The 72,089-nt window shown below is 45.1% G+C and overlaps 1 protein-coding gene across 1 annotated transcript; it reads right to left on the bottom strand.

The window, feature by feature from the left end:
- Positions 1-29,346: 29,346 nt before the first annotated feature.
- ZNF706 (zinc finger protein 706) lies at positions 29,347-41,859 on the bottom strand. The gene is made up of 4 exons (XM_044294197.1): positions 41,704-41,859; positions 38,295-38,431; positions 31,844-31,947; positions 29,347-29,588 (listed from the first exon to the last, which is right to left on the bottom strand). The coding sequence occupies exons 2-3, from the start codon at positions 38,427-38,429 to the stop codon at positions 31,852-31,854; spliced, it is 231 nt and encodes a 76-aa protein (XP_044150132.1). The 5' UTR covers positions 38,430-38,431; positions 41,704-41,859; the 3' UTR covers positions 29,347-29,588; positions 31,844-31,851.
- Positions 41,860-72,089: the final 30,230 nt, after the last annotated feature.

The following is a 72,089-nucleotide window of genomic DNA, read 5'->3' as shown; positions in this document are numbered from 1 at the left end:
AGATCCCCCATCGGTGTCATCCACCACAGATCCCCCATCAGTGTCATCCACCACAGATCCCCCATCAGTGTCATCCACCAAAGATCCCCCATCAGTGTCATCCACCACAGATCCCCTCCCCGCCCAGCGCCGCCTCCTAGCTAATTTATTCACTTCACTTGCCTCTGTGTAATTGCAGAGAAGCTCCTTAATCTCGCACAGGCGCACTGGCAGAGGCATCATCGAACGAGGTGTCCTGGAAGACGGCGCATGCACACTTCGCTCGACAATGCCTCTGCCAGTGCGCCTGTGCGAGATTACACAGAGGCAAGTGAAGTGAATAAATTAGCTAGGAGGCGGCGCCGCGGGCCAGGGTACGTACCTTGCTTATGGGTGGCGCCGGCCCTGCATTCGGGGCACTGGACAAAACATCCAGGGCTCCAGCCTCGAATGTTTTGACCTAAAGATGCCCCTGAGTTACGCAGGGGATGTGGTTGCACATTGGGCAGTACAACTGCCAAAACCATTCCCAAAGCCTCTTCCGCAAAGCTTCTACTCTAATTAATAGGAGCCTAGCGGGTGACGTTTTGGGCGCCATCACTTCAGACTTTGGGTGGGTGAAATAATGGAGATCTATTACCCCAGTTTCTTGGCACCAGACGTCAGGATGTCAGTAAGTGGCCGGTTCTCTGTTTGATGTCACTTTCCGTCATGTTTCTAATAATACATGTGGCCCAGTAATGCAATGTACAATGAGAATCTTCTAAATACTACACTGGTGTGGTAATGGTAATTGACCCCATTCCTTACTTATAATTGAGTTGAATTCACATGTTGATTTGACAGTGAACCTTGTGGCTGAGTGTCGTGCATATTTATATATCATCCTTTATGAACTAGAAAACTGACCCATTATATAAAAATACTTCTCTCGCTGGAATCAATGGCCTACTTATGCGGCTGGATACATTGGTCTTGTCACATCAGCTAGACTGATATTTCAGGAGTCCTGCACCGCTGCCGATGCTAATGTCTTCCAGGTCTCAGGCTTCAACCTTCCCAAATCACCACATCTATTGGCATTCATCACACACCGCAAGGCACAGCGGTTTACCGGATTCTTCCATTGTATACCTTAAACAACAATTGAATCCACAATGTACAAATATAGCAGAGCTGAGATCTATCTGTTTATCTATCTCATATCTATCTATCTATCTATCTAATATCTGTAATATATATCAATACATCCATATCTACCCATCGTATCTATCATCTATCTCTCTAATCTATATATCTATCTATCTAAATATCTACCCATCCATCTATTATGTATCTATCTAATATCTATCCAACTAATATCCATCTAATAATTATCTAATATTTATCTATCCATCTAATATTTATTATCTATTGATCCATCTATCAAGCAATCCATCTAATATCTATCTCTATCCATGTAATATCTATCTTATCTATCTATCCATCCATCATCTAATGAATCTCATTTTCTATCTATCTATCTATCTAATATCTCTCGCTCTCTCTCATACTTGGCAACATTTAAGAAGGATCATCATGGAGATCCCGAAGAGGAGAGAAAGAATCATGCACATATCATGCCACAAAAAAATGTTTTCCACACACTCCTTCCATTTAAATAGGACCCATCCCAGCCTACAGCCTTGGAATGACAAATAGTACATATGACCCCCTTCAGCACAGGCCAAAATTAATACAAAGGACACATCAGACCTCCTAAATATAAAACACCCACGCCAGAGCCTCCTGTATACACACACACAAGAACAATCCCTTAAAATACAGTACCGTGCACCAGAGCTGTCTATGCACAGGTCACCCACTGTCTGGCTGCTGTTTATGTACCAACATTGTTGAAGACCCCACAGATGATGAGGAGCAAGGTCTCTGTAGTCGTCCTGATCGTCATGCAAATCCAATCCAACAGATAACATAGGCTTGCTCGCTCCACAATCCTGTCTACTGGGTCCTGAAGCTAGCCAGTGTCTGGAAGTAATGTGTGGGCATCCATCCAACCATTATGTGGAGACATACCCATATGCTTGTTGGACATTTCATTACAAAACCATACCATTAATATGGATTTGCTTCCACTCTTCTGGGTAGGCCTTCTACAAGATTTCAGAAGGTGTCTGTGGAAATTTTTGCCCATTCATCCAGAAGAGCATTTGTGAGGCCGGACATTGATGCTGGAGGAGAGGGCCTTGTTCACAGTCTCAGTTCTAGTTCATCCCAAAGGTGTTGGTGTTGACGTCAGGACTCTGTGCGGACCGGTCAAGTTCTTCCACACCAAATTTGTCACACCATGGTCTTTATGGCCTTCACTTTGTGCACTAAGGCGCAATCATGCTGGAACAGGAAATGGCCTTTCCCCAAACTGATACCACAAATTTGGGGGCATACAATTGTCCAAATGTCTTGGTATGCTAATGATATGGGGTTCTGCACAATTTTTGTTAGAAGAGTCCCAGATCACACTCTCCGGCTGCTGGGACCACCAGTGTCATCTGCTTGGGAACCCTACAGTTCCCAAACAGCGCCACCACAGGAGAAATTAAGCATTACACAGTTCCCTTTCAATTTGATGAGTTCCCCATGTAATATCGGGGTGGGAGAACACAAAGTTGGTGTAGGGACTAATATAAGCCAGGCAACGCACACTGGGAAAAAGGGTATGCAAGGTACAGGTGGCTCTCTTCCAGGAAGAAGGATGGGTCTCCTCTTTATAGAGAGTATTGTGGTTTGACTTATATCCTTGGTCATGTTGCAAGGCCTTTTAAAAGGTTGGACAATGACTCTTAAGGTAGGGTAGGGTAGATACCCTCAATCGTTGGCAATAGAAAAACAGTTTTCCTTCTTCTTGGAGGAGAGCTACTTTGCATATATGTAATATAGGGCTATGCTGTGTCCTCCAGAGATGATCTTTGTAGCTTCTCTCTACTCTGGCAGATAGATAAGGGTCCTGAATACCCCTCTGCTAAGTCAAAAATCCCTAATATGGTATTTTGAAGATGAGTTTTCTGAACCAGACAACCACCTTTAAATTATATGATAATAATAGAGTGGGCCATAACATTGTGCGGCTGTCAGGGCATAATTGGAGTTGTAGTTTTGCAACAGATGTACGGTGTGGAGGAGGGTCTGAACATTGCTGGAACTGTTCCAGTTTTATTATTTCCTTTATACCAGTGCTGTGCCTGGGCGAATTGTGTGGGTGGGTTTCTTTTCCCATTAAAGATCCAGAGTCAAAGACCAGTTGCTGCTATATGAATAATGGTGGTACCACGCCTTTCATAATAAGAACGCTCTGTATGAGGGCTCTTTCACACGGGTGAGTTTTCCATCTGGATGCGATGCTTGTCGTGAAAGCATACCATCCACACTGAACCCTCATTGCAATGAGTCTGTACACATCATCTCTGTGTTCCGGAAAATTGCAGTATTTTCTATATTGTGCGTTTTTCACGCAGCTCTGGCTTCATAGACGTAAATAGGGCTTGTGTGAAAAACGGAAGGCCTCCGGATGCAATGCGTTTTGCACTGATGGTTTCTCGGAGATGTAGATAGTTATTCTTCAGTCGCGTGAAAAATACATTAAAACTGATTTCATCCACGCAGAAAAAACACACACACTGAACACAATCCCAGACAAACCTGATTCTGATCCTGACACAATCCGTATCGTTTGTGTGAGAGAGGCCTAAAGGAACCATAGATGCTTGATCACGTATAGCAGTTAGGCCCCATGCACACAACCGTATATATTTTTCTTATGCATCTGATCTGCATTTTTTTAAGGATCAGATGTTGACTCGTTAATTCTAATGGGACCTTAAAAAGTTGGGCAGCACACTGCGCGCTGTCAGCATATGTATGTCAGTATCGCTGGCCCGCAAAAAATGTAACATGTCCTATTCTTATCTGTATTGCAGATAAGCAAAAAAATACTATTACTATATAAAGACAGCAAAAAAATACTATTACATTTCTATAATAGTGTGGGACGTGCAGAGTGAGAATGTGCGGGGGCACACGCGGACGGTATCAGTGTTTTGCAGATTTACGTTGTGTCCATTATACTGTACACTCACCTAAAGAATTATTAGGAACACCTGTTCTATTTCTCATTAATGCGATTATCTAGCCAACCAATCACATGGCAGTTGCTTCAATGCATGTAGGGTTGTGGTCCTGGTCAAGACAATCTCCTGAACTCCAAACTGAGTGTCAGAATGGGAAAGAAAGGTGATTTAAGCGATTTTGAACGTGGCATGGTTGTTGGTGCCAGACGGGCCGGTCTGAGTATTTCACAATCTGCTCAGTTACTGGGATTTTCACGCACAACCATTTATAGGGTTTACAAAGAATGGTGTGAAAAGGGAAAAACAACCAGTATGCGGCAGTCCTGTGGGCGAAAATGCCTTGTTGATGCTAGAGGTCAGAGGAGAATGGGCCGACTGATTCAAGCTGATAGAAGAGCAACGTTGACTGAAATAACCACTCGCTACAACCGAGGTATGCAGCAAAGCATTTGTGAAGCCACAACACACACAACCTTGAGGCGGATGGGCTACAACAGCAGAAGACCCCACCGAGTACCACTACAAATAGGAAAAAGAGGCTACAATTTGCACGAGCTCACCAAAATTGGACTGTTGAAGACTGGAAAAATGTTGCCTGGTCTGATGAGTCTCGATTTCTGTTGAGACATTCAAATGGTAGAGTCCGAATTTGGCGTAAACAGAATGAGAACATGTATCCATCATGCCTTGTTACCACTGAGCAGGCGGGTGGTGGTGGTGTAATGGTGTGGGGGATGTTTTCTGGGCACGCTTTAGGCCCCTTAGTGCCAATTGGCCATCGTTTAAATGCCACGGGCTACCTGAGCATTGTTTCTGACCATGTCCATCCCTTCATGACCACCATGTACCCATCCTCTGATGGCTACTTCCAGCAGGATAATGCACCATGTCACAAAGCTCGAATCATTTCAAATTGGTTTCTTGAACATGACAATGAGTTCACTGTACTAAAATGGCCCCACAGTCACCAGATCTCAACCCAATAGAGCATGTTTGGGATGTGGTGGAACGGGAGCTTCGTGCCCTGGATGTGCATCCCTCAAATCTCCATCAACTGCAAGATGCTATCCTATCAATATGGGCCAACATTTCTAAAGAATGCTATCAGCACCTTGTTGAATAAATGCCACGTAGAATTAAGGCAGTTCTGATGGCAAAAGGGGGTCCAACACCGTATTAGTATGGTGTTCCTAATAATTCTTTAGGTGAGTGTATATTTTGCATGTTGCCTAATAATAAACCATTGTGTTTCTCTATTTCTAGGCATTTAATATTGGCTATGCACTTTCCAATATGGTACTAGGATGTGACACCATGACTGGTGGGGAAGTGCACAGTGGTGGCCCTTTGCTCATCACATTGGCCAGTGGCTACATTATAACAGGGGGATGCCCTTCCACCATTGGGAAGTGGAAGTCCTTGGTGGGCTTATGTTTATATAACGAGCCGAGTTCCACTAATGGCTGCAGCCCAGGAAGAGACCATGAGGGGGTGGACAGTGTTTCCTACAGGCGTCCAGTCTATTCAGCCGGATTCCACTGCCGTGTGGAAACACTGGTCACACAGTGACTGAGAAAGCAGGAGGAGGGAGCAGAGAGGGCCTGGCCTACAAGCAGGTCTTATAGAGACTCTGCGCAATGCTTCATCAGATCTGATGAAGGGAAGAACGGAAATAACTGCATCAGCACCACGTACGAACCACCACTATCTTGTAAGTTGGACTGTGCAATTCTTCACCCCTTAAAGGGTCATTTTAAAATTGCTTTTACCATAGACTGCAATGGTTTAATATTGCAGTCTATGGGGATTCTCTTTACTTCTATATAAATAAATTGTATTATTATTATTTACTTCCTATTAAGCCAGCCTGTGGGCTGGGCTTAATAGGCAATTTCTTATGGTAGGAATGAGAGCCTTCACAAGGTGTCAGCCTGTCATAGCAACCATTTGGAACCCTTACATCTCACCATGGGAGACCTTTACCTCTTTCTAACTGCTCAGTTGCCACCGTTCGTACTTATCTCGGCATGTGAGGGGTTAAATGACTGGGATCTGAGTCATCTCAGATCCCAGGCACTGCAGGTTGGTGTCAGCTGTATAACACAGCCATTACCTGCCACGTTTGGCAGCTACTGAGCCTGCTCCATGCATATGACGTACATGTATTCCTTATTGCCTTAAGCAGTTAAGACTGTGCTTCTCTTATAAATAACTCTGTCCCTTGCTGTAAGTGGCCATTGTGTTATCCTGCTGCTTGTCAGTACAGTTACAGGGGTTTTACGATTTATAGACTGAATGGTAGCCCAATAGGACAATTACACAGCGGACACAGCTTTACTTTCGTCCCATTCTCTTTGTTAGCTCGGACACCGGTGGCTGGCACGAACAGCTGATAGGTGATAGTGATGTTGATGACTGTGACGAATACCACGCCTCGTGCCCGCATGATGTCATCTACGTCAAGCTCAAGGAAAGCAGTATGGTCACTTGTTACCAAAAGCGTGACGTCCAGAAGAGCAGGTAAGGTCAGCTTGGTACAGTTTACACAGACACCTCCTGTCCACGCGGGTACAGTGAGGCAACAAGCTGAGAGAGCCTTTCCACTGCCCCAGTAAAACAGCGCTGTCTTAGCCCGGGTATCTGCCACCAGCTTCTCTTTTGATATAAGCCCAGTCCGCTAATGGGATTATATAGGGTGAGAAACCAACCCGCGGTAGCTTATAACTAGGCCGAAAAACGGACATGGGGATTCGGGATCGAGATACAAGACAGCACAAGATTAAATTATATATTTAATCGCCTTAAGGGAACACTAGATATAACACTATACATACAGAATATATACAGTGGTCTGAGGTTACAGATACAGGTTATATGGGTACAAGAGGGTTAAGCAGAGTAAAAGTCAATTACCGGGTAAATTAAAGTTCTTTTGGGGTTATAATGGTGGAATAGTCCTTGGCTGCAGTCACGTGGGGGCAGTGAGGTTAGCTGGTTCCCGGTCTCTCCAAACACATTGGCACGATGTGACCCCCTTCAGAAAAGACCCCGCCCGCTGGCTTGCATGGTCTTATGACCTGTAGCTGGCCGCTCCCCTGCCCGCCAAGGGGTAGGGTACACCCCTCCTACTCTGGTGCTGGCAGCAAATGACCCATAAAACCCCTTAGGGCTCATAGCCCCAGACCAGAATGTCGCAGGAAGATGGTTCCAGGCCCAATTCATCCGCCTGGGTTCCAGCTACAACTAGAGTCCAAACACGGTGCCACTATGTGGTTTCTGTGGGGAGTTATGTATATCTCCCCTCCCGGGCATCCTAGCCTTAAGCCAGGACTACGTGAATGTTCGGCTTTGCCCCAGGTTCTCTCAAATATAACCGAATTATGCCTGGGATGGATGGATGATTCATAATTCCTTATGAAATGTAGGTGCCAACATGTCTGGGAGGTATAATTGATCCTGGGCAAGAACTGAGACCCCCTGCTGGGGGTTTTCCTGCAGAATTAGCTTGACTCCAAACTGGCTGGTTGAGATGTGACATTATCCACCTGGGGCCTCCTTGAAGCCTGGACCCCTGGGGCTTTCTCCCTTGCTAGCTGACAATCAGATGGCTGGGAGCATATTTTGCATGTACACTGACTGTGTACATGCCAAAAGGTGAATCAAATGACAATCAGGGCTGTCAGTAAATAATAATCCATATTCCTGGCAATGACCTATCCCGAGATCATCAATATCTGTTAGGGTTTATTCACACCTCCACAAAATGGGTCCGCATCCGTTCCGCAATTTTGCGGAACGGGTGCGGACCCATTCATTTTCAATGGGGCCGCAAAAGAAGCGGACAGAAAAAAAATAGAACATGTCCTATTCTTGACCGCAGACACGGTGTCCGTGTTTTTTGGATCAGCAATTTGCAGACCGCAAAACAGTTGCGGACGTGTGAATGGACCTTAAATCTAGGTGTTGTTGCCACACCCACAGTTTCTTTCTCAGGTGCACCTACACTGCTTGGGCAAATCAGTCACCCACACCCGCCCATGACTACACATCATCACTCACAAAGAGTCACAGGTTGGGGGAGACTAATAATGCAGTGATTCATGCCTGACTGATAACCCGGGATTTACTGTACCACATATGCAGAGAAAGACGCAAGATAGTGAAATCTGGCTATAAACTGGATTACTTATATTATAGGAGGCGGAGGTAATACACGTGGTACTTCCAAGGGTAGTGATTACTGCCATCTAGTGACGTCCAGAGGAACAGGTTCTGATCAGTAATACATTTTTAGGGTTATTATAACTTACAAGAATAACTCCCTCAGGGGTGCTGTGGATGAGCGCATAGAAGTCACTATGGCTGTGTTAGTTTATTTAGTTACTAGCTGAAGGACCCGGCTTTGCTCGGGTATATTTAATCTATTTCATTTAATGTTTGTGTGTGTCGTTAAAAGATATCAACACTATCCACTATAACAGACATCTACAGCACCCCGCCCCCAAAACAGTGACCTCCACAGCCCCCATCCCTTAACACTGACCCTCCCTACAGTGCCCCGTCCCTTAAAATTGGACCTCCACAGCAGCCCACCCCCTTAACTTTGACCTTTACAGCAGCCTTCCCCTTTAACAGTGACTTTCACAGCATACCACCCCCTTGACAGTGACCTCCACAGGGGCCCTCCCCCTTAACAGTGGCCTTTACTGGATCGGGGGCGTGTCCTTTTGAACAGCTCACTCTAAGACAGCAGCACTGTGCTGTCTGAGTGTAAGCTGCAGGGAGAAAGTCACCCTCCCTCTCACCCCTGCAGCTGACAGAAGTTGATTTTTACCTTAATTTTTTCAATCTCCGTCGGCTCAGGAGTGGGAGAGGGCATGGACTAACCGGATCAGGGGCGTGTCCTTTTGAACAGCTCACTCTAAAATAGCAGCACTGTACTGTCTGAGTGTAAGCTGCAGGGAGAAAGTCACCCTCCCTCCCACCTCTGCAACTGACAGAAGTTGATTTTTAACCTCATCGTTAAACCCTGTCGGCTGAGGAGTGTTAGGGGCGTGGCCTAACTGAATCAGGGGCGTGGCTCAGCGGGACCTAGAAGTTGATTTTTAACTTCATTTTTTTTCAATTCCTGTTGGCTTAGCAGTGGAAGGCGGTGTGGCCTAACAGGATCAAGGGCGTGTCCTTTTGAACAGCTCACTTTAAGACAGCAGCACTGTGCTGTCTGAGTCTGAGCTGCAGTGAGAAAGTCACCGTCCCTCCCACCCCTGCAGCTGACAGAAGTTGATTATTAACTTCTATTTTTTTTATCCTGTTGGCTGAGGAGTGGTAGGGGGCATAGCCTAACTGAATCAGGGGTGGGGCTTAGTGGGACCTAGAAGTTGATTTTTAACTTCATTTTTTCAATCTCAATTGGCTATAGAGTGGGGAGGGGCATGTCCTTTTGAACAGCTCACTCTAAGACAGCAGCACTATACTGTCTGAGTGTGAGCTGCAGGGAGAAAGTCACCCTCCCTCCCACCCCTACAGCTGACAGAAATAGATTTTTACCTTCATTTTTTCAATCTCAGTCGGCTGAGAAATAAAAGGGGGCGTTGCCTAACCGGATCGGGGGCATGTCCTTTTGAACAGCTAACTCTAATACAGCAGCACTGTGCTGTCTAAATCTGAGCTGCAGGGAGAAAGTCACCCTCCCTCCCACCCCTGCAGCTGACAGAAGTAGATTTTTACCTTCATTTTTTCAATCCCAGTTGGCTCAGGAGTAGGAGTGGGCGTGGCCTAACCAGATCTGGGCGTGGTAGGACCTAGAATCTGATTTTTATCTTCATTTTTTCAATCTTAGTTGGCTGAGTGGGAGGGGGCGTGGCCTAACTGGATCCGGTGGGGGGGGGGGGGGGGGGTCTCCTTTTGAACAGCTCACTGTAAGACAGCAGCACTGTGCTGTCTGAGTGTAAGCTCCAGGGAGAAAGTCACCCTCCATCCCACCCCTGCAGCTGACAGAAGTTGATTTTTACCTTAATTTTTTAAACCCCGTCGACTCAGAAGTGGAAGGGGGCGTGACCTAACCAGATAAGGGGTGTGGATTAATGGGAACTGGGGGAGGGGTTTAAGTCTTTTGAGGGTGGACACATTGTGGCAGGGGGCGTGTCTGGGCTCCTTCTTGCAAGAGTGACACCCCTCTGGGCACCTTACTGTCTCATTTGCATTCCAAATAGACTGGATTTTCAGAGGATAAAAACATCTATTGCTGGAACAAAGGCACATCTGGAAGTAAGGTACTAAGTGCTATTAGGCCATGGATTTACTTCAATAGTGATTATCCTGGTGACAGATTTCCTTTAAAGCTCTCCTACAGCAGTGAAGATAAATGGCTGGGTTGTTATGGAAACCTGAAGTAAAACTGTATATGTGGAGGCTGGAGGACTTGTGAGCTTCTATTGGCTGATAAGGGTCATGTGACCAAGCTTCTATTGGCTAATCCATTTTTTGGTAATATCTCAGGAACGGTATATCCTAGAGAGCTGAGACCCGGTCTAAAACCTTCCCGGACACCTGATGTACCTATGGGCCAAATTTCGTAATTGTAAATGCGACAGTGCGGATTCCTTTAGCGGACACACATACACTCAGCTTTATATACTAGATGGAGCTAGGGGGTTTCACACTAGTTAATTTCCCAGAGCCCCCCAGTTTCCTAGAGGGTCCTGAAGGAATAGAGTAACCTAAGAGTGGATCATGTAACCTTCACTGCCCTGAACCACCAGGGATCTTATCATTAACCATTTCACTATTCTTGACCAAAGGGGACTTTACCATTAAGCCTAGAGGTGTAGCTATAGAGGTTGCAGAGGAAGCCACGGCACCTTCGCCCTGCTGTCTGTGAAGGTTGAAAGGCTGCTGTGCCACATAGAAAAATACCAGCATTATAAATGGCACATGGTATGTAGGTAACCCACTGCAGATTTTGCATTAGGACCCCCCAAAGCTTCAAGTTACACTTCTGTTTAACCCTTTCACTATTTAAGCTTTGTATGGCAGTACTATTTGTCAATCGCACTGTACGATGGCATTATTAGGGCACTAAATGTCACTATTGTATGGCTATAGTACATACAGACGTGGACAAAATTGTTGGTACCCTTTGGTCAATGAAAGAAAAAGTCACAATGGTCACAGAAATAACTTTAATCTGACAAAAGTAATAATAAATTAAAATTCTATAAATGTTAACCAATGAAAGTCAGACATTGTTTTTCAACCATGCTTCAACAGAATTATGTAAAAAAATAAACTCATGAAACAGGCATGGACAAAAATGATGGTACCCCTAACTTAATATTTTGTTGCGCAACCTTTTGAGGCAATCACTGCAATCAAACGCTTCCTGTAACTGTCAATGAGACATCTGCACCTCTCAGCAGGTATTTTGGCCCACTCCTCATGAGCAAACTGCTCCAGTTGTGTCCGGTTTGAAGGGTGCCTTTTCCAGACTGCATGTTTCAGCTCCTTCCAAAGATGCTCAATAGGATTGAGGTCAGGGCTCATAGAAGGCCACTTTAGAATAGTCCAATTTTTTCCTCTTAGCCATTCTTGGGTGTTTTTAGCGGTGTGTTTTGGGTCATTGTCCTGTTGCAAGACCCATGACCTGCGACTGAGACCAAGCTTTCTGACACTGGCTAGTACATTTCTCTCTAGAATTCCTTGATAGTCTTGAGATTTCATTGTACCCTGCACAGATTCAAGACACCCTGTGCCAGACGCAGCAAAGCAGCCCCAGAACATAACAGAGCCTCCTCCATGTTTCACAGTAGGGACAGTGTTCTTTTCTTGATATGCTTCATTTTTTCGTCTGTGAACATACAGCTGATGTGCCTTGGCAAAAACTTCGATTTTTGTCTCATCTGTCCACAGGACATTCTCCCAGAAGCTTTGTGGCTTGTCAACATGTAGTTTGGCATATTCCAGTCTTGCTTTTTTATGATTCGTTTTCAACAATGGTGTCCTCCTTGGTCGTCTCCCATGTAGTCCACTTTGGCTCAAACAACGACGGATGGTGCGATCTGACACTGATGTTCCTTGAGCATGAAGTTCACCTTGAATCTCTTTAGAAGTCTTTCTAGGCTCTTTTGTTACCATTCGGATTATCCGTCTCTTAGATTTGTCATCAATTTTCCTCCTGCGGCCACGTCCAGGGAGGTTGGCTACAGTCCCATGGATCTTAAACTTATGAATAATATGTGCAACTGTACTCACAGGAACATCTAGTTGCTTGGAGATGGTCTTATAGCCTTTACCTTGACATGCTTGTCTATAATTTTCTTTCTGATCTCTTGAGACAGCTCTTTCCTTTGCTTCCTCTGGTCCATGTCGAGTGTGGTACACACCATATCACCAAACAACACAGTGATTACCTGGAGCCATATATATAGGCCCAATGGCTGATTACAAGGTTGTAGACACCTGTGATGCTAATTAGTGGACACACCTTGAATTAACATGTCCCTTTGGTCACATTATGTTCTGTGTTTTCTAGGGGTACCATCATTTTTGTCCATGCCTGTTTCATGAGTTTATTTTTTTACATAATTCTGTTGAAGCATGGTTGAAAAACAATGTCTGACTTTCATTGGTTAACATTTATAGAATTTTAATTTATTATTACTTTTGTCAGATTAAAGTTATTTCTGTGACCATTGTGACTTTTTCTTTCATTGACCAAAGGGTACCAACAATTTTGTCCACGTCTGTAAGTATTATTTGACATTATATGACAGTAGTAATTACTTTACTTGTTAATTTATTATTAAATCCACTGAAAATCTCTGACATTTCAGTCAATATTGAGACCTTTCTCAAACAATCAATATTGGGACAGAAGCCTGAATTTGTATTGATTACAAGCACACCATTATTTTAATGATATCAATGCAAAAACGCTGCGCTCCTGAGTAATTTTCACAATTTTCCTTTTTTACTCACATATCTGTAGGACTTGTCTCTTCACTTTCTGTGGGTGGGCAGCAACTCCTCACACAATCAAGCACCTGAATCTCCCAGGAGCGCACTACAATAAGCTCATTAAGGGCTGTTTTACACGAGCCAGTCCATTGGGGGAATCGCGCTCCGTGAGAGAGTGTGATCCTCCGTTCTGGACTTGCAGCAGTCCACGGCATTATCATGATTTATAATGCTGTGTGCCTCTGCTTCACCTTACTGATACAGGATCATAGTGACATAAAGCTGTCAGTATGATCCAGTAAGGTCAAACAGAGGCACACAGCATTATAAATCATCATAATGCCGTGCACTGCTGCAAGTCCAGTAGCGTGATTCCCCCAATGGACTCGCTCATGTGAAACAGCCCAAACTCTTGCATAGAAAAAGGTCCCTCATATACAGCCCCAGCTACATATGCTATATTCTGACCCCACGCAATTTCCTTCTCCACTGTCTAGAGAGAGATATAGCTATAGTCTACAGTGAATGGGCCTGGCAGCGCCCGGTATTCACGGATCCGTGCCGGAACAGCCTGCAGGATCTGTGTTACTGCAAATGTGAAGGAGCATTCTCAGACAATGAGGGACTATCTAAATAGCATTGCTTAGTCCGTTATTTGGACATTATGCATCCCATGAGACCAAGCCTCTAATGTCATCTTGCCCGGACATATCTACTGTAATTTACTGTATATAAGGACATTTTTCTACCAGTTACCTCTTACGTTGTAAAGATTTTGGGTTGCATGTTGTACGTATTCTCCAGGTGACTTGAGGCGTTACTAGTTGAGCAACTACACAGGAAGTTTTGTGTATATACATGAGGTCCATGATTTTGGTGGCTTCACTATTCGCTCGGAGGAGTTGTTCATAGTTGCTCTAACATCGGATTGATTAGCAGCTTGTTTTTTTATATATTTTTTACATTATATTATTGCTTCTCATTGATATCTAATGTTTGAGTGTGATCTTAACATTGGACCAAAACGGCAAGGATTTTCTGTGGGCGCCGTACAAAACGACAAGGAAAGTACGAGCAATTTCTTAAGTGTTGATTGCTTCTTCTACACCACACTTGAGATGGAGTGGGATCCTCCTCGAGCGCCTCTTCTCAGGAGTGCCATGCTACTCTCAGCGCTACATGATAGATAGACCTGTGTACATATACCCAAATTATCGGATAATTTTGTTGAGGTCACACAGGCCATGAGATAAACTGCTGCCAATTTAGGTACCGACCAATGGGCATAATATCAATGGGTATAATAAGATGCCAATGGGCATCTGGATGCAGATACAGTCTGGAATCCTTGATACCACGGAGGCAGATAATCAGACAGCTAAGGCCCGTTTCACACTGACGTCCTGAATTCCGGAAAAGAATATCCTGCCACAGCTCTCTAGATCCAGCATTGCCGGATGCTACCGGAATTCCCGCCGGTCCCATTGACTAAAACGGGGTCTGGCGAAGATCCGGGAATGACACGGCAAATATGCCAAGATTCAGCCGGACAAATACAGCCCGTCTGAACTCCTGCCGGCAGTGTGAAGATGGCCATAAGACTCATGCCACCACATCTAACTTCCCTCCACAGTGGTCAGTTGCAGTCGCCCAACTGCATCTCTTATAATAACACCTTTAAGCGCAGGTAGCTAGTGACCGCGAACGTTTAGGACCTGGACCGTACACAGACTGTTTAGGTTTACGTCATCTACAGGATGAGTAAATCTGCCCCAGTGTGTTATTAGTGAGTCATGTAGAAACAGTGGGCGCCCTCTAGTGGTGACTGTAGGCAGACAGAATTTTAATGTCTGCGCAGAGTATTTGGAGCTCTGTATTGGAAGCTCCAAACGCTATAAAAAAGATATTAAAACAGCAGAATTGTGGCTCTAAACAAGACATGATAAAAAGGTGCATAAAGTGATTAATCCTGATGTTTTTTTATCTAGAAATTACAGAGAACAGACTATAGCTGCCAACTGTTTGAAATCTGCAGGGACTGTCCTTAATTTTCAGAGAGTCCCCCGACATGTTCAGGCTATCCTGGGCCAAAACTGGACAGGGCTTGTTTGAGCCCCGCCCATAAGTGGGAGGCAGTGCATACACGCCCGGAATTTTCCAACAACTTACACTGGGTTCAGACCTGAGCGTACTTGAACGTACGCTCTGTATGCGCGATTGTACGGGCGTTTGCAATCGCGCATACAGAGACAAGCGAACGCCCATTGTCGCGCGTTCCCGCTGAAGTCTATGTACGGGAACGCGCGTCAAGACGCCCCAAAGAAGCTCATGTACTTCTTGGGGCGTCGGGCGTTTTACAGCGCGATCGTACGCGCTGTAAAACGCTCAGGTGTGAACCATTCCCATAGGGAATCATTGGTTCTTGCCTGTTGAGCGTTTTACAGCGCGTAGGAACGCGCTGTAAAACGCTCAGGTGTGAACCCAGCCTTAGTGGAGCTGGCTTTGTGCTTCGTGATCATGTATAAAACCACCACACGACTGCTCAAATTTTTACTATATGTAAATGAAGACGACTGCTTTAGCAGAAAAAAAAAACAACTCCATTAGCTTTTTTAATTGCGCAGGATTCCTCCGTAATTGTCAGGCACGAGCAGACATCCAGATAATCAGAACATCTGACATTATATTTGGCAGATTAATGCAAATTGAGGTTCATCATGTGCAATCACCATTCCAAGTTGCACCGCGCAGAGACATTTATAAATCCTAATTAATGTTTTTTTTTTTTTTTTGCGCATATACAGATGAGCAGCACATTGATAATATGGAGTGTGGAGGAGCTGCATAATAAAAGGGTATTCCGGGATGTACTTAGGTCCTCAATATCAGATGGGGTGGGTTCTGACCACAAACATTGATCCGCTGGTTTCAGAAGCCCCGACATAGCTGTATCCCTGGTCTAGTGGCCAGGTCCGGATACTGCAGCACTGACCAGGATGCATAATCTTTCTACTGTTTGGGGGGGGATCTTCTTTTTGAAGGTGAATATGTTAAAAGGGTTAGAAAAACACAGCCACATTCTGCCCACGGTTTGTATGTGATATTACTGCCAATTTTCTTCAGTGGAGCTGAGCTGCAATACACAATCCAATCCTGTCTCTGGAAGAAAGAAGCCATGTTTTCCTAATCTGATGGACGGCTTCGGTCCAGGGGAATAACTGGCCTGCAAAAACTCGCAGAGCAGTCCTAGCCTCATCGAGTGACCTCTCCAGCTTTGACTATGCTTTTGACTGTCATTTAACAGCCGTAGTACAATGGAATATATTAAAGGGGGTGTGCCAAATGTTGATATCATACCCAGGATAGGGGATAACTGATTGTTGGGGGTCCGACCACTAAGGCCCCCACCGATCCCAAGAACGGAGGGTCCAGTTTCACTGATGGAGAAGCAGGTTGAGCAAGTTCCCTGCCTCTTCATTCATTCTCTATGGCAGTGTTCCTCAACTCCGGTCCTCAGGTCCCACCTGCCGGTCACGTTTTCAGGATTTCCTTAGTATTGAGCAGGTGATATAATCGGTGTCAACGCATCAGGACATACCACAGGAATTTATTCTGTAGGACAGTGGTGCCAAACCAATTCTCGCACTAGACATGGTATAAATTTTGCGGGCCAGAACCAGGTAGCTTTGCCAGAAAGAAATGCAAACACTGTGAGGGGGCACGTGTAAGCATAACTACTGTGAAGGGGCAAATATCTGGGCATTTTTTCTGTGATGGGGCACATATGGGCATTTTTACTGTAAAGTGGTTGAATGTGAGCATTTTCACTGTGAAGGGGGGACATGTGAGCGTTACTACTGTGAAGGGGGCACATGTGAGCGTTACTACTGTGAAGGGGGCACATGTGAGCGTTACTACTGTGAAGGGGGCACATGTGAGCATTACTACTGTGAAGGGGGCACATGTGAGCGTTACTACTGTGAAGGGGGCACATGTGAGCGTTACATTGACCCTGTGCAGGGGGCACATCTGGGCATTAACCCTGTGCAGGGAGTGTCATCCCATCAACCCGTGTGATCCTGCGAGACCCAGCACTTAGGTCACAGGTCTGGATCATCACAGCAAGAATAGCGCAGCGCCGGTTGGGTGGGGGCGGGGCTGGGGGTTAGGTTACGTAACTAACTGGGCAGTGCTTCCCCGCCAGCCAGCCACAGAGGCCGAGCCTGACTAGCCATTAAACCATTAAAAGCACCTGCGCCGCAAAACTAATAATAGTACTGCAACTGTGTGCAAGCACGGGCTTGGTGGGGGTCCTAGCGGTAAAACCCCCCACTGATCAGTTAGTTATTCCCTATCCTGTGGATAACAAAAACGTGACACAACCCCTTTTAGGCTGCGTTCACACTGCCATGTGGATGCTCATGTGAGCTGATTTCACTGCATCATAGTTCTAGACAGACCGCAGGTCTACTGTCCCATACTCTCAGCATCATGAGTACAGAATAGTAGACCTACGCCGCAACTATGATTTAGCAAGTTTAAGTCACTGTAGCCGCAATTAGTCCAGGAAATGCGTGGACTACATTTCACAGACCGAACATGGCTGTGTGAAAGCAGCCTAAGGGCTCATTCACATGACCGTAGGCCGTCCGCAACGCATGGGCACCGGCTGTGTGAATCCCATATTGTGGCACAGTCTGCGATCCACTATATACAGCAAAATATAGGACATGTCTTAATTTCTGGAACAGACAGCCACGGACCTGTGGACAAGGAATGCACACAGACTCATTTAGTTTTTTTGGGGGCCTCATTGAAGTTAATGGTTCCGCACACGGGCCGCTAAAAAAAGCTGAACGGATACAAAAAAAAAAGTCACAGATCAGCGATGCTACAAAAGTGCAGACCAGTCCTATTTATGGGGCCCCAGGTCAGGAGCTAAGTGAGGTGGACCTAGGTTGCCTGTAATCTGGCCCAGTGGGCAATTCCTACAGTGTGGAAGTCTGTCAATCACTGAGTAGAACTACCCACTGGACTCCAAAGCGTAGAAAGAGCAGATTTTTTGAATTATATATAAACAAAAAAACAAAAAAAAAAACTATTGGGGTCATTTATTATCAGATAATTTTTGGCATATATCGGTCGCAGATTCTGTCGCAAAAGGGATTTGTGGGCAAATCTGCAACATTTCCCTGCTCATGCCAGGTCTAAAAAAAAACAAAACAAAAAAAAAACGGGGCATAGAGTGTGCAAAATGATCTAAATCTACGCCAACAAGGCAGCTAGCGTAGAATTAGAACGGCGGCAGATACACCTAAGTTATGTAGAGAACGGCGCCTCTACATAACTTTGGCACATCAAGCGCAGGGGGTATTAAGACTGGTGTCTAAAATGCCAGTCTGCTCAGCTCCTCCTACAGGTCAGACACCATGTTCACCATGGCAGCTTCCCTGGTTTGACCATATTAAGCTCTCACCATTGCCATATGTAATAAATTACCTTATCTCAGTGGTTTTCTTTATTTTCATGCTTTCATTTTGCTAAAAAAGCGATCTTTATGTTATGCAAATGAACCCTGAAGGTGCCCAGAGGGGCGTTATTCTTCACCCTCTGAGCCCAGTAACGCCCCCCTGCAGTGCCTAGCCCGCCTTAGTTTATAGCCCAGGGGGCGGCGCGTTAAACTAGACTGTGGGACGTTACTACATAGCGAGGAGGCGTGCTTGGGCACACAGAGCTATGGGGACTGGGTATTGCGGATGTGCTAGCGGCCATCTAGCAACCCATGTCCTCAGCTCTATACACAAAATCCAGGTGATAGGTTCCCTTTAAGACAACAAATTTAATTAACTCCTTTCTTCTTGACAATGCCTGAAGCTTCCCTGTATTCGCAGATTTACTAAGTGCCAAAGTTTTGCCAATATAGGTCAGGTATCTGTGGATTATCAAAAGCTTCCGGAGCATCAGATGTCTCTAGCGACAATGTGTAGCAATAACATCGCTGGCCAGAAATTTCAATGCTTTACTGTAAAACCCCTCTATGTTCAACGTAATCGCTTTCCAGGCTCGGACTGGCCCACAGGGGTACAGGGGAATCCCACGGTGGGCCCCTGAGCAAGGTGGGCCCCTAGTCTCCCACCCCCTGCACAAGTGGCACATAACACAGTAGATTTACTGCACTACATACATATATTCAATGTACAGCACCTCAGCCAGCCTATGTTCATAAAAAAAAACTTGTTAGATTATTTATTATATTTGAATGTATTTGTACGGTGGGCCTCCAAAATAAATTTTACTGGTGGGCCCTAGGCATCCCAGTCCGACACTGTCGCTTTCCATTTAAAGTCCGTAGAACTTAGCCAAGCTTAACGAACAATATTAATGCACACAACCGTATGTACTTTGCGGTCCGCAAAAAAAACTGTTCCACAAAAAATACAGATGGCGTCCGTGTGCAGTCCGTATTTCATGGAACGGCTGGCCTCTAATAGAACAGTCCTATCCTGGCCTGTAAAGTGGACAATATGACACGTTCAAATTTTTTCCAGAACGGACATACGGAAATAAAATTCACACAGTAACTTCAGTTTTTTTTTTGCAGACTCCTTGAAATTAACGGTTCCGCATACGGTTTGCAAAAACACAGAACGAAAATGCGTTTGCGTGTATGAGCCCTTAAAAATGAGGAAACAGATTCCAAATTGGTTGGTTTCTCCAGTTCAGGGATCGATGGACCCATTAGAGCTGCTGTGGCTTCAGATCCTGCCAATAAACAGCATACAGTAAGGTCACCTCTTCTCACTTTACAGGTACACCCACACATGGCAGAAACGTTGCCGCAACACATAAGACCAAAACTAAAATAAAATAAAAATTTTAAAAAATTATAAAGTTTAACAAATCTCACCGACACGTTCTAAAATAATAATAATAAAAAATTCTGCATGGAAATTAACTTGCACATTTTTACATCTGCAGCCTGTCTGTTCTGCAGCGTTAGGCTCCATTCAAACGTCCGCAATTTCGTTCCGCAATTTGCGGAACGGAATTGCGGACCCTTTTATTCCTATGGGGCAGCACGATGTGCTGCCCGGACACGGAATTGCGGACCCGCACTTCCGGGTCCGCAATTCCGTTCCCGAAAAAAACATGTCCTATTCTTGTCCGCATATTCTATAGCGCCGGCAATGTGTGGTCCGCAAAATGCAGATTTTCTACTGCACTTCATGTCCTGTATGGATGTACCCTGTACCCTAAGGGCACAGTCAGACATGGGGTATACTGTATATGCTGCAAATTTTCTGCAAAGGACTTGTGTTGGAAAATCTGCAGTGTATACAGTAGCATCCAAGTGGATGAGAAAAAAATAAAAATAATCCACACATTGCAAAAACCACAACAGCGTAGAAAATGGTAAATCTTCTTCCAATTTTTTTTTTTATAGACCTGGCTTGAGCAGGAAGAAGTCGTACATTATGACGCAACAGCTAATATAGGTGTATTGCAGCTTAATAAATGAGCCCTATTGAATGCAACACTTTAGTCCGGATCAGCTTCCACTGATGGGAACATGGCCTTACATGGGTGGTCTATTAAAAAAGAAGAAAAAAAAAAAAGTCTGCTTCCTTATGCATTTTATTATAGTAAAACTGGTGTCCGCCTTGTATAATAAGGGCTGGTTATACAAGTACAATAGGTCTAATGAGTCAATACGCGTAGCAGAGTCGACCTAGCACACAGCACAATGCTCTGACTCAGCTGACAAGCTACAGACCTGTCACCTCTGCCAGCTGTGGGATGCGTCATCTCCGCCATTCATGACGTGCAGAAATCTACTAGAGCAGAACGGAGACTGGGAAGACTAGACAGAAATGGCTACCTGTGTCCTGATCCATTACTGCAGAGCACTGTTACAGTTGTGTTCAAAATAATAGCAGTCTGACCTGGCAATTTATATTTCTACATGGCAATTTACTAGCAGGTGTAGGAGTAATAGAAATCCAACAGACCCAACAGTCATGACATGCATTCTGATGATTCTGTGTAATTGAATCACTAATTGAAAGGGGCATGTTCAAAATAATAGCAGTGTAGAGTTAAATTAGTGAGGTCATTCATGCTTTGAAAAACAGGTGGCAATTATTGCCCCTTATTTAAGGAAGGCAGCAAATGTTGTACATGCTGGTTACAGTGCATTTCTCTGAAATTCTGAGGACAATGGGTCGTTCCAGACATTGTTCAGAAGAACAGCATACCTTGATTAAAAAGTTGATTGGAGAGGGGAAAACATATAAAGAACTGCAGAAAATGATAGGCTGTTCAGCTAAAATGATCGTAAATGCTTTAAAATACAACCAAAACCTGAAAGAAGTGGAAGAAAGCAAAAAACTACCATTCGAATGGATAGAATAGCCAAAATGGCAAGGACTCAGCCAACAATTAGCTCCAGGAAGATCAAAGAAGGCCTAAAGTTACCTGTGAGTTACAATTAGAAGACACCTATGGGGGCGTGGTCTGGCTGCCGAAGCTGATGGCCGCTTAGTGCCGGAGCTCCTGGATAGACGCCTCTGAAAGCGATGATTTCGCAGCACAGCGCACTCCATCTACCGCAAATTAAGCGGAGGAACGCTGCTAAAGCCCCAGGACATGACGGGGTGCAGGAAAAGGGTGGTTAAACACCCGAAGATTACTAAATTCTACTTCAGTAGAGAGGTCAGGGACTCACAAGATGGCGCCGGAGACACAGCTCCCTCTTCACCTTGGCGTGCCGCTACTCCGGACTGCCCACGAAGCTCTGGGGCGCCTGATCTCCACCGCTCCTACTCTGACCCTGCGCTGCTGAGAGACACAGATTGGAGTGATTTCTCTCCTCGAACTGCAGCAGCAGCGCGATTCTCGGCTCAGACCGAATCCCAGGACCCGGTGAGTGGCACTTCTGCCTCTCATCCCCCCTCACCTATACACTATCCGGCCCTTTCCCTGCCAACTGACGCCGCCGATCCCTCAAACACCCGGAGGGCGTCGATAGATGACTCACAGGCTGTATTACCATCCACCCAGCAAGGATCTCCGGTGGCTCCATCCCTGGCACTGCAAAGCCCTGCGTCATTTAACAAACAGCAGGCCTCTGAGGCCTGGAAGGGAACTGCGCCATGCAACAGTACTGTGGGGGAAGGTGCAAGCACTTTAACAGAAGATGGAGAGTCACCTCTTTTACACTTCCAAGTCTCTGACACGGCCCTAACGGATACGACCATGCGGAATTTGCTGCTTGTACAGAGACGCTCTATGTTACTGGATCTAAAGTACATTGTAGCACCACTATGTTCTGATATTGACAACTTAGGTGCCATCTGGAAAAAAATTCAGAGACTTTGCCGCCTCGCATAACTCTCTTATTGATGCCTACAATGAGCTAGAGGAAGAAGTGACAAACATGAAAGCAAAATTGGCCGATCTTGAAGACAGGAGCCGACGTAATTAACATCAAACTCAGAGGGGTTCCTGAATCTGTTCCCTCTAAGGACATCCCTGAGTGCGTTCGGTCTCTTCTCAAAGCTATTCTTCCGAATTGTTCTGACCGAGATCTAGAGATCGATCGAGCGCACAGAGTTCCCCGCCCGCGACATCTGGATGAGTCAGTACCGTGAGACGTACTCGCAAGGATCCACTTTTTCAAGATCAAAGAAAAACTAATGTCTGCTGCCAGAAAAAATGGAGGCCTACCTGCTCCGTTCCATAAAGTTCTTCTATTTGCGGATCTGTCGGCACCCACTCTACGTATGAGGAGACTCCTATCACCGATCACATCTGCTCTAAATAAAGCCCAAGTGCCTTACCGCTGGGGATTCCCGGTTCGTTTACTGATCCACTACAAGGGAGAATTCCACGTGGCAAAAACCTTAGAGGAAGGTTGCACACTGCTGAAAGGATGGAACATTCCTATCAGTGTCCCGGGAGATGACCAACCCTCTGCCCCAGCTAAAGTTCCCAAGGACTGGTCAAGAGTGCTCTGAACCCTATAGTTTTTAGTGGGTTCACCCCACTTTCAGGTGTCGTATGTTCTAATGGGTATTTTCCCTAACTTGTTTTGCTTTTAGGTTACAGACAAGACTTTTCTTTTTGCCCTAACGGGCCTGGATCGTTCTGCTTTTGTTATTGTGAGTTATTGTTTTATTGTCTTCTTACCTTTTCGAGAAGATATATATGTTGATGCCTATTTATTGCCTCTACTTTCTCATGTCGCCTATGCCTTGGAGATATGGTCACCCTCGCTGGGAGGCGCTCCATATCGTACTCTTACAATTTTACAAGCTAGTTATAGAATGCTTTTTATTCTGATATACAATGGTGATAACATTTGCCAGCTTAAATGCTAACGGATTGAATAGCCCAAGGCAGAGGACATATCTATGGAGAGCAGCTAAGGGATTGAACTGCGATGTGCTGAGTGTGCAGGAGACGCACTTGCTGCAGCGAGATGGCTTCCGGTTGCGACATGTGCATTTCCCGCATATTTACCAGTCTCATTTTCAATCCAGGCTTGCTATTAAAAACTCAGTGGCCTTTTCTCATATTGCTGACTATGCAGACCCTCAGGGTCGGTTTCTCATGCTAATTTGCACTTTTGATACCGAAATTTTCACAATCGTGTCCCTATATGCCCCTAACCAAGGCCAGTTACCCTTTTTTTTTTTACTTAATGAAGCTAGTCCGCAAGAAACAGCAAGGGAAAGTAGTGATTTGTGGAGATTTTAATCTGACAGTTGATCCATCAGTAGATACTTCATCACTGAGAAATGGCCCTTCTCTGGCCTCTGCTCTCTGGAAGGAGGAGCTCTATGATGTATGGCGCATCCACCATGCATCTGATAGAGACTACACATTTCACTCTGGAGTACACAATATGTATTCTCGAATCTACGTGTTTCTTGTAGACAGAACGCTTCTCCCTCACACTAGAGACTCCTCCCTAGAATTGATAAAATGGTCGGACCACACCGCTATAACAATGGTGATTTCAGAGACCGTCAACTCTCCTCAGGTGTACTTGTGGAGGAGCAGTCCTACACTGTTAATTGAATCGGACGTAAGGGATTTTTTCAAATTTAACGAATCTTCCCATACGGATCCGGTTGTCTTATGGAATGCTCACAAGGCTTGCATTCGAGGGTCATTTATTCAACAAGGTGCGATATGTAAAAAACGGATGGAGGCGGAAATGTCAGCCCTTTTGTCTCAGATACGAAGTGCAGAGTCGAGGAATGAAATGAACCCCACTAGCAGAAGAACTTCAACGCCTTCGACAGGATTTAAAAAGCTATATGCTCTTCTCTTACGAAAAAATGTTGAGGAAATCCAAAGCTAGGTATTATTCCCAGGATAATAAAGCTGGGAAGCTTTTAGCCGCTAAATTTAAAGCCCGCCACATTAAAAACCGCCTCCCACACCTTATACATCCTGCCTCTCAGGTAAAGCTGTATTCCCCTCTAGACATAGCAAATGGATTCCAAGCGTATTATTATGACCTCTATAATTTAGAAAAACTCCCTTCCTGCCCCGACAGAGCTTGGTGTTATGGTAGACTCCTATTTGAATTCCCTACATCTACCTATGCTAAACAGTACCAAACTTCAGACTCTCAACTCTTCTGTTACAACGGAGGAAATAGAGGCGGTGATCGCGTCTCTTCCCGGCGACAAGGCCCCTGGACCAGACGGGTACGCAAATCACTATTACAAACATTTTAAAACCTTATTGAGCCCGCACCTGAAAAACTTTTGTCAGGCAGCCATGGACTCTGGAGTCTTACCATCCGAGAATCTGCAAGACCTTATTATTAAGCTCCCTAAGCCTGGGAAACCTCCTGACAGACCCCAAAACTTTAGGCCCATTTCCCTCCTAAATCAAGATGTAAAAATATATGCCAAATTGTTAGCTGTGAGTAGCAAAAATCCTTCCCTCTATCATACGTGTAGACCAGGCTGGTTTTGTCCTGTCTCGGCAGACTTATTTCAATACTAGACGTCTGTTAGGGGTGTTGCATCATGTGAAAGCCAGCGGAACCCCCATGCTGGCTTTGGCCTTGGACACTGAGAAGGCGTTTGACAGGCTACGCTGGTCGTTCGCCTTCTCGGTGCTCCAGAAGTTGGGATTTAACGGTCCTATCCTTACTGCTATAGGGGCTTTATATAGTAACCCCACTGCAAAAACTTTTGTTAATGGAGCCCTGTCGGATTAATTTGCCCTTACAAACGGAACTAGGCAGGGTTGCCCCTTGTCACCCCTTATATTTATCATAGCTATGGAACCATTGGCTCAAGCGATCAGACAAGACACAGCTATCTCTGGGGTAGTGATCGAAGGGCGGTCGCATACAACCTCTTTGTATGCAGATGACATATTTTTATCTCTTACAAACCCGGAACAATCTTTAGTGGCGGTGATGGCTCAAATCTCCCGATATGGGGAACTTTCGTATTACTATCTGAACTCCGCTAAAACGCAAGCATTACCGATTAACATCCCAGAGAGTGTAGTAACGAACCTTCAAAGGGATCGGATGTTCGACTGGCAGCCTCGTAGTATTAAATATCTAGGTACAAATATGACCGCATCCATGTCCCACCTTTATACCTTGAATTATGAATCGCTCCTCTTATCCACAGAAAAGGAACTTGCGAAATACGCTAAACATGACGCCTCATGGCTTAGCAGGATAGCCTCATTCAAAATGTTCATCCTCCCAAAGTTTCTTTACTTATATCGCACCCTGCCTATATGCCCCCCCGAAAGTTATTTTCCAGAGCGCATGCTTTACTCTCTAAGTACCTGGGGAAATAAGCGCCCGAGGATTGCTCGTGCTATAATTACCAGAGAGCGACTTAAGGGTGGCTTAGCCTTGCCGGATCTGAAACTATATTATATAGTGACGTTGGTTTCTATGCTGAGAGGTTGGGCCGGGCCGGGCCATCTTTGGATACACCTTATCAGAGCTACTGCACCTTATTTTCTGGAACAACCCTATGCCACGAGGTCTTAGCCCAACGGTTCAAGCATCTCTTGCTGCTTGGTCTAAGTACCATGCGTTGGCGGATGCAGACAAACCCCCCCACTCTTGCATCTATCCCCTTCTCACTGATTTAATCTCTGTTGCCCCATTCTGACCTGTCATCTTGGAGATCGAGCGCCATTCAATGTGTAGGGGACCTAATGGAACGGGGAACACTGCAATCGTTTTATAAATACCTTCGGATCCGGCACCTGATCCAGGGTCTTCACTCCACAGGGGTTAAAATGGATAGGCTAGCGAGAGTGTATATCATGGGCAACTCAAGGGGACTTAAGCCTTTTTATAATGCAATTCTACACCAGTCCCAATTTACACGATCTCACCCTATGAGAACTGGGGAGGTGGATCTGGGTCAACCGTTCTCGGACGCAGAATGGACACGCGCTATGAGCATGATACACAAACACTTGCAATGTATATCACCTGTCGAATCGGCGCTGAAGATGGTCCCCAGGTGTTATTACACCCCTGACAGGCTGGCGAGGATGTATGCATCGACCTCCAACTTTATTCCATGTGTTATGGCAGTGTCCTATTATACAAAGCTACTGGTCAGAGTGTTGTGAATTGCTGATTAAAACACTCCCCATTAAGATTAATTGGAATCCACAATTGGTATTGTTATTCATAGGGGTTGATCTCTTGCCAGCCTCTTACAGGCAGTTTCTCTGCATATTTTGTACAACGGCAAAATTGGTGTTGCTGAGATGGAAAACTCCAGATGTACCGCCTATTAGCAACTTGATCACCGCTCTCAACAACACATATACATAAGAAAAAAACAGCATTTCATTGTATGGTACAGTGACAATAAAGGCATCTTATCTTAAAGATTCTCGATGGGGAAAGGCGCTTTCACCAAATTTCAGTTGCATTGGGCCTCCTGAGAGCAGTCCCCCTTATGCTCCTCCCCGTAACTTACTTTGTCCCGCTAAATAAAACCTGGATAGGCTATACCTTAGATATGGGATGCTAAGTAGTTATACACTGTGGGATCCATTTATTTTTAGAGCTGGCATAGGCAGGCACCTTCTTGATGTGCAACACAGATATTCAGCAGGCAATAGTTTAATGTAAACTATGTTCCTTTGTAGTTTCCTTTTGTGCTTCTATGTTTCCTTGAAGCACTGTTTGTAATATGTCTTATATTCAAAAATGGAAATAAAAACTATTGAAACGAGAAGGCAAGCTACCTGCAAGAAGCCCCTGCAGAGTCCCACAAAAAAAAAAAAAAAAAAAAAAAAAAAAAAAAAACACACACATGTGCTGAAGGGGTTAGAATTGCCAAAGAGCACATTGACCGGCCTAAATAGACATTTTGTGGACTGATGAAAGTAAGATTGTTCTTTTTGGGTCTAGTGGCGGGGACAGTTTGTCAGACGACCCCCAAACACTGAATTCAAGCCACAGTACACTGTGAAGACAGTGAAGCATGGTGGCGCAAGCATCATGATAAGGGGATGTTTCTCATACTACGGTGTTGGGCCTATTTATCACATACCAGGGATCATGGATCAGTTTGAATACATCAGAATACTAAGAGGTCATGCTGAAGAGGAAATGCCCTTGAAATGGGTGTTCAACAAGACAAAGACCCCAAACACACCAGTAAACGGGCAACATCTTGGTTCCAGATTAACAAGATTGACGTTATGGAGTGTCCTGCCCAATCCCCGGATCTTAATCCAATAGAAAACTTGTAGGGTGACATTAAAAATGCAGTTTGAGGCAAAACCAAGAAATAGAGAAGAACTGTGGAATGTAGTCCAATCATCCTGGGCTGAAATACCTGTTCACAGGGGCCAGAAGTTGGTTGATTCCATGTAACACAGATGTACAGCAGTTCTCAGAAACAGCAGTTATACAACATATTAGTTCAGTGATTCAAAGGAAAGCAAAATCTTCAAACATTTTTTAGTTTATATAGTGAATGTTTGTAGTATTCTTTAAAAACTCAAACTGCTATATTTTTTTTTGAACAGTCTACTAGTCACTTTTCTTAAAAAAATTTTGAGGCACACAAATTGCATATATTTTTTTTTTCAGGTTTTGATTTGGAATAGAATGTGTAGTGTTCCCAATGCATTTGAGGGAATGGAAAAAGCTATTAGAAGGATTTTGAGCTTTATTCACTTTTTTTAAAACACTTATTTTGAACACAACTGTTTATGTAATGTAGTTTCAATAGTCTATTTAGAAGAAGCCATCCAGGTGTCACAAACACCTATGACTATCCTACAGGAGGGAATGTTCTTGACCCATCTACGTCACTTTATTAGGTTACATGTGCGCACACATTTTGTGAGCCGTCTTATGTAAACCCTGGTTCATAAAGAATTACTGTATCTGGAATTTTTTTTGGACCATTTAATATACAATGCTATCAAATGAGCAATATACCTAAGGTACCATATGACGGATCCATCAGGGACTATGAATAGTGTGGAGCAAAGAGAGCTTCCGATGCTTTACCCAAAGTCGCCTTGTTCAAAACGTCAGAATACTGTATGGAGATCCATCTCTGTGCAGTATTAGAGTGTCTGGGCTCCAATGAGCTGAAGTAAGCGATCCAAGAAGTTGCACGTGACTTCATTGAATAACTTTGGTACTTTATTTTTAACATGGAAAACCACTTTGAAACCGAACTGCTTCGGTTCTGAGGTTCTAGTCGGAACCGAAGCTCGCTTTGCTCAATACTAATCATGAACGTCTACATATTGTAGAAGCACAGCACACAATGCCGACTTACCTGCAGGCCACATGTGTAAAAGCCTCTAGATAAACCCATACACTGTGCATGTGTCATCAGTAGGGAAAGGGGAATAAGCCGTTGTTCCACCCCTCTGGTGGAAGCTTCTCTCCTACATGCCACTCACATTAGCAATGTTTATCTAGTGCAGGGCTGGCCAACCTGCGGCTCTCCAGCTGTTGTGAAACTACAATTCCCACCATGCCATGCTGTAGGCTGATATTTGTAGGCTGTCTGGGCATGCTGGGAGCTGTAGTTTTGCAACAGCTGGAGAGCCACAGGTTGGCCAGCCCTGATCTAGTGTATGGGCAGCTTTAGGTCTCTTTCATATTAGCGAGTTTCCCGTCTGGAAGCGATGTGTGTACGTCTACCTTGTATGTACAATACACTGATAGTGAATCATTAGCACCAAAGCTTGGCTTCTGATGGGTCACTGATGCTTCTAAAACTTGCATGACAAACCATTATAAAATCATGGTACTACTTTTATTGAACAAATTATACACATTATGGACATCAAATCAATATAATTACAACTGTAAAAATTTGAGAATTGCCCAACTTGGAGATTTACAAATTAGTAAAGAACTGTACATTTAGAGGTCTCTGTATGAACCCCCCGTGGAGGGAACAGCATAAAAATGTGGTGGTTTCTAGAGCCCCCTTCAGATAAACCACCCGAGAACAGTCAGTACAGTGAAGGGATTCCCTAAAGAAAAGGGAGAAAGAAAAGATTTTATTTAGGTTTTGATCTTAAATCAGCACACCAAAAAATGTCCAAGCCTCAACAACCAAGAGACTGTTCTCTAAGCTACTGTAGTCATATATCAGGGATATGTGCCAAAGGGCAGCTGGCAAATCACATTAGTCTGCAAGTCCATGCGCATAGTAGGCTGTTATATTATGGACCCGAAATACAGCCAAGCGCCCAAAAATGTACCCCTGTACCTACAGTAATGAGGCAGATGGAGATCCCATAGGAATCCAGACTGTCGCAAGTGGGACAGGGGGCATAGTCTAATAAATTTTGTCTTCCTACTGTGTGCATGGACTTTCAGACTAAGTACAACCCACCACATCATAATCTACTACTAGATATCCACTAGGCTGCATTCCAGAGATAGGCTTTCGTCCATCTTTTTTTCATCAAAAAACGGGAACAGATCCTGCCACAAAGTAAAATTCCTAAACAGACACATTGGCCAAATGTCATGTGAACAGGGCCTTAAACATGTTTATTCATGTGGTTTTTGACAGCATGATAGAGGTGCAGCCCTTTGTGAGAACAAGGACTTTAAGGGTTAGTTAATTTTGACTGGTCGGCACATAGGGGGTCATTAAGGGTACTTTTACACCAGCGTTCAAGTTTTCCGGTATCGAATTCCATCATAGGGGCTCAATATCGGAAAAAACACGTCAGTTTTATCCCAATGCATTCTGAATGGAAAGCAATCTGTTCAGTATGCAGCAGGATGTCTTTCGTTCAGTCCCTTTTCCGGTATTTGGCCGGAGAAAATACTGAAGCATTTTCTCCGGCCAAAATAGTTTCCATTGAAATGTATTAATTCTGGATCCGGTATCAAGTGTTCTGGAAGAACTGATCTGGTTTCCCGGTCTGCGCATGCAGACCTTTAAATCTGTGAAAAAGATAAATACCGGATCTGGTTTTTTTCCAGATGACACCGGAGAGACAGATCCCGTATTGCAACACATTTGTCAGACTGATCCGCATCTGGAAACAAATGATATCAGTTTGCATACAGATTTCCAGATCCAGCAACGGAACTGCCTGCCAGATTCTTCTAACGCAAGTGTGAAAGTACCCTTACTAATCAGAAACACACCTATATTAGACATTTCTGGTGCAGACAGGTCCTTTGAGCCGCAATCTGACTATTCCCTGCTCACGCTGGGTCTTCAAAAAGAAAAAGACGTCTCATTTACCATTTTCTACACCTTGGACAAGCCTCATCACAAACAACCCTTTTAGTGAATGGATGATCCTGCTGTGGGGAACGTTCCCACCAGCTGCCCATTTCCCCGGTGGCAGGCAGGGTTCACCTATGCCAGGGCTCATTAGCTCCTCTCCATCACACCAATATGCCCTAAAAAGGCACATGGAAAATGGCTGTTGAGATGAGACAACCCTTTCAAAAAAGTGAACCAGTCATGCTAAAAATGCAGCGAGCACGCTGTAGAGCAGGAGGTGAGCAGACTGATAGTTTTGTTGGGAAAAAAAATTGCAGTACAAATTTTCTTCTGCTCATTTTATTCTTTGAGGAGTCCATCAGGCAGACGCAATGACAGCCCGTATGACAGACACGAGTCCTGTGGCCATTTCTATATTCACAATCATACAGGAAAAGCCACTGGACTCCAAAGCCCAGAATGAGCAAAGATTTCAAGAACACATGTCGTACCGAAACTTTTCCATAAAACGACATATCAATTTGCTCAGCTCCTCCTGCGCTACACCATGCTGCCTTCAGAACAGTTTAACATGACAGGTTGCCTTTAACTATGGACCTACAGCATGACCCCGACCATTAAAGCATGTAGAGACCTTTATAATAAAAACAGGTCACGAGCCTCAATGTTGAAACAAACAGCCGACATGTTAGAGACGTGCATGTGTCAATGTTGTGGATTACATGCGGTGTTTCAGCGTGGATTCTTGTGCAGGAGAGGGGAAAAAAAAAAAAAAAAAAACCAAAAACTGCAGCATCTTGGGTACATGTGTTTTTTCCATTGGTGCAGAAATTGACCTGCCGTGTGGATTTTTAAACCCGCAGCATGTCAATTCTTGTGCGGATTTCACCCCTTTCAATGCAACAGTGAGATCTGCACCAAAAAAATAAAAGAAAATCCGCAGGCAACGTGGTTTTTGGTGTGGAAACGCACAAATCTGCAGCAAAATCGGTGTGGATTTTCTGTTTGTGCCCTATAGGTGTACAGTGAGCTTACCTTTTATTCTAGGCTTCAACATCAACCAGCTCTGGGGGGAGGGGAACCTTCGGATGTTTGCTCTCAAAGTGCTGCTTGAAGGTTTTGGGATCTGGCATTTGTGTCTGTCAAGCAAGGAGTACAACTCTCATTACGGAATGTCACCCTTCCTTATACACTGTCAATATAGGGTCCATGAGCTGATCTCACATTGTGACTAAGGCCTCATGCACACGACTGTACTGTGTTTTTCAGCGTGCAAAACCTGCATTCCACGGAACGTCCCACAAAACGGACAAGAATAAGACATGTTCTATTTTGCGGATCTGCGGAACAGAGCGACAGATGTTGACAGCACACTTGTCCACATCTTTGGCAGCCCCATTGAACTAAATGGGTCCGCGTCAGAGCCGCAAAAAACGTGGCTCCGATGTGGACCAAAAATGGTTGTGTGCATGAGGCCCAAGGATATATTCACACAGCTTTAAAAACAAGGCACAAAAACCTGACGTAGTGGAAATCAAAGATGGGCTGGGTGAATATTCACTAAGCACTCCCTTCTGAGATTAGTGGCTGACCTGACCATGTCCCTTTCATGATGTCACACGTTTTAGCTGAACTGTGGCACTGTACATAGTGTCAGTGTGGGAAGCATAGCAGAGGTGACAGGTTCCTTTAACATATTTAAGGGTGGTGCCACTATTCCACAATTTCAGGATTACACAGTGACGAGAAATTAGAAAAAAAAACAACAAAAGATTAAAAGGGGGTAAATCAGGTTTCCGATATTGATGACCAATCAGTATATCAATATCACATCGACACTGCAGCGGTGAGCTATGTAATGACAGCTCCGTCTCATTCACTTGAATGGGAAGGAACAATTGTAGTTACACTCTGTCCCATTCAGGGAAGAGAACGCAGCGCTCATACAAGCACTGTAGTCCCTTCAAATTGCTGATCGGAAGGAGGTTGTCAGATATTAGACTGAGCACAGGTTGTCAATATAAGAAGCCGGAATACTCCTTTAACATAAGATGAAGATTGCTCTTACCGGTAATTGGATTTTCCTGAACCAAAGACAGCACCACGAGAGAGGATCCGCCCCCAAAGACAGGAAACCTGAAGTACAAAAAGGCGGAGACTCCCCTCCAACTTCAGTATGGTTTCTCAAAGGATTTGAGGAACTCCGCCCCTTAAGGTTAGTATCATGTGTACGTGTGTATGTATGTATAATTTTTTTTTTACTGCAACACCCATGAAAAAGGATTTGGAAAGTGCTGTCGTGGGTTCAGGAAAATCCAATTACTGGTAAGAGTTATCTTCATTTTTCCCCTCCCCCACGACAGCACGAGAGTGAAAACTCCTCCTAGGGTGGGATAATAGATTAAAGCACCTTAGAAGAAAAAAATAAAAAATAAAATAAAATCAGAAGGTGAATTCAACTGCAGACTAGCGATTGAAAACGGTAGAAGGTGAAGAGCAGACTGCTGCTTTACTGATATCCGATAAATACAGCAACTTTTTCCGCCCAAGAGGTAGAGATTGCTCTAGTAGAATGTGTGTGAAGGCCTTCTGGAGATTCAATTCCTGAAGATTAATAGGCCAGAGATACCGCTGAAGTAATCCATCTTGCAAAAAGTTTTTATTTTTTTTAATGCTTGCAGACCCTTATTCTTTCCCTGAAACAGAATAAACATCGAGGAGGACTTCCTCCAATCTTTAGACTTAGATAAGTAATGGAGTAAACATCTCCTAACACCTAGGCAATCAAAAGCCTTTTCCTCCTCCGAGGTTGGATTTTCAAAGAAAGATGGCAGGATAATCTCCTGAGACCTATGAAACCTAGTGGCCACTTCAAGAATAAATGCTGGGTCAGGTCTGATAACAACCCTATCATCTAAGGCTACTTTCACACTAGCGTTCGGGTGTCCGCTCGTGAGTTCCGTTTGAAGGGGCTCACGAGCGGACCCGAACGCAGCCGTCCAGCCCTGATGCAGTCTGAATGGAGCGGATCCGCTCAGACTGCATCAGTCTGGCGGTGTTCAGCCTCCGCTCGCCTCCGCACGGACAGGCGGACAGCTGAACGCTGCTTGCAGCGTTCGGGTGTCCGCCTGGCCGTGCGGATCCGTCCAGACTTACAATGTAAGTCAATGGGGACGGATCCGTTTGAAGATGCCACAATGTGGCTCAATCTTCAAGCGGATCCGTCCCCCATTGACTTTACATTGAAAGTCTGGACGGATCCGTACGAGGCTATTTTCACACTTAGCTTTTTTTAAGCTAATATAATGCAGACGGATCCGTTCTGAACGGAGCCTCCGTCTGCATTATTATGAGCGGATCCGTTCAGAACGGATCCGCCCGAACGCTAGTGTGAAAGTAGCCTAAAATAGTAGTGTAAGGTTCATTACTAGAGATCACCTGAAGCTCACTAATTCTACGGGCTGAAGTAAGAGCCACTGAGAGACAGCATCTTAAATCTGAATCTGCTCAATGGGTTCAAAAGGAGGTTTAGTAAGGGCACTTAGAACAAGATTCAAATACCCCAGAGCTATCCTTGGGGACAAGTTCAAAGCCGTTTTAGTGAGAGATTTAAAATAATCTTATGACCCATGTATTTGCTGAAATCTGTTCAAAAAAAAAAAAAAAAAAAAAAAAAAAAAAAAAAAAAGCCAAAAGTGCTGAAGCCTGAACCTTAAAAGGTGTTGGAGGACAACCCTAACTGCAACTCCTTCTAAAGAAACTCCAAGATCTTAGTAACTGGTGCTGGACATGGAAGGTCCATAAATTGTAACCCTGCAATTGAAACATTTTTTCTCCAGACTCTAGCATACATAAAGTGTGACTTTCAAGAGAGCATTTATTAATTCATCAGAAAAACCTCTCCTAGCTAAAAGCTGCTTTTCAAGTTCCAGGCAGTCAGATGAAGACTGTCTACCTGAGGGTGAAATACCAGCCCCTGAGAAAGGTCATGGGTTGCTGGGAGAACCCATGGAACAGGCACTGACAACTTCCTTAACCAAGTGAACCATGGTCTCTTAGGCCAGAAAGGACCTATTAGAATGACCCACGCTCGATTCTCCCTTCTGTTTTTTTAAAACCCTGGGAATCAAGGAGAAGGGAGGGAAGGCATAAAGCTAGTGGAAGATTCCACCTGTGGAGAAAAGCATCTAGACCACAGGAGAATCCTTCCAGGTACAGGGAGAAAAATATTTATTCACCTTTCTGTTCTGAATCTTAGCAAACTGCCTGCCAGCTTCCTGAATATTTTTGGATTTAGGCTTCATTCTCCCTGGTAAATGGACTGACTGCTCAAAAAATCTGCCTGTACGTTTCTCAGTCCCTTTTATGTGGACTGCCGAGATAGCAGAACAAAACTGCAAGTCTATCTGAAGAATATTGCCGAGCATTGACAGACTTTGACATCTGGTACCACAGTTTGTTTATATAAGATACCACTGTTATGTTGTCTGACATTCTGAAGTTCCTGCCTGAAATTAACAGAAGGACCTCCAGAAATGCAAATTTCACTGCCATCAATTCCTTCATATTTGAGGCGGCGGATTTCAGTATCCCCTTCCGTGATCCCTGAAAGGATAGATTTTGAATATGGATGCCCCAGCCCCAAGGGCTTGCATCAGTCGTCAAGCATAGTAAATCGTTCATTATCCATAGTATTCCCTGACTCCATTTGTTTACATTCAACCACCATCCCAGGTTGTGTAGCATCTGAGCTGAGATCTCCATTTTTAATTCTAAGGGTCGTTTCCCCCTTTGCCAGGCTGTCAATATCTCCCATTGAAGTTTCCTTGAATGAAATTGGGCCCACATGGCCGCAGGAATACATGAAGTTAGGCTTCCCAGAATAGACATACCTTTCCTTTATTAGATTTTTGGACGTTTGATCAAGGTCTGTATCTTTGTTCTTATGTTAAAGATTTTTCTCTTCTGGTAAAAAAACACATCTGCCTTTTGGAATCCAGAAACAGACCCAGGAATTGTTGAAGCTGAAGAGTATTCGGTTTCGATTTTAATTTGTTCAGGATCCAACCCAATTTCTCCAGGATCCGGACCACCTCTAGCACTGCTCTGCTGCAGGCCTCCTTAGACTCTGCTACAATTAAAAAGTCATCTAGATATGGGATAAAGAGTATGGGCCAGATTTATCATTAGCTCAGGTCAGAATAATGGAGTGAAAAAGTCCCCAAAAAAGTCCCAAACGCTAAAACTGCGCACAAATTTGCGACTTTTTTCTGCTCTGCACTATGCTCGCCAGTTTTCTGAAAGTGGGCGTGTTTTCTTATGTAAATGAATCTCTAGACAGATTTACTATTGGGACTATTTAAAAAGTCACAATTTCACTCCAGTGAGGACCATGCTTATCTTATGAGACTTTTTAATAGAACATGCGACTTTTTCGTAAAGATGTGCGACTTTTGTAAAGCTGCTTACAGACAGATAAACTGCTACCGTCAAACCACATTTATTACAGTCTTAAAGGGCCGATCATAAATCTGACTTGGCTAAAACTGACTTTAGCCATATGTTAAAGTGGAGTGAGCTGTCAGAGTCATGATAAATCTGACCCTATATCTTTTTCTCAACTGTGAGCCGACATTTCTGCCACCACTTTGGTGAAAATCCTGGGAGCCATTGATAACCCGAAGGGAAGGGCCTGGAACTGCATGTGGTTGATAATTTCTCTACCGCTACCCGTAAATACATTTGATGCTGCTGATGTATAGGGACATGAAAATAAGCGTCTTAAGTCCAACACTGCCATGAAGCACTTTTACCAGCAAGAAACTATAGCTTTTTTAAATTTATAATGGTTCTGAAAGACCCATCCGTTTTTTTGACCAAGAACACAATAAAAACCTTCTCCTTCCTGACACTTTGGTACTGGCACCAGTACATTTTTCTCCTTTAGGGATAGAACTTCTGCCACTATAGCTTTTTCTTCTATCCAGGTGGATTTTGTTATTACAAATATCAGAGGGAGAGAGCGGAATTCCAGTTTTAGGCTACATCTACACAACGACATTTGTCGAGCGACATTTTGTTGCACGAATGTCGAGAGACAATTTTTATAATGGCAGTCTATGATGTCGCACTGCAACATGCTGCGACTCCGACGCAACAATCGCAGAAAAAGCCATCTCAAATGGATTTTCTGCGACTGTTGTGTCGCAGCATGTTGCAGTGCGACACCATAGACTGCCATTATAAAAATTGTTGCGCGACATTAGTGCAACAAAATGTAGTCGTGTAGACGTAGCCTTAGTCCTTGACTCAAGGTGTCTAAAATCCAGGGACTCCTGGAAATTAGTTTCCATGCAGGAAAAAAATTTTTAGTCTTCCTCCCACATGGCACTTGGCGTCATTGTTGACTTGATTTCTTCTCGTCCCTAAAGAATTTGTTAAAGAAGAAAGTACTGAAGTTAGAGGAGAGTCTCTGCCTTTTTGTACTTCAGGTTTCCTGTCTTTGGAGGCAGATCCTCTCTCATGGTGCTGTCGTGGGTGAGGGGGAATATAAGAAGCTGGAATACCCCTTTAACATAAAAAAAAGTGGTTTACACAATAAGTCATATTCTGAAGACATTCCCTGGAACAAGTCAATTCCAAAGAGGCTCATTCTTGGGCTCTGCTCAAACTAGCATTATAGCTTCCATGTATAATGTGCAGAGAAGAATGGGGGGGGGGGAAGGGGGGGTCCCAAAGGTCTGACCCCTCGGACCTAGCAAGATACCAACACCTAAATGGGTATTCCCATCTCAGACAATGGGGGCATATCGCTAGGATATGCCCCCATTGTCTAAAGGGTGCTGGTCCCACCCTCTGGGACCCGCACCTACAACGAGAACGGAGCAGGGAGAGCTGTGGCTGGAGGACCCCAGATTTTTGGGGGTCCGTCCACCACCAAGCGCTGCTCCAATAGAAGTGAATGGGAGCGCACCGCCCCTGCTCCCGTTAATTTCGGTGGCCCCATAGAAATGAATAGAGGGCGGCTGCACATGTGCAGTGCACCCTCTGTTCATTTCCCAGCTCAGTTCTCATTGTAGGTGCGGGTCCCAGAGGTGGGACCCACACTTATCAGACAATGGGGGCATACCCTAGCGATATGCCCCATTGTCTGAGATGGCAAAACCCCTTTAAACACTAATGGGCTCTGCTTCATGTCTGCCATCTAAGAAATACCAGAAGCCCCAATAAACCCAATTAATACTAAAATGTATAAAGTAGTATAAAACAGGTTAAAAGCTGGGCCCGGCCCTGTATGGACCTTGAAAGGAGGACATGAGATAAGGCATGACATCAGTGTATGAACACCTGGTCAGGGACACAGGATGCAGCATTCACATCATGCAACGCCCTGCAGACACAACCCGCACCCAAACTCACTTTTCTCCATCTGGATAATGGTTTTACGACAGAATATTACTGCACGGTATAGGATTAAGGTCATTACCCGACACACTAAGCAGGTGTAGACTAGAGCAGCTTTAGCGGCGGCTTTCTGGTCGTGTCCCTGTTTCTTCTTCGCTTCAGCTTGCTTCTTGGCGTTTTTCTGCTGTGACTGAATCTTCTGATGTCCTCGAGCCATATCTGCAATGGTAAATACGTTACTTGTACCCGAATGGAGGGCTCCACACCGCACAGGTGTACAGAGGGCTGTGTACTGGGCTTCAAGGGCAGAGAGAACTAAAAGGTAGATAGCGCCACACAGCACCTGCTCACTTCCAAGCTGAAATACAGATAGCCTTCATAAAGCAGCCCATCACCTCATGGACCATACAGGGGACCGCAAGAGCCACTGCCCCCATAACAATAGGAGACCATGCTTTACCCAGTATCAGTGCCAATGGATGCCCCAACGCTCTGCCACCACCACACGTAGTCTCTTGTAGCCATGGTACTAGCAAAAACTCACAACATTGGGAGAGAAAAACTCATTATTAAGCCCAAAATTTAGAAGACCATGGGGGTCTGTAAGGGTGCATAGAAATTAGATGGACAATGGTGGACGGGCAAATGACTTCATGTTGGAGGCCAACAGCAAATTTCGAGTGCACTTGCCACTTGGTTCCACAGATTTTTCCATCCTGACATCTGAGACTTAGGGTCCATTCACACGTCCGTATGTTTTGCAGATCCACAAAACATGGACACCAGCAATGTGCGTTCCGCATTTTGTGGACCGCACTCAAAGAAAATGCCAATTGCGGACAATTGGGCATGTTCTATTTTGTTGCAGAACAGGAGTAAGGATCCATTTTGCAGACGTGTGAATGGACCCTTACAATGCATTCACACTACCACATTAATATTAAAGGGGTTGCCCGAGTGTTCAACACTGAGAACCTATCCTCAGGTCAGGTCATCAGTATCAGATGGGTGGGGGTCCGACTCCTGACGATCAGCTGTTTGAAGAGCCTGCTGCTTCTTCCTGGGCTAATGACATCACGTTCGTCGGTCCAAGGCACTGCTCAGTCCTGTTCCAGTGAATAGGGCCCGAGTTGCAATACCAAGCACAACCACTATCAAATGAACAGCGCCATGCTTGGCAAACTGCGAAGAGGCTGTAGGACTCACGGACAGCCGTGGCCTCTTCAAATAGATACTGATGACCTCTCGAGGACACAGAAAACCGCTGGTCACCAGCAGCAAGTATGAAATATTTAATTTTTCACATTTCCGGACAAGTGAATTAAATACAAAAAACATTTCTGAAAGGATAAAAAAAAAAAAAGTGACTAAAATCTAAAAAAAAAATATTAAAAAATGATTTAAGAATTTATAAAATTGGATGACAGTCCCTTTAATGTTTCCATTTCCAAAAATATTCTTTTTTGTGAATGGCATAGAGATATTGCATCATGCTCTAATCAGACCGGAAAGCCTCTCTGCTGATACAACCGGAAAGCCTGGCTCCCGCGCCGTCACATTTCCTCTGCAGGGACGCCCCATATGGTTGCAGCTGCTGAGCCCCTCCGTAACATGGACAGGACCCACCAGCTGCTCCAGCACTGGCAGCTTCTAGAAGACACATCCCACCCGGACAAGACCCCAGTGTGAACAATGAACCAGCAACTTCTAGATTTCCCCTAATGAAGGAGGCTTGTCATTGGTGTGCTCAGCAGCTAAACTGCAACCCCATTCACTGACAGCAAGAAGATCCTGATAAGGGAACAAGGGCAGAAGCTTACATCATCATTAAAGGAGTTTACTAAGAAGTGGGGGGCACTTGGAGGAGCACTGCTCAACCAGACACGCTCCACAGCTCCATCATATTTGATATTGCTGTCAATTCACACTGCGGATTTCCCAGCAGATGACACCGTTTACAATCTGCAGCGGAACTAGGAGCTGAAAACCACCACAGCACAAGTGTCACACAGCGGACCCCCGTACTTGTGATCAGGATGGGGGGCCCAGCCTCTGGACCATACATAAATCACCTATCCTGTGGCTTTGCGAATGTTTGCAGGTCAGCGCTTAAAGGTGTCCAGGATTTCTCTTTTATTCCCACACCCACGGTACCCGAGGAGAGATCTAAGGCTACTTTCACACGTGTGGCACCAATTCCGGTGGAGAACGGCCTTCTGGGGTTCTCCAGATCCTGCCACCATAATGGGGTCCGGTGGAGATATGGCCACAATTGGGCAAAAACGCTTAGAATTGGCTGGACACAAAACCACTGCACGCTTTGTGTCCAGCCGTCAACGTGAGAGTACCCCAACCTTACCTTCCCCTCCATTCCATCTCCTGGACTTCCAGTCCCCGTCTGCCAACCCCTGCACGGAGAGGACCTTGGACGCTGCGGCAGCCAATGACTGGCCTCAGCAGTGACACGTTTGCCAAAACGTACACAGCTGCTGGGTCACGTCACTGCTGAGATCAGTCATGGGACGCATGACTGGCAGGCAGCCAGAACGGCACGTCGGGGAGCGGGTCAGTATAGATCCCATATCAGGTACCGCTGGGTGGGTCTTTATTATAGCAAATCACAGAAACCCCTTTAAAGTGTAAACCTTTGCAAAAAAACAAACCACAAAACACAAAGTACCAGAAGTGCCGCGCAAAGCGCTCTGCACTGTCAGATGAATATCGAAGGGGCAGGGCGCTGCGAACAGTGCAAGTCCAAAAACTGCTCTCTGGAGGGGGCGCTGTGGACCTCCAGATTATCTGTCTTCACCGTCACTCACTGGGGAGTATAATATAAAAAGGGAGTCCCATCGCAGAGTCTTTGAGCTTACGACAGCCCACCGCCGGGCGGTAGATCGTATCATGCAGACGGTCCCTACACCCAAGATAATGTGCGTGACACGTTCGTTACAGACTAAGGCCCCGTTCACACCTGCAGTAGTTCTTGCCGTTGTTTTGCTCCATTAGATCACACTGGGCTCTTTTTTGGCAGAATCCTTAAAGGAAGCCCTCAACGCACATGGGAACACATGCTAAGCAGTCAATACCCATGTTCGCCGCAGATCACGCACACTGCTCTGTGTGAATACCTCCCGATAAGCAGGCGCGCGTTTTCCGCTATCACCATCGTCGCGTAATTGACATTACACAACGATAAGTTTCCAATAATCTGGAAAATCATTAAAACTCGCAAATTACCATTTGGTTTTATTGTAACTTATAGAGGCACTCGTTAACCATTAATTTGCCGAAAGCATAAAGGGTGGGGGGGGGGCTATAAGTCACATGCAGTACAGGAAAGTGCTGGAAGCCCTGCACATTGTACAGAAGACATGGCAGCTCGGTGCTCAGCATATGTTTGGAGCCCTGCACCAGCTTGTGCCTCGCTCCAGCACTCGCCCCACATCCCGGGCTTGGTCCCAACTCACGGCTAACCCCCCCGAGTCACCTACCTCTCCCGGGGAGACCGGCGGGCCGGTAGGACGGCGGTCTCGGCGGCTACAACCAGTGAAGAAAGGAGGCGGAGGGTTAAAACCGCTTGTATCCGGACTTGCGCTAGTCAAAAGCTCCGCCTCCTAGCACGACCGACACACTACGCAGGCGCGGTGCACACGGCCGTATCCAGGGAAACACGAGGACGGGCGGGTCCAAACTTGCGTTTATGGCAAGGTTTGACCAATTGAAATACTGATTGACGCGCATGCGTATCGCACGCGGTCGTATCCAGGAGAACAAGAAGGTGGGCGGGGCCGGCGTCTGTCTGAGGCGGTTTGAACCAGTAGGAGGACGTCGTGGTGACGCGATGGTGGGGGAGGAGCTAGGAGTCCTGCAGCAGGAGCGATGACTTTTTGAGCGCCAGTGTCCTCACTTGCTCTCTGGTACGGTTACGGTTACCTCATGGAGACCTGGTCCAGGAATGGGACGTGAGGAGCTGCCCTGCAGTGTGAGGGCTTCTTGTGTGCGCAGACTTGGCGGACTGAAGGTGTAGCTGCGGTGCTGCACGTGTGGACATTGTAGAAGCACATACTTGACAACCTTTCCCAGGCGACATCATCGGTGCTCCATATTCGTCAATTTCCCAGAGATGTGCTGGAAAAAAGGAGAGATTTCATGGAAGAGTTGGCAAATGGCCCTGAAAAGCCGGGACGTGAAACTGATGTGTCCAAATACAAGTGACAGTGGTGGCTAGAGATGAGCCAATTTCAGGTTATGGTAAAAGGTGAATTGCGTTATGGATTCCATTACCACGGACCATAACGCAATTCTGTGATGGAATGCCTTTAGAGGCATTCCGTTATTTAGACCCCATTCACACGTCCGTAACGTGTTTTGCGGAGCTGCAAAATACGGACACCGGCAATGTGTGTTCCGCATTTTGCGGACCGCACATCGCCGACACTAATAGAATATGCCTATTCTTGTCCGCAATTGCAGACAAGAATAGGACATGTTTTTTTTTTGTTTTTTTTTTCGGGAACGGAAATGCGGACCCGAAAGTGCTGGTCCGCATTTCCGGAGCCGGTCCGCACATCGTGTGGTCCTATAGAAATGAATGGGTCCGCAATTCCGTACCGCAGAAAATGCAGAACGAAATTGCAGATGTGTGAATGGGGTCTTATTCTGTAATAATAGAAGTCTATGGACTGCATAACGGAAACGAGACGGATCCATTATGCAGCCCATAGACTTCTATTATGACGGAACGCCTCTAAATGCATTCCATCATAGAATTGCGTTATGGTCCATGGTAACGGAATACATAACGCAATTCAGCTTATACTAATAAACGAAGCATGAACTACCCTTAAAAAATATGAAATTTGCTCATCTCTAGTGGTGGTGCCACAGCAGAAAGGGGTGTGGGTTGCAAAATGGGGCGTGTCAATGCTTTGAAAAAAATATCTAAAAAATCCTGCCACACTTTCCACACCGCATAACGTACCTCCCAGGAGCCAGTTATAGTACATTGGTAAGTATGAGGTATTCTGAAAACGTATGCTCGGCCCTGAGGCGTAGCTAGGGGTTCAGCACAGGGGTGCGAAATGCATGATTACAACTGCAGAGGTGCGGCAAATTCTGCTCAACCTCGGCTGCTAGAGATTGGGGGTCAAGATGCGGGAGCTCAACGCAGGCAGGGGTGTTGCCAAATTCTCTATCAAACCCTCAGGCACAAGCACTAAAGACATATTTGCATGGACATTATATTCAGTGTTACCAAACATACAGGAGAATACAGCGCCACATACCTCTTACATCCAGTGATGTCTCCTCTGATGTAGACGTTCTATTTCCTCTTCTCCATTCGGACCAGACCGCCATTATGATTTCTTTTAGCCACCTCTCGTCTCTGCAGAGTTTGACAAACAGACATCTTAGGTGATTTACTTTTTCTATCTTCTTTTCTATCCTCCTGGGGCCCCTGACCTACTGCTACCCCCAATACGGTGCCTGCTGTCTTCCCCCCAAATACTATACTGAAGAAATAATAAGGCCATACAGAATAGCCCCCCATAGTAATAATTCTCTGAGTGCCCACATTAGTGCAATGCTGTCCTAGGGTGACCTTCATATTGTGCTCAATAATAATTCCCCCCTTACTACCGACAGTAGTAATAATGCCCCTGTAGTAGAAATTATTTTGCGCATCTGTCTGTTCCGCAAAAGACAGAACTTGTCTTTAATGGGTTTATACTCATGACCTATACCCTATATAGGTCATCGGTATCTGTTCGGTGGGGATCAGACACCTGGGACCCGGCCAATCAGCTGTTTGAGAAGGCAGCGGCGCCCTGTGAGTGCCGTGGCCTTCTACAGCTTTTCCTAGGTCATCGGTCACACGTCCTAGGAGCAGCTCAGCCCCATTGAAGTGAATCGGGCTGAGCGCAATACCAAGTACATCCGCTATAATATGTATGGCGCTGTGGTGCTCACAGGAGCATCGGTGCCTTCTCCAACAGCTGATCGGCAGGGGTCCCAGGTGTCGGACCCCCCACCAATCCGATGCCGATGACCTATCCCGGGGATAGGTCATCGGTATTTAAATTGTTGGAAAACCCTTTTAATCCTGTCTGCAAATGCGGACCACTGACCTATTGAAGTCAATGGATCTGCAAACAAAACCAGATGCAACACTGACGCCATCCATGTTTTACGGACTGTAAAATACATACAGCCAGGTCCATAAATATTGGGACATCGACACAATTATAACATTTTTGGCTCTCTACACCACCACAATGGATTTGAAATGAAACAAACAAGATGTGCTTTAACTGCAGACTGTCAGCTTTAATTTGAGGGTATTTACATCCAAATCAGGTGAGCGGTGTAGGAATTACAACAGTTTGCATATGTGCCTCCCACTTGTTAAGGGACCAAAAGTAATGGGACAATTGGCTTCTCAGCTGTTCCATGGCCAGGTGTGTGTTATTCCCTCATGATCCCAATTACAATGAGCAGATAAAAGGTCCAGAGTACATTTCGAGTGTGCTATTTGCATTTGGAATCTGTTGCTGTCAACTCTCAAGATGAGATCCAAAGAGCTTCACTATCAGAGAAGCAAGACATCATTAGGCTAAAAGAAACCTATCAGAGAGATAGCAAAAACATTAGGCGTGGCCAAAACAACTGTTTGTAACATTCTTAAAAAGAAGGAACGCATCGGTGAGCTCAGCAACACCAAAAGACCGCGGAAAACAACTGTGGTGGATGAACGAAGAATTCTTTCCCTGGTGAAGAAAAAACCCTTCACAACAGTTGGCCAGATCAAGAACACTCTCCAGGAGGTAGGTGTATGTGTGTCAAAAGTCAACAATTAAGAGAAGACTTAAACAGAGTGAATAAAGAGGGTTCACCACAAGGTGCAAACCATTGGTGAGCCTCAAAAACAGGAAGGCCAGATTAGAGTTTGCCGAACAACATCCTATGGACAGATGAGACCAAGATCAACTTGTACCAGAGTGATGAGAAGAGTATGGAGAAGGAAATGAACTGCTCATGATTAGAGTTGAGCGGACACCTGGCTGTTCAGGTTTGACGAGTTCGGCCGAACTTGAAAAAAAAGTTCGGGTTCGGGACCCGAACTTGACCCCGAGCCCCATTGAAGTCAATGGGGACCTGAACTTTTGGGCACTAAAATGGCTCTAAAATAGTCCTGGAAAGGGCTAGAGGGCTGCAAAAGGCATCCAAATGTGCTTAAGAGCATGGCAACTGTTCTGCAAACAAATGTGGATAGCGAAATGACTTAAAATAACATAAAATACAGAAAAATTTTAAATTATCTGGATCTAGGAGGTTGAGGAGGCGGTGGATGTGGCGGTGTAGGTAGAAGCGGCGGTGAAGGAGGAATAGGTAGCCAACATTGATTTGTGTTATTATTTATTTTTAAATTGGGGTATCCCCCAAAATATTGGGATATATAACAAAATAAAACTAAGAATAAGTGCACTTGAGTACAAGAATGGATGGTTGAGGCTGGTATAAATGTCTATTCTGCACAAGGTACGGACAAGTCCTGTGGGATCTATGCCTGGTTCATTTTAATAAACAAGCTTGTCCACATTGGCTGCGGCCTGTGATAATGCTCTATGCCGTGCTAAACACACGTTCACACTATATACTGGCTGCAGGGCAGGTCAGCACCTCCAAGGCTGACAAAGCTTTTCCACATTTTGGCTATGCTAACCCTGCCTTCTCAGATGCTGGCGGTGCCTCAGCTGCGTTGGTGACCTCTTCCTCCTCCTCTGCCTTCGCCTTGTGCTTCCACTGTGCCCCCGCTGTCAGGTGGGAATGCCATCATCAGTGTGTGCTTGTAGTCGCACATCTTCTGATCAGTAACAGATGTTTTCACTAAATTTAGTTCCCTGTCAGCAATGCAGAGCAGGGGTTCATTCTCGGCAAAAGGGGGTTCATGTCACCCAGCAATAGAACAGAGGATTTTGAGAGAACGAGGCCCATGTCATCCAGGCACAGTAGGGGTTCATTCATGGCAAAGGGGGGTTCTTGTCACCCAGCAATAGAACAAAGGATTTTGAGAGATTTAGGGCCCTGTCACCCAGGCACAGAAGGGGTTCATTCATGGCAAAAGATGGTTCATGTCACCCAGCAATAGAACAGAGGATTTTGAGAGATTTAGGCCCCTGTCACCCAGGCACAGCAGGGGTTTATTCACAGCAAAGGGGGGTTCATGTCACCCAGCAATAGAACAGAGGATTTTGAGAGATTTAGGCCCCTGTCACCCAGGCACAGCAGGGGTTTATTCACAGCAAAGGGGGGTTCATGTCACCCAGCAATAGAACAGAGGATTTTGAGAGATTTAGGCCCCTGTCACCCAGGCACAGCAGGGGTTTATTCACAGCAAAGGGGGGTTCATGTCACCTAGCAATAGAACAGACGATTTTGAGAGATTTAGGGCCCTGTCACCCAGGCACAGTAGGGGTTCATTCATGGCAAAAGGTGGTTCATGTCACCCAGCAATAGAACAGAGGATTTTGAGAGATTTAGGCCCCTGTCACCCAGGCACAGCAGGGGTTCATTCATGGCAAAAGGGGGTTCATGTCACCCAGCAATAGAACAGAGGATTTTGAGAGATTTAGGCCCCTGTCACCCAGGCACAGCAGGGGTTCATTCATGGCAAAAGGGGGTTCATGTCACCCAGCAATAGAACAGAAGATTTTGAGAGATTTAGGCCCATGTCACCCAGGCACAGCAGGGGTTCATTCACGGCAAAAGAGGGTTCATGTCACTCAGCAATATAACAGACGATTTTGAGAGATTTCAGCCCATGTCACCCAGGCACAGTAGGGGTTCATTCATGGCAAAAGGGGGTTCTTGTCACCCAGCAATAAAACAGAGGATTTTGAGAGATTTAGGCTTCTGTCACCCAGGTACAGCAGGGGTTCATGTCACCCAGCAATAGAACAGAGGGCACTAAAATTGGCACTTTTTTTGCATTAAAATGGCTCTAAAATAGTCCTTGAAAAGTCTAGAGGGATGTAAAAGGCAGTAAAATGTGCTTAAGAGCATGGCAACTGCTCTGCAAACAAATGTGGATAGGGAAATAACTTAAAATAAAATTACTAAAAATTACAAACTATTAACCTGCAACTCAGAGAAGGAGGTGGATATGGAGTCGGAGGTTGAGGAGGCGGTGAATGTGGTGTTGTAGGTGGAGGCAGCAATGGAGGAGGTAGCCAACAATGTTTTATTTTTATTGGGGTAGGTAGCCCCCAAAATATTGGAACAAATAAAAAAAACGAAAACAAAGAATCATTGCACTTGACTTGAGTACAAGAATGTATGTTTGATGGTGGTATAAATGTCTATTCTGCACAAGGTACAGACAAGTCTTGTGGGATCCAAGCCTGGTTCATTTTAATGACTAGCTGGAAACCCTACAAAATGATCCCTCTTCCTCCTCCTCCTGTGCCACATCCTCTTCCATCATCGCCATGAGCGTTTTTTCAAGGAGGCATAGAAGTGGTATAGTAACGCTGAGAACGGCGTTATCGGCACTGGCCATGTTGGTGGAGTACTCGAAACAGCGCAACAAGGAACACAGGTCTCGCATGGAGGCCCAGTCATTGGTGGTGAAGTGGTGCTGTTCCGCCGAGCGACTCACCCGTGCGTGTTGCAGCTGAAAGTCCACTATCGCCTGCTGCTGCTCACACAGTCTGGCCAGCATGTGCAAGGTGGAGTTCCACCTTGTGAGCACGTCGCATATGAGGCAGTGAGCGGGAAGGCTGAAGTTACGCTGCAGCGCTGACAGGCGAGCAGCAGCAGGGTGAGAACGCCAAAAGCGCTCACAGACGGCCCGCACTTTATGCAGCAGCTCTGACATGTCGTAATTTTTATGGAATCTCTGCACCACCAAATTCAGCACATGCGCCAGGCAAGGGATGTGTGTCAAACCGGCTAGTCCCAAAGCTGCTACGAGATTTTGCCCATTATCTCACACCACCAGGCCAGGCTTAAGGGCTGACTGGCACAAACCACTCATCGGTCTGTTGTTCAAGGCCCGTCCACAGCTCCTGCGTGGTGTTGGGTTTAGCCCCCAAACAGATACGTTTTAAAACTGCCTACTGTCGCTTACCCCTGGCTGTGCTGAAGTTGGTGGTGAAGGTGTTACGCTGACCGGATGAGTAGCTGGTAGAGGATGAGGAAGCAGAGTAGGAGGAGGAAGCAACAGGAGGCAAACTGAAGCGCCTTGCAATCCTCGGTGGTGGAAGGACATGCGCCAAACTGCCATCCGCCTCAGGCCCAGCCGCTACTGCATTTACCCAGTGTGCTGTTATGGAGATATAACGGCCCTGACCGTGCTTACTGGTCCACGTAGCCGTAGTCAGGTGCATCTTGCCACAGATGGCGTTGCGCAGTGCACACCTGATTTTATCCCCTACTTGGTTGTGATGGGAAGGGATGGCTCGCCTTGAAAAGTAGTGGCGGCTGGGCACGACGTACTGTGGGACAGCCACCGCCATAAGGCCTTTAAAACTATCCGTCTCCACCAGACGGAATTACAGCATTTTAAAGGCAAGTCAATTAGAAATGCTGGCATTCAGGGCTAGGGATCGCGGGTGGGTAGGGGGGTACTTCCTCTTCCTCTCCAGCATTTGGGATATGGAGAGCTGAACGCTTCCGTGGGACATTGTGGAGATGCTTGGTGACCCAGGTGTTGGTGTTGCTGGTAGATCCTTTGTTTGCGGGGTGGCACTGTCACTCCAGAGGTGGATGAAGAGGCCGCGACTGTAGCAGAAGAGGAAGCAGGAGGAGCCAGAGACCTTTCTTGGTTTTTGAGGTGTCTACTCCACTGCAGCTCGTGCTTTGCACTTAAATGTTTATGCCTCGCTTCAGGCTCTGATTGCACAGCGTGCAAACCACTCGTGTCTTGTCGTCAGCACATTGTCTGAAGAACTGCCACGCCAGGAAACTCCTTGGAGCTGGCTTTGGTGTGCTCGGTCCCTTGCTGCGGTGGGCAGTAGGAGGCGTACTGTCTAGAGGACGGCCACTCCGCTTTTGCACCCTGCTCCCTCTTCTGCTGTGCTGGTGGCTCTGTGTGACCACCACCTCTTCCTCCGAACTACATCGGTCACTCGCATGACCTTGATTCCATGTGGGGTCGAGGACCTCATCGTCCACCCAGTCTTCACCCCTGACTTCCTCGTCGGTCTGCACACTTTCGAAAGCCACAGCAGTTGGCACCTGTGTTTTGTCATCATCCGAGACGTGCTGCGGTGGTCCTCCCATGTACTCATCTTGAAAGATAAGTGGTTGGGCATCGGTGCACTCAATCTCTTCCACTTCTGGGGCAGGGCTAGGTGGATGGTCCTGGGAAACCCTGCTAACAGAGTCATCAAAAAGCAGAAGAGACTGCTGCATGACTTGGGGCTCAGACTGCTTGGCTGATTTGCAAGGGGGTGAGGTGAAAGACTGATGGACATCGGCTGCAGGTGCCAACTGTGGTCTTTCAGCAGGAGACTGGGTGGGAGACAATGTGAAGGAACTGGATCCACTGTCAGCAACCCAATCTACTATCGCCTGTACTTGTTCAGGCCTCACCATTCGTAGAGCCGCATTAGGCCTGACCAAATACCGCTGCAGGTTTTGTCGCCTACTTGCACCTGAGGAAGGGGTTTCACTTGTGCGTGTAGCTGGCACGATCGACCACGTACTCTCCCTGCAACAGGAGCTCCACCAGCAGCACCACGACCTGGGCCACGTCCCTTATTTGATGCTCTCCTCATATTTTTTGAATTTAGGATCTTGCCCTAAGTGGGTGTTTAATTAATAGTAGAAAAGAACTACGGTATCTAAAGGGTGTACCTCACACGGCCTGAACCAGACTAGGCCTTAATTAAAGATTTCTTTGCACAAAAAGGCTGTATTTCAAATGGCTGTATTTCAAATGCCTAATTCAAACCCCTGTATGTATAGGGGGATCACACACACCCTGAACCAGTGTAGGTCTGAATTAAATATATCTTTGCACAAAATGGCTGTATTTCAAATGCCTAATTCAAACCCCTGTATGTATAGGGGGGATCACACACGCCCTGAACCAGTGTAGGCCTGCAGTAAATATATGTTTGCGCAAAAAGGTTGTATTTCAAATGGCTGTATTTCAAATGCCTAATTCAAACCCCTGTATGTATAGGGGGGATCACACACTCCCTGAACCAGTGTAGGCCTGAATTAAAGATTTCTTTGCACAAAAAGGCTGTATTTCAAATGCCTGATTCAAACCCCTGTATGTATAGGGGGGATTACACACGCCCTGAACCAGTGTAGGCCTGAAGTAAATATATCTTTGCACAAAATGGCTGTATTTCAAATGGCTATTTCAAACCCCTGTATGTATAGGGGGATCACACTCGCCCTGAACCAGTGTAGGCCTGAATTCAATATTGGTGCACTAAATGACGGTATTTAAAGGGACACTGACAGCCCCAATTAGCATATTTAGGTATATATACGTGAGTACAGGTCTTATAAAGTCTATTAAAATGATCTAAGTATCCCCCCTGTCCACCTTATAAGTACCAAAATATAAAGTTATATAACCTGCTTGTCCGGTCACCAATCTGCCCAAGGGGCGGCGTTTCATCACAAAATGCGCCCAGCCAGCCGCTCCTAACTGCCGTTCTGAAGCCCCGCCCAGCTCATCAATATTCACTTAGCTGGGCGGCGGCTACAACTCTCCTGACTCAAGTGCCCGGCGCATGCGCATAAAGCAGAGGCTGCAGCACTTGAGTCCGGAGAGTTGTAGCTGCCGCCCAGCTAAGTGAATATTGATGAGCTGGGCGGGGCTTCAGACTGGCAGTTGGGAGCGGCTGGCTGGGCGCATTTTGTGATGAAACGCCGCCCCTTGTCAGATTGGTGACCGGACAAGCAGGTTATATAACTTTATATTTTGGTACTTATAAGGTGGACAGGGGGGATACTTAGATCATTTTAATAGACTTTATAAGACCTGTACTCACGTATATATACCTAAATATGCTAATTGGGGCTGTCAGTGTCCCTTTAAAATCTCTGAATGTAACCCAAATATATTAAGTGTGTATCTCACAATGACAACTACATTTTTTGTGCCCAAATGAGTGTTTGTTTAAAAACTGAATTTGACAGCAGTATATAAGCCTGTAATTTCACACGTGCTGATGCTGCACGGCCTGAAAATAGTGTTTTTTTTGTCAAAAGAGTGTGTTTTTCAAACCCCAGAAAATGATGGATGTATTTCTACCTTAAATTGTACACTGACTAATACAGATGTTGTAGATTGCCAAAAAAAAGTCTTTTTTTGGTAACAGAATATGAAGACTGTATATATTAAACTTGAATTTAACACTTGCAGATCTGGAAAATACTGTTTTTTGGAGAAAATAAATGTGTGTTTTTCAAACCCCAGAAAATGATGGGTGTATTTCTACCTGACTAATACAGATGTTGTAGTTTGCCACCCAAAAATGGTGATTTGCAATGTCTCAAAAGCTCAGATGCAGTGCTGGTGCACTAAGCATGCATAAAATGGCCGCCGCCACCTCATCCACCCACCTAACTAACAGAATTCTAAAAGTTAGTATTTTTTGGTCAATGAGCTCAGGGCAGGGTAAAAACGATAGTGCCATGCACCCACACAACTATTTCTCTGTAGATTGCTGAGTTAGATTCTCTCCTATTCTCTCCCTGAAATCACAGGTCCAGCAACATCCTCTCCCCACACTTGTACCAGCAGAGTGACGTGCGGCGCTATGTGACTCCAGCTTAAATAGAGGCTGGGTCACATGCTGCTCTGGCCAATCACAGCCATGCCATTAGTAGGCATGGCTGTGATGGCCTCTTGGAGCAAGTAGTATGACGCTTGTTGATTAGCTGCTGTGTAGCCTTTCAAAAAGCGCCAAGAAAGCGACGAACACCGAACCCGAACTTTCACTGATATGTTCAGGTTCGGGTCCGGAGTCCCCAAATCCTAAAGTTCGATATGAACCCGAACTTTACAGTTCGGGTTCGCTCAACCCTACTCATGATCCTAAGCATACCACCTCATCAGTGAAGCATGGTTGTGGTAGTGTCATGGCATGGGCATGTATGTCTGCCAATGGAACTGGTTCTCTTGTATTTATTGATGATGTGACTGCTGACAAACGCAGCAGGATGAATTCTGAAGTGTTTCGGGCAATATTATCTGCTCATATTCAGCCAAATGCTTCAGAACTCATTGGACAGCGCTTCACAGTGCAGATGGACAATGACCCAAAGCATGCTGCAAAAGCAACCAAAGAGTTTTTTAAGGGAAAGAAGTGGAATGTTATGCAATGGCCAAGTCAATCACCTGACCTGAATCCGATTGAGCTGCATTTCACTTGCTGAAGACAAAACTGATGGAAAATGCCCCAAGAACAAGCAGGAACTGTAGACAGTTGCAGTAGAGGCCTGGCAGAGCGTCACCGGGGATGAAACCCAGTGTCTGATGATGTCTATGCGTTCCAGACTTCAGGCTGTAATTGACTGCAAAGGATTTGCAACCAAATATTAAAAAGTGAAAGTTTGATTTATGATTATTATTATTGTCCCATTACTTTTGGTCCCTTAACAAGTGGGAGGCACATATGCAACCGTTAACCTGATTTGGATGTAAATACCCTCAAATTAAAGCTGACAGTCTGCAGTTAAAGCACATCTTGTTTGTATTATTTCAAATCCATTGTAGTGGTGTATAGAGCCACAAATGTTAGAATTGTGTCTATGTCCCAATATTTATGGACCTGACTGGTCGTGTTAATGGAATTTTATGCCTTCGAAATGTCTTTGAGACCATCGGTCGTGTTGTGCAGAGGTAGGAGGGGTGCACAGGTCCAGGTGTTCAGCCCTATCTACTTTTCTATTCTACTCTATGGCAAGAACCACTCAGCTAAGAGGACTGACAGTCTATCATTACTTTAAGACATGAGGGTCAGTCAAATTTCCAAAACTGTATCCTCAAGTGGAGTCATGAAAACCATCAAACGCTATGATGAAACTGGCTGTCATGAGGATCTCCCCAGGAAGACCAAGAGTTACCTCTGCTGCAGAGGATCAGTTCGTTAAAAGTTTCCGCCTCAGAAACTGTACATTTTAACAGCACCTCAAATTAGAGCCTGCCTAAATACTTTATAGAGATCAGGTACCAGACTCAGATCAACAGTTCAGAGGAGACTGCAAAAATCATGCTTTTATGGTTGAATTGCTGCGAAGAAGCCAGTACTGAGGAACAAGAAGAAGAAGAGAATTGCTAGGGCCAAGAAAAAAAGAATGGACATTAGACCAGTGGCAATCTGTTGAGTTTTTTGTTCGAACCTCCATGTCTTTGTGAGACGAAGGAAAGATGAGTGGCTGCCTGGTTTCTACAGGTGTGGTTTCCACTTTGATGCCTGGAAGAGGCAGTGTGGGGGTGTTTTGAAGGTTTCACTTTATAATCAAGGCACACTTAAAGGGGTTATCCAACCCTTATAATGCCTGGGCACCTCACACAGGTTGTACTTACCTCGCTCCCCAGCACCTGTGTTGCTCCTGATGCCCGGACAGCCGCCACTGCATCTCCCCGTCGTGTAGGTCAAAACACACGGCAACGGGGGGGGGGGGGGGGGTCTGCCAATAGCAGGTAGCGACGGGAATGAGCCTCCCAAGCTTCCCCATTGCCCGATGGGAGATGCATCAGGATAAGTATAAACTGTATGAGGTGCCTGGGGATTATAGCCCTTTAACCAGCATGGCTACTACAGCATTCTGCTATGGGATTGACGGAGATAGCCAAGTACAATGCTTGACCGCCTCTGACAGTCCTGTAGACTTTGATTGGGACATTGGTGCACCTGCTGACCTGTTTTCCATACAAATGGCAGACATGGGTCCTCTGTTTTTGTCATTGCTGGGGCTCCCAGTGGTCGCTCCCACTAAACTAATAGTTAATCCCTATCCAGTGGATAGGGGATAACTTGTTCTAACTGTGATACTCCTTTAATAAATGGATGGTTGTAGAGATGGACAAATTTCTTGAAATTTGTTTTGTGTCCGATTAGCTGAATTCTACTCCAATTGCCCTGAAATATAGTATATAACACTCCAAGTTCTCCTAGGACTTGCAAGCTAGTTTGCCTTACAAAAGGACAAGAATGCTGAGTGTGTCAAGCTGAGTAGCCTTGGGGGTGTGCTCTATCTCAATAGGGAGACCACCTATTTTGCATGACGAGAAGAAAAGAACACTAAGCCTATCTGATGCCTAATGATGGTGGTCTCCCTAATTAAAGAGCAGCCCCAAGGCCTCTCAGCTAACCAGGACAGTCAGTATTCTTGTCATTTTGGAAGAACTGGTTTACATGTCTCACCCAGAGAAGCGTAATATTGGCGTATTTAGTACTCTTGTATTTTTGAAAGGAGAACTTGCTTTCTCACTTAGAGAAGTATTATGCATGGATCTCTCTCTGTCTGTGATTCTCCCGAAATGAATCATAAAAAATTCAGGTTTGTTAGAATTCAAATTTTTGGTGACATTCGGGTCGAATTCTGGATTGGCAGAATTGGTTGGCTCATCTGTAGATGGCTGTTATCGCTCAGCTGCTCATGTCTCAAGGAGAAACATTTTCGCTCTTTATATTTGTTTTATACTTTAAGATAAGAACAGTTCACACTGGTGCATGATGTAACAGAAGAGCAAATTGCAGCATTTTAAGCACCGTGATCCACAGAGATTTTATCCACTTTTATGATTGCACTTTGCAATTGCGGTGGATCGTCGTGTGTTATCGCCACTGATGTTAAAGGGGGTCTCCAAAACCGGTAACCTCTATTCATATGTGCAGCCAGGGTGCAGGGGTTAAAAAACAAAAAGACCTGTCACCAACACTCCAGCATTTGGTGTGACCGTACCAGTAGAGCTGTCTTTCACTAGTGAAATTGGTGTTATTACACCAAAACAAGTAAGGTTCCTGTTGAATGACAGCAAGCAGCAATCTTGAAAACCTTGAGGAATTGATATAGAAATAAATATATGGAGAAATTGTGTAACTTGAATAACATTGATTTACAGAAACTGCACTACCATGTCAGGATCGAACTGTTTAGGTCCTTTAGGATGAAGATGTTTTTGTGCTGTGTTTTTTTTTTTTTGCATTGTCTCACGCTTTTATTTTTCAGTTGACATAGCTGTATGAAGGCTTTTTTTTTTTTTTTTTTTTTTTTTTTTTTGCAGAATAAGTTGTATTTTTTCAATGGCACCATTTTGTGGTACATTTAACTTACTGACCAAATTTTAGGAAAAATTAGGAAAAAACAAAACTATTCTGCCATTGCTTTTGTGGCATTTACCACAAAGCATAAATAACATGTTTTCTTTACAGTGGCACTGTGGTAAATTTATATCTTTTTTATGTTTTATTGCTTTTGCACAATAAATACTTTTTTTAATCCTTTGTTTTTGTGTTGTCCTATTAGAGAGCCATAACTTTCATTTTTGTTTGAGGTCTGTTTTTTTTTTCTGAGACAAGCTGTAGTTTATGAAGTGTTTAAGACTTTTGGGGGAAGGGGGGGCAGAATGAGCACAAAACAGCAATTATGGAACTTTTTTTTCTTTTTCACAATGTTCACCGAGTAATTTAATTGACACGTTAGGCTTATTCTCTGGGTCAGTACGGGTACGATGATGCCAGATTTGTATAGTTTATGTTTTAGTCTAGGGCTACACGACAACAGTTGTCGCACGACATTTTGTTGCACCAATGTCGCTCGACAATTTTTATAATGATAGTCTAAGGTGCCGCACTGCGACATGCTGCGACTGCAATTTTCACCATGTGAAATGGATTTTTCTGAGACTGACACGTCGCAGTGCGACACTATAGACTATCATTATAAAAATTGTCACGCCACACATTTCACAGTGTAGTTGTGCCCTATGTGTTGTGCGACACATGTTGTCATGTACCCCTAGCCTTACAGAGTTTTAAAAAAGAAATCACTTAAAAAAAAAAAAAATCTGTTGCCACGTTCTAACAGACAGAACTTTTTTCTTTTTATTTTTAACACTTAAAATTTTTTTTTTTTTTTTTTTACTATATTTATTAGTCCTGTAAGGGACCTTAAGGACCGGGCTCATTTTCACCTTAAGGACCAGGCCATTTTTTGCAAATCTGACCAATGTCACTTTATATGGTGATAACTTTAAAACGCTTTGACTTATCCAAGCCATTCTGAGATTGTTTTTTTGTCACATATTGTAACTCATGACACTGGTAAAATGAAGTAAAAAAAAATGATTTTTATTTATAAAAAATGCCAAATTTACCAAAAATTTGCAAATTATCAAGTTTCAATTTCTCTACTTCTATAATACAAAGTAATACCTACAAATATAGTTATTACTTTACATTCCCTATATGTCTACTTCATGTTTGGATAATTTTGGGAATGACATTGAATTTTTTGGGGACGTTACAAGGCTTAGAAGTTTAGAAGCAAATCTTGAAGAAATTTTCAAAAACCCACTTTTTTAGGACCAGTTTAGGTCTGAAGTCACTTTGTGAGGCTTACATAATAGAAACCGCCCAAAAATGACCCCATTCTAGAAACTATACCCCTCAAGGTATTCAAAACTGATTTTATAAGTGTCGTTAACCCTTTAGATGTTCCACAAGAGTTAATGGCAAATGGAGATAACATTTCAGAATTTTTTGGGGGGCAAATTCTCTATTTTAATGATTTTTTTTCCAGTAACAAAGCAAGGGTTAACAGCCAAACAAAACTCAATATTTATTGCCCTGATTCTGTAGTTTGCAGAAACACCCCATATGTGGTCGTAAACTACTGTACGGGCACACGGTAGGGCGTAGAGGGAAAGGAGCGCCGTGTGGTTTTTGGAAGGCAGATTTTGCTGGACTGGTTTATTTACACCATGTCCCATCTGAAGCCCCCCTGATGCACCCCTAGAGTAGAAACTCCATAAAATTGACCCCATCTAAGAAACTACACCCCTCAAGGTATTCAAAACTGATTTTACAAACGCCGTTAACCCTTTAGGTGTTCCACAAGAGTTATTGGCAAATGGAGATTAAATTTCTGAATTTCAATTCTTTGGCAAATTTCATATTCAATACTGATTTTACAAACTTTGTTAACCATTGCACAAGGACAGGGGTGATGCCGTTACCGTGAATTGTGGACAGTACAAGGACATACCTCTTGTCCTTATATCTGACCAGCAACAGGTTTCCACTGGTAAGGGTGGATAGGGAAGCCGCGTTGATTTTTCCGCATGGTCCCACAAGCGGACGTGGATCTGGCAGCGAGGGACTGGAACAAGGGGATACTAGTATAAAAGTTATCCACGTACAGGTGGTAACCTTTATCTAGCAGTGGGTGCATAAGGTCCCACACAAGTTTCCCGCTAACACCCAGAGTGGGGGGGACATTCTGGGGGTTCAATACGGGAATCTCGCCCCTCGTACACACAAAACTTGTAAGTGTACCCTGAGGTACTCTCTCAAAGTTTGTACAGCTTCACGCCATACCTCACCCGCTTAGAGGGAACATATTGGCGGAAAATGAGTCTCCCCTTGAAAGCATCGAGAGACTCATCAAACGCGACCTCCCTTCCAGAGACATAGGCCTTCAAAAATTTGGCCCTGAAGTGATTGATGACCAGCCTGATTTTGTACAGGCTGTATTATCTGCATAATGCAGGCATTTCCGGATGGCCTCAAACTGGGTACGTGTCATGGATGTACTGTAAAGTGGGGTCTGGTAGAGTAATGCCTGACACTGTTTTCTTTTGAATAGGCACATGTGCAGCACAAGGCCCCAAAACGTCCTCATCTTGACTGCACTGACCGGAGTCTAGCCACCGGCCCTAGCCAAAAAGGAGCCCGGGTTTTGAGCAATGAACTGTTGGGCGTACAGGTTCGTTTGCTCCACCATCAGATTCACAAAGTGGTCACTGAAAAAAAGACTAAAATAGTCATATTCAGTGAAGCCCACTGTGGGAATCTGGATTCCTGCTTGGCCAACAAAATCAGGAATCACAGGCTCAAAATGCTCTGGGGTACACCAGACAAGTTCACCGGTAGGGGGCTCAGGTGGAATAATCTAGTATGAGCCCCAGAGCGGCTTGTACTAGTGTGGGCCACAGGGTCCCTGGCATGGCGGTCCCCCTTGCTCCGCTTGACGGCGTCTCCGCCGCCTTGGTGGCTCATCATCGTCTCTTGATGATGAGGAGGAAGCGGATAACAAGAGGAAAGTGGGGTCATCCTCGTCCTCACTGGGACTCTCGGATTCGGAGGCAAGCAGGGCGTATGCCTCCATGGCCGAAAACGTCCAGCGGGCCATAGGGGAGTGTGTGTGTGTGTGTGTGTGTGTGTGTGCGTGGAAAACTTTATTCAGTGTGTGTGTGTGTGTCGGGGACGGGTGTTTACGTACTTACCCTAAACTTAACAGAAAAAAATATATAAAATAACAAAACAAATGTGAAAATCCCAAAAAGTGTTAAAAAAAATAATAATATTCAAAGGCACTGATTAGCGGTACGAAGCTGATCAGCGGTGGGGTGGGCGATGCGCTAACAGTGGCCGGACTTGTGCCCAAAAACAATGCAGCTGTGGACCCCAGACGGGTGCTAGACCGCAATAAAAAAAACTTTTTTCCCCCCCTAACTCTCCCTCACTATCTCTGCCTAATCTACCTCTCCCAAAAACACAGATTTGTGCCTGATGGCCCAAAAAACTTACAGTACAGCCGGAGGCTCCTCTCTCTCCCGCTCCACGGAACTGTATGAGCAGGAAGAGGAGCTCCGGCAAATCAAAACTGCCGCTCTGCCCGCTCACCTGCCCAGCCGACCAATCAGAAGCGATCCTTAGAGGTGGCGTGACCGCCACCTCTCAGGATCGCAGGACGGTGATTGGTGGTGTATTATCACACCACCGATCACCGTCCTATTCCGGGTTATCGGGTCACCAGAGACCCGAATAACCCGGAAATGCAGCAAACCGCAGGTCTGAATTGACCTTCGGTTTGCTGCGATCGCTGACACGGGGGGGGGGGGGGGGATCACAGGACCCCCCTGGGCATTGTACCAAGGTGCCTGCTCAATGATTTGATCAGAAATACACGCCCTGTGTCCTTAAGAGGTTAAACAAGCAATCATTTGATTGTTTACATGGTACAGTGGGCTCATGCAGACAAACGTAAGGGCTCCATGCCCGTGCTGCAGACAGCAAATAGCCATCCCCAGTGCACAGGCATCGGCCGTGTGCACTTCGTACTGCGGATGTGGTTCCATTGGCTTGAATGGGTCCATGCTCCGCAAGATACAACAAAAGATAGGGCATGTCTTATCTTTTGCAGTGCAGAGGCATGGACCCAAAAGCCCACAGAAGCGTTTTGTAGTGTTCCCGTGGGCTTCCGATCTGTGCCTTTGTTCTGCAAAAGATAGGACATGTCCCATCTTTTGCCTTATCTTGCAGATCGCAGACCCATTCAAGTCAATGGGTGCACACGGCCAGTGCCCGTATATTGCGGACCTGCCGTTTGCAGTCCTCAATATGGGCATAGAGCACTTATGTTCATCTGCATGAGCGCTTATGTAGTGCATTGTCTTGGGTCTACCTGCCAGTATTGCACTGAAAGGCAGCCTATTAAACCCTACCTCCTACAGTGCCTAATAGGCTTCTGTAGATGGCAGACCTGGAGGCCACTGTCAGGCCTACGTCTGCCATAGCTACCTTTGGGATCCCAGGATTGCATCATAGAGGGCCTAGTAATAGAGTGAACTCCTTTCCTCTGTCTATCCACGTATACTCTGCAATCACTATTCACCATGGCTGGGATCAGAGCTAACTTCACTTCCTGCCGTTGCATCGTTAGCCTCACTTCATATTACAAAATCCACCACATTTAATCACATCAGTAAATATGGGCCCATAGGCTGGTAGTATAGATATGTATATTATTGAGGTCTCACATACTACTGTACCAGGAATTACACAACCAAAAGTAAATAAAAAATAAGTGAAAACATGAGATGACATGCTCAAGCTGTCAGAAATAAATGCCCTAACAGATTAATATTCCCTCCTTACGTTAGAGGCTGGCCTCGCGGCGACTTTCATGTCACTGCCAAGCGTGTAGGATAGTATATGTCTGTTCTTGCTGCTGCTGGGGTACATGTGGATGTGTAGCTGGCCAAGACCTGTCCTAGGTTGCTAACATAGCTTATATGTTTATACAGCTAGACCTGCCAATAACCTTAATGCAGTTCCTATGTTTGTGTGTTAAAGGGAATCTGTCACCTATTTTGAGCCTATAATACTGTTAACATAGCAATGTGCAATAAAGTACCTTCATTCCTGTGTCCTCTTTATTTTATTCAACTTCTCATTTAGATGAAAAAGTGATTTTTCTGATATGCAAATTAAGTCTCAAGGTGCCCAGAGGGGCGTTATTACTCTCCTCTAGTGCCCAGTAACGCCCCCCTGCAGTGCCCAGCCCGCTTTTCTTCCAAGCCCAGCACGCCTCCTAAGAAATAAATGTACTCCTACATCCTTGCCGAACGGCGCCGCCCCCTCCACTACGTCATGTAATTTATTCACCCCACCATTCTTGCTTCCTCCTCTCTTGGCCTCCGAAATCCCGCGCAGGCGCAGTATTGCTGAGTGCCTGCGCCTGTACGATATTCCTGCTCCTGAGGGCAACAGCCTCAATAGTGTCACTGGGCATGCGCCGAGCCCAGTGACGTAATCAGAGCGCTGTTGCCCTCTGGAGCAGGAGTATCGTACAGGCACAGGCACTCAGCAATACTGCGCCTGCGTGGGATTTCGGAGGCCAAGAGAGGAGGAAGCAAGGACGGTGCAGTGAATAAATTACATGACGTAGTGGAGGGGGCGGCGCTGTTCGGCAAGGATGTAGGAGTACATTTATTTCTTAGGAGGCGTGCTGGGCTTGGAAGAAAGGCGGGCTGGGCACTGCAGGGGGGCGTTACTGGGCACTAGAGCAGAGTAATAACGGCCCTCTGGGCACCTTGAGACTTAATTTGCATATCAGAAAAATCGCTTTTTATCTGAATGAAAAGTTGAATAAAAGAAAGAGGACACATGCAGGAATGAAGGTACTTTATTGCACATTGCTATGTTAACAGTATTATAGGCTCAAAATAGGTGACAGATTCCCTTTAAAGACAAAAGCAGAGTTATTTACAGTGACTTCATGTTTGGATGTCATATAACTGGTATATATATTGTGTTCACAGAAGCATAAAAGATAATATGCCTTTGAGATTCATTATATGGATGTTAAGTAAGCTTAATGACACAACAGAAACAACAGAAAGCATAGAGTTAAACTGTTGTTGCTGGGCAGGAGTGTAGACCAATCACAGCCAGCCTCACACACAGCAGGAATCTTGGCCAATCACAGCCAGCCTCACACACAGCCTGTGTGGGAAATTCCCTAGCAGGAGCTGCTAGAAATTATTAATCACCAGAGAGAGAAGCTGAACAGACACACACTCCACTAAGAGCTGTGTTTTATGGAAGCAGAGAGGCCAAAATAGGTATTTAAAACAGTTATATAATGTTCCTACTGTTAACATAGTGATTAGAACTGTATACTGAACCAGTTATATGTGTGTTTACTTACAGTTCCACCAATTGCAAATACCATACAATTGCATACAAACTACTGAGCCATACAATCATACAATCCAAACAAATTGCATGCAAATGCAAACTGCTCATACCAGATCATAAGCAATTGTACAGAGCAAACTGCAAACCAAGTAGAGCAAGTGAACTATTGGTTTACCTCAGATATACCTCTGAGAGAGATCATAAAGTGCTTAAATAACTTAAAGTCAGAGTACAGATACTGAAGAGAGAAATATATCCACCATTTTATGTTAAAAGACAAGATTGAACAGTTGAACCACCAGCTTATGCATACCGCCATTTTATGATACTTTATTCAACTAGTGTTTTGTACATGGACTATCTGCTACAGAGTCGGCAGTGTTATAAATGAAGAAAAGTTGAAGTTAATAACGAAGTTATTTGAAGCATTTGGCGTGCTCTTTAAACCTACTGCTTCCATAGAACGGCGCTAGAGGAATTACAGAGTAATAAACAGTCTGATTAGACTAAAAAGTCAGAGATATCAAAATTCTTCTAATGCCACAGCGCAAAAGGCACTTCATAGTGCTGCGCCTGCCACAGGATGCATTTTAATTAGTATATGCTTCTGTAAAAACAGGGACATAAACTCAGCTCAGGCTTCTCGAAGGTTTTCAACCCAAAGGATTTCATGTGATATCTCATAAAATCAGAATTGCAGAATAGCATGTCATACAGACGTGGACAAAATTGTTGGTACCCTTTGGTCAATGAAAGAAAAAGTCACAATGGTCACAGAAATAACTTTAATCTGACAAAAGTAATAATAAATTAAAATTCTATAAATGTTAACCAATGAAAGTCAGACATTGTTTTTCAACCATGCTTCAACAGAATTATGTAAAAAAATAAACTCATGAAACAGGCATGGACAAAAATGATGGTACCCCTAACTTAATATTTTGTTGCGCAACCTTTTGAGGCAATCACTGCAATCAAACGCTTCCTGTAACTGTCAATGAGACATCTGCACCTCTCAGCAGGTATTTTGGCCCACTCCTCATGAGCAAACTGCTCCAGTTGTGTCCGGTTTGAAGGGTGCCTTTTCCAGACTGCATGTTTCAGCTCCTTCCAAAGATGCTCAATAGGATTGAGGTCAGGGCTCATAGAAGGCCACTTTAGAATAGTCCAATTTTTTCCTCTTAGCCATTCTTGGGTGTTTTTAGCGGTGTGTTTTGGGTCATTGTCCTGTTGCAAGACCCATGACCTGCGACTGAGACCAAGCTTTCTGACACTGGCTAGTACATTTCTCTCTAGAATTCCTTGATAGTCTTGAGATTTCATTGTACCCTGCACAGATTCAAGACACCCTGTGCCAGACGCAGCAAAGCAGCCCCAGAACATAACAGAGCCTCCTCCATGTTTCACAGTAGGGACAGTGTTCTTTTCTTGATATGCTTCATTTTTTCGTCTGTGAACATACAGCTGATGTGCCTTGGCAAAAACTTCGATTTTTGTCTCATCTGTCCACAGGACATTCTCCCAGAAGCTTTGTGGCTTGTCAACATGTAGTTTGGCATATTCCAGTCTTGCTTTTTTATGATTCGTTTTCAACAATGGTGTCCTCCTTGGTCGTCTCCCATGTAGTCCACTTTGGCTCAAACAACGACGGATGGTGCGATCTGACACTGATGTTCCTTGAGCATGAAGTTCACCTTGAATCTCTTTAGAAGTCTTTCTAGGCTCTTTTGTTACCATTCGGATTATCCGTCTCTTAGATTTGTCATCAATTTTCCTCCTGCGGCCACGTCCAGGGAGGTTGGCTACAGTCCCATGGATCTTAAACTTATGAATAATATGTGCAACTGTACTCACAGGAACATCTAGTTGCTTGGAGATGGTCTTATAGCCTTTACCTTTAACATGCTTGTCTATAATTTTCTTTCTGATCTCTTGAGACAGCTCTTTCCTTTGCTTCCTCTGGTCCATGTCGAGTGTGGTACACACCATATCACCAAACAACACAGTGATTACCTGGAGCCATATATATAGGCCCAATGGCTGATTACAAGGTTGTAGACACCTGTGATGCTAATTAGTGGACACACCTTGAATTAACATGTCCCTTTGGTCACATTATGTTCTGTGTTTTCTAGGGGTACCATCATTTTTGTCCATGCCTGTTTCATGAGTTTATTTTTTTACATAATTCTGTTGAAGCATGGTTGAAAAACAATGTCTGACTTTCATTGGTTAACATTTATAGAATTTTAATTTATTATTACTTTTGTCAGATTAAAGTTATTTCTGTGACCATTGTGACTTTTTCTTTCATTGACCAAAGGGTACCAACAATTTTGTCCACGTCTGTATATAGGCCCAATGGCTGATTACAAGGTTGTAGACACCTGTGATGCTAATTAGTGGACACACCTTGAATTAACATGTCCCTTTGGTCACATTATGTTCTGTGTTTTCTAGGGGTACCATCATTTTTGTCCATGCCTGTTTCATGAGTTTATTTTTTTACATAATTCTGTTGAAGCATGGTTGAAAAACAATGTCTGACTTTCATTGGTTAACATTTATAGAATTTTAATTTATTATTACTTTTGTCAGATTAAAGTTATTTCTGTGACCATTGTGACTTTTTCTTTCATTGACCAAAGGGTACCAACAATTTTGTCCACGTCTGTATAAAAGGGTTGTTCAGGATTATAAAACCATGGCTGTTTTCTTCCACGGGGTGTGTAGTATTGCAGCTCAGCCCCATCCACTTCAGTGGAGTAAGCAGCAAAACCAGAAGCAACCCATGGATAAGAGTGGCGCTGTTCCTAGAAGAAAGCAGCTATGTTTTAACAATCCTGGACAACCTTTTTAAAGAGGACCTTTCATCTGGCAAAAAAAATTGAACTAAGTGTCATGATCTGTACAGCGGCGCCCAGGGATCTCACTGCACTTACTATTATCCCTGGGCGCCGCTCCATTCTCCCGCTATGCCCTCTGGTATGTTCGGGAAAGGGGAGTAATTGGAATTTGTATTATTTTTTTTATTTTAAAAAAACTTTTTTGACTTTTCTTTTACTTTTTTTAGGCCCCCAAGGGCCTAACAACAAGCAGTCATAGAATTACCATCTCTATTTAGCAATTCAGTACATTCCAATGTAGTGTTACCACCTACAGGTCTACATTGAAATATACCTGTGAAAGGCCTTGTAGTCTCCAGCAGGTTCAGACTTTTTTTTTTTTGTACAACGTAGTGCTGCCACCTGCAGCCATTCCAGGCTGTGCTTTCCAGGTTTTCAGCTCTCAGATGCCATGATCACTTTGACCACAGCATCCAAGGAGTTAAATGTCTGTGATGAGTGTTATCGCCGATCGCAGACATTAGCCCCGGGTGTCTGCTGTTTGAAACAGCAGAAACCTGACGGCTATTGTCCCTGCTGTGCTCATGAGCACAGCAGGCGCAATACCGTACATGACCAGGCTTTCACCGTACATGTAAAAAGGTGGTGGTTTTTGGGGGTTTTGTTTTTATTGCTTGAAATCTTATGTATACTTAGGGAATGTTCAATCAACCTCATGGGGTACGTAATGGACAGTATTACAAATGCATATAATTGCTGTTGCTTAGTACCTGACTAGGACATGCTTCGAAGAATAAAGATGGTGGGACATTTGAGAATCTGTCCACTCCTCATTTTTTCCCCAATGTTTTATGTCTGGCTTCCCAAATATATGTAAGACTATTGGTGAATCCTGCTTTGACATGAGATACGCCTAACTTATTAAGAGGCAAATGCCTCCTAATAAGTTACGCGCATCTCTACCCTTCCATGCACCAGAAAATAAAGTCTACGCCACCTTCACATACTCCGCTACAGTTTCCAAGCTCTTCAGGGCTGGATTTCAGTGCACCATACAGTATTATATAACCATAGAGGACAGGTCATGATCAATTATATCAGCCTAATATTTAAAGAGGACCTTTCACCACATCTGTTTTAGTAACTACTTGCATTCCCCATGTTATAACAATTCTGGAGCATCTATTCTTATGACTCTATGTGTGCCATTCCTTTATTATTCCTGCTAGAAGTTTGCAATGGAGGTCCAGATGGTTGCTGGCAGTTGCGAGGGGGGGGGGGGGGGGGGGGTTCTCACACTAACCAATTATTGCTGATCATGTGAGACTGTGCACACTCCCAACTGGTAACACCCATCTGGACCTTCATTGCTAGTTGCTAGCAATTCATTTATAACTTCTAGCAGGAATAATCAAGGAAAAGCACAACATAGAAACATAAGAATAGATGCTCCAGAGTTGTTATTACATGGGGAATCCAAGTAGTTACTAAAGTAGTTATTTTTTTAAACACACAGGGGGACACATCAAATCAGATGCGTCAGTTTTGTGGCAAAAAAAAATTGTGAGTTATGTTGATTGCTGCACTTTCTGCGACATTTGGTAAAATTTTGCAATATTTGGTGAGACTCACCAATTTTTTAAGTGCTGGGATAAAAGTTTAAGAGATAAAAGTGAGGTTAGACCTGGATTATTGCACATTTTGGCCACCGCACTCGAGTGCAGGTAAATGGACATAAGATCCGCACAAATTTATATATATCCGCAACAAGATCCAGAACTTCTTATTGTGGATTTGATGCGGATATGATGTGGTTTCGCTCCAGATCTCACCCTTCCATTGAAAAGGATGAAATCCACAGCTAAAACCGCAAACATAATTGACAAGCTACGGATTTGAAAATCCGCAGTGCAGGTCAGTTGCCACATGGAAACAATGCACAAAGTGAACATGAGATTTGTGTAATCTCATTCACTTTGCTGGTATTGTACTATGCTGCGTTTTGTTCCGCACAGGAATCTGTGCAGAAAAACCACACGTGTTCCACAATGTGTGCAGGAGGCCTTACTATGTGCAACTTTGGCAAAAGTGGCGGAAAACTCGCAACTCCTTCTCAGGCAACCCTGTGGCTTACTTTCAGAAATATAGGTGTAAACCACATTGCAATCATGCCAAATACTGTATATTATTAGGCTACTTTCACACTAGCGTTCGGGTGTCCGCTCGTGAGCTCCGTTTGAAGGGGCTCACGAGCGGACCCGAACGCAGCCGTCCAGCCCTGATGCAGTCTGAATGGAGCGGATCCGCTCAGACTGCATCAGTCTGGCGGCGTTCAGCCTCCGCTCCGCTCGCCTCCGCACGGACAGGCGGACAGCTGAACGCTGCTTGCAGCGTTCGGGTGTCCGCCTGGCCGTGCGGAGGCGTGCGGATCCGTCCAGACTTACAATGTAAGTCAATGGGGACGGAGCCGTTTGAAGATGCCACAATGTGGCTCAATCTTCAAGCGGATCCGTCCCCCATTGACTTTACATTGAAAGTCTGGACGGATCCGTCCGAGGCTATTTTCACACTTAGCTTTTTTTTTGCCATTTTAATGCAGACGGATCCGTTCTGAACGGAGCCTCCGTCTGCATTATTATGAGCGGATCCGTTCAGAACGGATCCGCCCGAACGCTAGTGTGAAAGTAGCCTTAAGGTGATTAATTTAATAAATTTGCTGCAGACACACAAAACAAAGACTTAAAAATGACACAAAAACATCAAATGATAAATGTCCCTATTAAAATCTGCTATAGTTCTCTTTGACAAAATATGTAAATAATATACAGTATATTGCAGTAATATAGTATAAATACCATACTTGATACATTGTACTGTAGAGCTGACCTGCTAAATTGCAAATATATATCTGCCACCACCCATAATAATGTATCGGTGAGTTAATTTCACCGTGATAAAACCTGTCCACCCACATTCTCATTACTCTAAGGCCAAGATACAGTATGTAGGTCAGGACTGCTTACAGCTGAACAGAGATTATGTTCAAGGTAAGATCCCATGCTGTCATTTTAATTTTATTTTAATTATGCGTCAGCTAATATGCATACACTGTTCTGTGTTCACGGAATGTATTTTCATGCAGTGTATTTTCTGTGTGCAGTTTTTTTGTAGACACAACTTGAAACGAATACAAGAAATATTACATATTTTATAACATATCAAAAACTGCACCAAACAGTGAGCAAGACTATCACGTTGTACATACAGTCTTATGTGCAGGGAGCCTGATATAGGGCAGGAGGAGCTGAGCAGTTATAGCTTTTCTGGCAAGGTGTACAGTGCAGGACGGCGTGTATATCTCACCCAGATACCTCAGCTGGGTGAGATAACTAAAATCCAGAAGTGTTGCAGTGGTCTCAGCAAACTATAGTTTTGTTTACGTTGTATTCTGGGCTGGATTTTATTTGGACTGGCAGTTAGGCTTGGTAGTGGGAGCTGCCGGTCCACACCCTTCTCATACCTGAGATGAGCGCAGGTGAAGCCTACCCTAATCAAGGCGGTATAAAGCCCATCCCAGGCTGTCAGTCTGGGGGAAGTGTGTGTGAACCTGGAGCAGAGGCTCTGTGTGTGGTCTCAGTCAGGAGGACTGAGGGGCCACAAGGCTATGCGACGCCTGATCGCTTTCCGGTGTGGAACCGTATTTGTTGAGCGGACCAACTGAGGCTTGGAGCCTGAGACCCTAAGCATAAATCTGAGATTATAGGAGAGTCAGGGAAATCCTTTTGTTTAGGTAGAGCCCAGCAGTGCAGGAGTTTATTTTGTCTAACTGTTTATGTTTACACGGATGTCCCGCAATAAAACACAGTTTGGCCCTTAAATCCTGGTGTCGGTGAAGATATCTGTGAGTGTGACCCCCTGAAAGAAGGCGATCCCTAACACTTTGTATAAATAGATTCATTATAGCTTGTATATTATTAATTAAAATCTGTGCTCATTCAGCAGTTGGGAGTCCAGTAAATGTAGTCACTGATTGACAGCTTTCCCATCATGACTGCATGCAGAGATGTCAGTCACAAATTGTTACGTGCAGTGGGTATGGACCCACTGTGCCAACCAAGCGGTTTGACTTTGTGCTAGTCCTGAGGAAGTACTAATGGCTGGGGGATTAGGTAATACTGATAGGCAGGAAACAAGCATAGGGTCAGGGCTGGCAAAGTTTGTGCTAATCTGTGAAACAATCCAAAGGTCTGGGATGGTGGCACAGGATCAGTACAGTGAACAGGTCAGGGGGCAGAGCGTCAGGCATCAGGCAGAGGTCAGTACACAGGCAGACAAACAGATTATAGCTCTTTTACAGGTGGGTCTTCACACTTTGGCACATGCATATACTATATATTGTATGATTGTTGGGGCCACCACCTCTGGGTCCCCCACCAATCACTAAATGAGAGTTTGAATGGATAGTATTTCTACTTTTTTGTTACAAGTACCAACTGCTAATTTCCATTTAATCACCATTATCGCCACACAAGGAGATTGATCCCTGACCTCTGTAGGGTCAGGAAAAGAGAAAGATTAAAGCACCCCCACCCTCCACCATACACCATACACCAGTGTTTACTGTCCCTACAAAGGCCAGGGCAGAGAAAGGTCTCCTTGTTCATCAGGGAGATGAAGAAAGAAGATTTTATTATTTTTATTCCATGTGGTGTGGAACTCCCTGTGGGGAGGTGTCTTGTGGCACTTATCTGATCGAGTGTAGTTCCCCTGCTCGCCGACGGTCTTGTACCAATGCTGAGTAGGGGAGAGATGGGAGGGCTCGCTCTGGTTAATCCGGAGCCTGCTCTCGGGTTTGCCCCTGGTGGGTTGAAGCTGGAGTGAGCGCCCGACGCACTAAGCGCCTTGGATTCACATCACTTTTGGCGCATCCAGGAAGTGACTCGGGAGGCGGGCGGTGCTCTCCAGTGGCGTCCAGCGTTTGAAAATGCCAGCTAGATAGAGTGGAAGAGCCACGTTTCAGGACTGATCTGAGGTCTGGATCTCCCCCAGAGAGCTTGATGCTCCTTCCCTGCCTCCTGTAAGTTCCCTGCTGGGATTGCTTGTTCCTACTGCTGGGGGGGGGGCGGGGGGGTCACCCTTTTGGGAATGGGTGTTTTTCTCTCTCCTCTGTCTGATGGCGCACGGTGGTGTCTTGCACCTGGTCGTAGATGTACACTCACCTAAAGAATTATTAGGAACACCATACTAATACGGTGTTGGACCCCCTTTTGCCTTCAGAACTGCCTTAATGCTACGTGACATTGATTCAACAAGGTGCTGATAGCATTCTTTAGAAATGTTGGCCCATATTGATAGGATAGCATCTTGCAGTTGATGGAGATTTGAGGGATGCACATCCAGGGCACGAAGCTCCCGTTCCACCACATCCCAAAGATGCTCTATTGGGTTGAGATCTGGTGACTGTGGGGGCCATTTTAATACAGTGAACTCATTGTTATGTTCAAGAAACCAATTTGAAATGATTTGAGCTTTGTGACATGGTGCATTATCCTGCTGGAAGTAGCCATCAGAGGATGGGTACATGGTGGTCATGAAGGGATGGACATGGTCAGAAACAAAGCTCAGGTAGCCCGTGGCATTTAAACGATGGCCAATTGGCACTAAGGGGCCTAAAGTGTGCCCAGAAAACATCCCCCACACCATTACACCACCACCACCAGCCTGCACAGTGGTAACAAGGCATGATGGATACATGTTCTTATTCTGTTTACGCCAAATTTGGACTCTACCATTTGAATGTCTCAACAGAAATCGAGACTCATCAGACCAGGCAACATTTTTCCAGTCTTCAACAGTCCAATTTTGGTGAGCTCGTGCAAATTGTAGCCTCTTTTTCCTATTTGTAGTGGAGATGAGTGGTACCCGGTGGGGTCTTCTGCTGTTGTAGCCCATCCGCCTCAAGGCTGTGCATGTTGTGGCTTCACAAATGCTTTGCTGCATACCTCGGTTGTAACGAGTGGTTATTTCAGTCAACGTTGCTCTTCTATCAGCTTGAATCAGTCGGCCCATTCTCCTCTGACCTCTAGCATCAACAAGGCATTTTCGCCCACAGGACTGCCGCATACTGGATGTTTTTCCCTTTTCACACCATTCTTTGTAAACCCTAGAAATGGTTGTGCGTGAAAATCCCAGTAACTGAGCAGATTGTGAAATACTCAGACCGGCCCGTCTGGCACCAACAACCATGCCACGCTCAAAATTGCTTAAATCACCTTTCTTTCCCATTCTGACATTCAGTTTGGAGTTCAGGAGATTGTCTTGGCCAGGACCACAACCCTACATGCATTGAAGCAACTGCCATGTGATTGGTTGACTAGATAATCGCATTAATGAGAAATAGAACAGGTGTTCCTAATAATTCTTTAGGTGAGTGTATGTATCCATCCTCCTAATTTTTGGTCTGTTCTCGCCTCATAGGTAATTAACCACCTCCGGACCGCCTAACGCAGATGTGCGGTCCGGAGGCGGCAGCCCTGCGCACGACGACGCATATACGCGTCATCTCGCGAGGGCCGGGATTTCCTGTGAACGCGCGCACACAGGCGCGCGCGCTCACAGGAACGGAAGGTAAGCGAGTGGATCTCCAGCATGCCAGCGGCGATCGCTCGCTGGCAGGCTGGAGATCCGAATTTTTTAACCCCTAACAGGTATATTAGACGCTGTTTTGATAACAGCGTCTAATATACCTCCTACCTGGTCCTCTGGTGGTCCCTTTTGTTAGGATCGACCACCAGAGGACACAGGTAGGTCAGTAAAGTCGCACCAAACACTACACTACACTACACCCCCCCCGTCACTTATTAACCCTTTATGAACCCCTGATCACCCATGATCACCCCATATAAACTCCCTGATCACCCCCCTGTCATTGATCACCCCCCTGTCATTGATCACCCCCCTGTCAGGCTCCGTTCAGACGTCCGTATGATTTTTACGGATCCCCGGATACATGGATCGGATCCGCAAAACACATGCGGACGTCTGAATGGAGCCTTACAGGGGGGTGATCAATGACAGGCGGGTGATCACCCATATACACTCCCTGATCACCCCCTGTCATTGATCACCCCCCTGTCATTGATTACCCCCCTGTAAGGCTCCATTCAGACGTCCGTATGATTTTTACGGATCCATGGATACATGGATCGGATCCGCAAAACACATGCGGACGTCTGAATGGAGCCTTACAGGGGGGTGATCAATGACAGGGGGGTGATCAATGACAGGCAGGTGATCACCCATATACACTCCCTGATCACCCCCTGTCATTGATCACCCCCCTGTAAG

This window comes from Bufo gargarizans, chromosome 5 (assembly GCF_014858855.1).
Source record: "Bufo gargarizans isolate SCDJY-AF-19 chromosome 5, ASM1485885v1, whole genome shotgun sequence".
Classification (NCBI taxonomy): domain Eukaryota; kingdom Metazoa; phylum Chordata; class Amphibia; order Anura; family Bufonidae; genus Bufo; species Bufo gargarizans.
This window is presented reverse-complemented; position numbering and strand designations above follow the sequence as displayed.

Coding starts and splice junctions, on each gene's coding strand:
- ZNF706 (XM_044294197.1), bottom strand. CDS start 38,429: ATGGCTCGAGGACATCAGAAGATTCAGTCACAGCAGAAAAACGCCAAG. Junction 31,948..38,294: donor ACACCTGCTTAGTGTGTCGG/GTAATGACCTTA, acceptor CTTGCTTGACAG/ACACAAATGCCAGATCCCAA.